The sequence below is a fragment of the Amphiura filiformis genome, chromosome 1 (assembly GCF_039555335.1).
Source record: "Amphiura filiformis chromosome 1, Afil_fr2py, whole genome shotgun sequence".
Taxonomy (NCBI): Eukaryota; Metazoa; Echinodermata; class Ophiuroidea; order Amphilepidida; family Amphiuridae; genus Amphiura; species Amphiura filiformis.
Window position 1 is genome coordinate 819,256 of NC_092628.1, and position 72,089 is coordinate 891,344.

At 35.8% G+C, this 72,089-nt stretch overlaps 2 protein-coding genes across 2 annotated transcripts in view; both read left to right on the forward strand.

Moving 5' to 3' along the window:
• Positions 1-4,840: 4,840 nt before the first annotated feature.
• On the forward strand, positions 4,841-54,428 carry LOC140168925 (receptor-type tyrosine-protein phosphatase S-like). The gene is made up of 34 exons (XM_072192242.1): positions 4,841-4,915; positions 5,456-5,570; positions 8,635-8,925; positions 23,700-24,017; positions 24,560-24,805; positions 26,810-26,944; positions 27,458-27,619; positions 27,835-27,918; positions 28,594-28,884; positions 30,513-30,758; positions 31,223-31,513; positions 32,589-32,876; positions 33,977-34,282; positions 35,211-35,371; positions 35,991-36,210; positions 37,066-37,171; positions 37,793-38,018; positions 42,205-42,277; positions 42,784-42,944; positions 43,521-43,608; positions 43,762-43,838; positions 44,248-44,284; positions 45,123-45,220; positions 45,966-46,082; positions 46,496-46,656; positions 46,931-47,066; positions 48,303-48,452; positions 49,790-49,889; positions 50,932-51,008; positions 51,325-51,459; positions 52,125-52,253; positions 52,552-52,703; positions 53,044-53,179; positions 54,348-54,428. Exons 1-34 carry the CDS (start codon positions 4,841-4,843, stop codon positions 54,426-54,428), a joined length of 5,469 nt encoding a protein of 1,822 aa, XP_072048343.1.
• An 8,845-nt stretch (positions 54,429-63,273) lies between these two features.
• LOC140168936 (receptor-type tyrosine-protein phosphatase kappa-like) overlaps positions 63,274-72,089 on the forward strand; it is a 40,722-nt gene continuing 31,906 nt past the window's right edge. Inside the window, exons 1-5 of the mRNA XM_072192251.1 lie at positions 63,274-63,433; positions 64,394-64,525; positions 65,682-65,828; positions 68,817-68,951; positions 70,952-71,239. Of these exons, the coding sequence (XP_072048352.1) occupies positions 63,274-63,433; positions 64,394-64,525; positions 65,682-65,828; positions 68,817-68,951; positions 70,952-71,239 (862 nt within the window). The remainder of the gene's footprint in view (positions 63,434-64,393; positions 64,526-65,681; positions 65,829-68,816; positions 68,952-70,951; positions 71,240-72,089) is intronic.

Below are 72,089 nucleotides of genomic sequence, written 5' to 3' on the forward strand. Positions count from 1 at the left end.
CGCGAAAGATCGCCGACAACCGCCGCTTAATAGGGATATCCAACTAGATTGCCCCGCAGGGCTACAAAGAACCACAAACCGCGCAATTTGGATATCCAACCAGATTTCCCACAGGCCTATCGATTATAAAGAACCACAATCCGCGAAATATGGATATCCAACAAATTAAGACCACAAACCGCGAAAGATCAACAACAACTGCCGCTCAATATTGATATCCAACTAGATTGCCCGCAGGGCTATAAAGAACCACAAACCGCGGAATTTCGATATGCAACTATTGCCCACAGGGCTTCAAAGAACCACAAGCCACGAAATATGGATATCCAACAAGCCAGATTATAAAGAACCACAAACCGCGAAATATGGATATTTTATTTGTTTTATGGAGCACATCCTAACCTGATGACTTTCCAAGCTTGGAGCTGCTTGGCTACATTCATAAAAAAAGAAAAGAAATCTACCAAAAAACGTTGACAACGTAAAGAAATCAGCAAGTTTAAAAAACCCACCTCGGCTCACTTTTTGGGTGGGTGCGGCGTGCCGCACCCACCCTGTATGCTCTGACTATTGACCTACTTTTTCACATGCCGCAGTGTTGAGAAAATATTCGTGCCGGTTATATCCCAAACACCCACAGAGGTGATAGTTTACGGCGAGTTTTGCAATTATTACTTGATTTTGATATGTAAGTAATACGATAAAGTCGTCATAGGCAGTAATGTGTTTGTATTAAAAGAAATAACAAAAATAATTATTTAAGTAATAGAAATACTATTTGGAAATTGCAGCAAGATTTGCAGATGTTTTTATTTGAACAGTACCAGTTCACCAGTTTTGCTAGTTTTCCTAATCTTTGGGCTAAATTAATAGCATCGTGAAGGTCATATATATCATTTTATACTGACAGCTTCGGCATGTAGAAATACAGCTTGTATGTGCATTGTGTGCAGTGTGTACTCTATAGCCATAAGGTCGAATGTTTTGGACTTCTAATCCACTTATGAAGTTTTGCCCAAGTTTGAAACTTCCCACCACCTTTTTTTAATGTTTTATTAACCAATTTATTGTCATAAATCAAGAATAACACCATTTCGAACATTCATTGCTATTGTGATATTTTTTTATCAAACAAACATGTTTGATTTTTTATTCACATTTAGGCCTAGGCCTAGGGCCTACTTTCACCATCCAGATGCTTTCACCATGCCTGACTATCATGATATCTTCGTCATTTAAAACACATTTATCAGTGGCTCTGTTCACAGCTCAGACTGAAATTATATTTGGAATAAATATTATAAATTGTCACAAGTTAAAATCACAAACAGCGAAAGATCGCCAACAACTGTCGCTGAATATTGTTATCCAACTAGATTTCCCCACAGGGCTATAAAGAATCACAAACCGCGAAATTTGGATATATACTAGATTGCCCTGCAAGGCTGTAAAGAATCACACACCACGAAATATGGATATCCAACAAGCTTAAACTGTAAATTAGCTCCCGATAGAGGGCAGGGCTTGATAAGGGAAATTAAAATCACAAACCGCGAAAGATCGCCGACAACCGCCGCTTAATAGGATATCCAACTAGATTGCCCCCGCAGGGCTACAAAGAACCACAAACCGCGCAATTTGGATATCCAACCAGATTTCCCACAGGCCTATCGATTATAAAGAACCACAATCCGCGAAATATGGATATCCAACAAATTAAGACCACAAACCGCGAAAGATCAACAACAACTGCCGCTCAATATTGATATCCAACTAGATTGCCCGCAGGCCTATAAAGAACCACAAACCGCGGAATTTCGATATGCAACTATTGCCCCACAGGGCTTCAAAGAACCACAAGCCACGAAATATGGATATCCAACAAGCCAGATTATAAAGAACCACAAACCGCGAAATATGGATATTTTATTTGTTTTATGGAGCACATCCTAACCTGATGACTTTCCAAGCTTGGAGCTGCTTGGCTACATTCATAAAAAAAGAAAAGAAATCTACCAAAAAACGTTGACAACGTAAAGAAATCAGCAAGTTTAAAAAACCCACCTCGGCTCACTTTTTGGGTGGGTGCGGCGTGCCGCACCCACCCTGTATGCTCTGACTATTGACCTACTTTTTCACATGCCGCAGTGTTGAGAAAATATTCGTGCCGGTTATATCCCAAACACCCACAGAGGTGATAGTTTACGGCGAGTTTTGCAATTATTACTTGATTTTGATATGTAAGTAATACGATAAAGTCGTCATAGGCAGTAATGTGTTTGTATTAAAAGAAATAACAAAAATAATTATTTAAGTAATAGAAATACTATTTGGAAATTGCAGCAAGATTTGCAGATGTTTTTATTTGAACAGTACCAGTTCACCAGTTTTGCTAGTTTTCCTAATCTTTGGGCTAAATTAATAGCATCGTGAAGGTCATATATATCATTTTATACTGACAGCTTCGGCATGTAGAAATACAGCTTGTATGTGCATTGTGTGCAGTGTGTACTCTATAGCCATAAGGTCGAATGTTTTGGACTTCTAATCCACTTATGAAGTTTTGCCCAAGTTTGAAACTTCCCACCACCTTTTTTTAATGTTTTATTAACCAATTTATTGTCATAAATCAAGAATAACACCATTTCGAACATTCATTGCTATTGTGATATTTTTTTATCAAACAAACATGTTTGATTTTTATTCACATTTAGGCTAGGCCTAGGGCCTACTTTCACCATCCAGATGCTTTCACCATGCCTGACTATCATGATATCTTCGTCATTTAAAACACATTTATCAGTGGCTCTGTTCACAGCTCAGACTGAAATTATATTTGGAATAAATATTATAAATTGTCACAAGTTAAAATCACAAACAGCGAAAGATCGCCAACAACTGTCGCTGAATATTGTTATCCAACTAGATTTCCCCACAGGGCTATAAAGAATCACAAACCGCGAAATTTGGATATATACTAGATTGCCCTGCAAGGCTGTAAAGAATCACACACCACGAAATATGGATATCCAACAAGCTTAAACTGTAAATTAGCTCCCGATAGAGGGCAGGGCTTGATAAGGGAAATTAAAATCACAAACCGCGAAAGATCGCCGACAACCGCCGCTTAATAGGGATATCCAACTAGATTGCCCCGCAGGGCTACAAAGAACCACAAACCGCGCAATTTGGATATCCAACCAGATTTCCCACAGGCCTATCGATTATAAAGAACCACAATCCGCGAAATATGGATATCCAACAAATTAAGACCACAAACCGCGAAAGATCAACAACAACTGCCGCTCAATATTGATATCCAACTAGATTGCCCGCAGGGCTATAAAGAACCACAAACCGCGGAATTTCGATATGCAACTATTGCCCCACAGGGCTTCAAAGAACCACAAGCCACGAAATATGGATATCCAACAAGCCAGATTATAAAGAACCACAAACCGCGAAATATGGATATTTTATTTGTTTTATGGAGCACATCCTAACCTGATGACTTTCCAAGCTTGGAGCTGCTTGGCTACATTCATAAAAAGAAAAGAAATCTACCAAAAAACGTTGACAACGTAAAGAAATCAGCAAGTTTAAAAAACCCACCTCGGCTCATTTTTTTGGGTGGGTGCGGCGTGCCGCACCCACCCTGTATGCTCTGACTATTGACCTACTTTTTCACATGCCGCAGTGTTGAGAAAATATTCGTGCCGGTTATATCCCAAACACCCACAGAGGTGATAGTTTACGGCGAGTTTTGCAATTATTACTTGATTTTGATATGTAAGTAATACGATAAAGTCGTCATAGGCAGTAATGTGTTTGTATTAAAAGAAATAACAAAAATAATTATTTAAGTAATAGAAATACTATTTGGAAATTGCAGCAAGATTTGCAGATGTTTTTATTTGAACAGTACCAGTTCACCAGTTTTGCTAGTTTTCCTAATCTTTGGGCTAAATTAATAGCATCGTGAAGGTCATATATATCATTTTATACTGACAGCTTCGGCATGTAGAAATACAGCTTGTATGTGCATTGTGTGCAGTGTGTACTCTATAGCCATAAGGTCGAATGTTTTGGACTTCTAATCCACTTATGAAGTTTTGCCCAAGTTTGAACTTCCCACCACCTTTTTTTTAATGTTTTATTAACCAATTTATTGTCATAAATCAAGAATAACACCATTTCGAACATTCATTGCTATTGTGATATTTTTTTTATCAAACAAACATGTTTGATTTTTTATTCACATTTAGGCCTAGGCCTAGGGCCTACTTTCACCATCCAGATGCTTTCACCATGCCTGACTATCATGATATCTTCGTCATTTAAAACACATTTATCAGTGGCTCTGTTCACAGCTCAGACTGAAATTATATTTGGAATAAATATTATAAATTGTCACAAGTTAAAATCACAAACAGCGAAAGAGAGCATCAACTGTCGTCCGCGGGATAGATTTCCGATATCAATCATAACATACTCGTCTAAAGGTGAAGTCACTTCAAATCATCCCAAAGTCGCAGGGTATAGGAATGTTCTTTGTAATCCTAGTCCATGTGATTTGCGATGAGTTGAAGTGACCTCCCTTCAAGATGAGTCTGGTATTTATTCCCATTATGTATATAAAAAGAGACACATGTAACTGCCGACAAATGCATTTTTTGGTATGGATGGTATTAAGTCATACCCAAGTTTACGATTAGGCCGATATTTTGGGCTTATCTACCAGACTGCATGATTTACTCCCGGGGATTTACTTTTGGTCTAGAGTGTGAAGGTAGACGGTGGGACCCACCAGCATGTGATAAAGACTGTCAATTTTGTTACAATGGCGGTATTTGTCACGCTGAGACAGGGGAATGTGTATGTGCTCCAGGATTCAGCGGCTCTACATGTCAAACAAGTACGTAGAATCATTTGGTTTTAAATAAAGAATATAGTCATAAAACTTTGTTAGTAATAACAGTATAGATATTTCAAGCAACTTTTATTCCGTCCTTTCCTCATAATGTAATTCGTTCAAATTATGAAAATAAAATATATTTTCGTACATTTGGATCTTTTAGTTCATGGAAGAAATCGCTTTGGTCGAGATGGCCAATTGTACTGTAAAGGAGGTGGAGCCGGCGAAAACGACTTAGATGGCTGCAAAGGTAATTTAATTTGCCCTCTTGATCCCTTTGGATGTTCCTGTGCTGCTGGTTTCTTCGGACGTGATTGTAATACAGGTAGGTTAATCTTACTTCTAAATTTTGATACACATAGTCAAGCAAACAAATAGTTTACTATCAATTAATATCACCATAAAAATGTCAGAAATATGCGTTAGGTATTTATTTAGGCATTACATAAACATAATACTGACATAATAGACCGGCGCCTTTTGTGTAATAATTACTATAGAGGAGTTCGAAATCTTGAACATTTTTCGTTTATACAACAGCATGTACCAAGGGATTATTTGGTGCAGATTGCAAACAAACCTGTCATTGTGCAAACGGAAATGGAGTTTGTGATACAGGCATCGGTACGTGCTCAACTGGTGGATGTTCAACTGGGTGGAGTGGTCAAAATTGTCAAGGTACTTGCTTTTTATCCTATCCCTCATTTCAAATATATAGTTTTGGTTTCTCTATTGTTCAGAAACCAAAAATCAAGGGATTAAAATGTGGAGATGAACTGGTATGCAATCATAACACTATTGTGCTGGGAGGACACAAGAGGGTATATATAATCAAAAGTATAATGGCCTATAACCATACGTATATAATAGCCTATTGTGCTAACATTTTCATTATCGATATCTATCAACGCGGACGACTTTTGATGCTCTCTGCCGTATGTGGCACACTTCCATGACACCATAAAATTACACCCGAGTTTGATAAGTTATGCATAGACATCATGTGCATATATTGAGGGGTGGGGGTGGGGTGTTTTGTTTATTTGTCTGAAATATAAACGATGCATGATGATGTAGATGATTTGATTATGAATTAGATTATTCCCCGGAAAGCACAACCCATACCTCTTACCTATGTTCCCTCCGCCACCTATATATAACCTCCTCCTCCCCCTCCCCACACTCGATATCGACTCTTCCCTATTATTCCACTCCACTCTTGAGCCCCCCTCTCCCCTCCTTCCCTTCCCACTTCCAATGCTCTCTCCCTCTGTTTCTCTTTCTCCTTACCCTTACCCCTCCCCTCACACACACATACCCTCTTTCCCTGGCGATCTCTTCTATCTCTCTCTCTCTCTCTATTCTCCAATAAATAAATTGAATAAAAGTTAGTTTAAACCAGCTTTCTATGATATTGATCTTCCGTCATGCGACATGCACATAAATAGAGTTGTGTATAATAGTGTTTATAACACTGAAGTCATAATCTGCCAAGTGCCTATTGTAATGTCTGTGGAAATATTTCGATGGTCTATATATTTTCACAGTTAAATCAAATTAGGCTAATTGGTAGTCTCAAATCAATGCTTTCAAACTAAATCAATGCTTTCAAATGTAAATTGCATTAAAACTGCTTATATTTGAAATGACTTCTCTGCTCAAATATATAGTTTTAGTTTTGGTTTTGGTCACGTGGTTTTCTATTGTCCTGCCTAACCACTTGAATCACAAGATATCGAACTCATTGTTTCGACCTTTTGTTTAAAACTAAACATTTGTGACAGGTAGTTTCGGTTTTGGTTTCAGTTTCTTATAAGTGGTGTGACGAATAAAATTACAGGATTTTCGAGTTACCTGATCTAAGTATACAAAAGAAATGTTTTAATTTCGCAGTGCAATATTCACGAGCAGAGAAGTCGAACAAAACAGTCTACATTTGAAAGCATTGATTTAGTTTGAAAGCATTGGCTTGAGACTACGAAATAGCCTAAGTTGATTTCACTGTGAAAATATATAGACCATCGAAATATTTGCATTCTACATTACAAAAGGGGCCACTACTGTAATTGTATAGGCGCTATAAACAAAATCGATTCATGTCCTTAATCCCATGTACCAGAATCGATGGAAGGCCATTATATGACCTCTAATAACCTAATGACTTTTACTGAAGCAATTTTTACTGCAAAAGTAGAAGATAGAGGGGAGAAGATTGGGGTGTGTGTGGGGGGGTGGAGGGCAAGGGGGAGATGGGCCGGGGAGAGAGAGAAACATATGAGAGAGAGCATTGGAAGTGAAAGAGAAGGGGGAGGAGAGCTCGAGATGAAGATATCGAATGTAGGGGAGGAGGAGGGGGAAAGGGGTAATTTAGGAAAGAGGTGGTTATATAGGGAGGGGAGCCCCCTCTTAAAGAGGTATAGGTTGTGCTTCCCGGGGCTAATAAACTAATTCATAATCAAATCATCTCCATGCATCGTTTATGTTTCATACAAACAAACGAATTCCCCCACCCCACCCCATCCTTCAGTATACGCGCATGTATATGATTTCTAGGCCTAGAACTCGTGAGTGTAATATGCCACCTACTTTCGACAGAGAGCATCAACTGTCGTCCGCGGGATAGATTTCCGATATCAATCATGATAATAATTATGTTAGCACAATAGGCTATTGTATACTTCTGGTTATATACCCTATACTGTGTCCTCCCAGCATAATAGTGTTATGATTGCAGATCAGATCAGTTCTACTTTTTAATCCCTTGATTTTTGGTTTCTGAACAAAAGAGAAACCAAAACTATATATTTGAAATGAGGGAGTGTTAACATACTTCTAACGCGCTTTGCCAATACAAAGAGTGTAGTTAATTTAAATCATTGTGGCACATTTCCAAGCAGCGGGTAAAATATCGCTGGGCACTGTGTTTGTCGCAACTGCCATGTTGTGTGCTTAATATCCAATGATACTTTTGTCAGTTGTTAAGCATTTCGTTGCAATCCTGTTAAGAAGCAATATTATTTCCAATTATATCTCATTGGGACGACATTATATTTTCATTTTTTTTTAGTTTCGGGCTAATTAACGCAAATAGGTAATATACATGTAGAGTACGAAGACACTCAAACGAGCAGCATCCATTCAAGAACCGCTGTACAATTTTATGTTAAAATTAACGGCGTTGTTGCATCTTATATATTCTTCTTATATTTCATATCTGCAAACCAAATACGTCCACAGAATGCGGTAAGTTAATATATGTATAATGTAAATAAAAAATTATAATTAGAGAGGGCGGCCTATCTGCTGTGTCATAGCATGACATCAGTCAATATGAGACATTAAATATTAAATGCGAGGATCCAGAGGATACATGCCTGAGAAAATATATATGCCTGAGAAAACATTGGCCGTGCGATATTTACGGGAGAATAAAATCATTACATGTTCAATTCGCCGGCTGATCCGCCATGAGCGTGTGGTGGTGAGCTGACGACATGTAATCGTTAGTGCACGCTGGTTCGAATCCGAACGGTTCTGATTTTCTCTCCTTTATTATAATGCCAGTTTGTCTGAGCTTCATTTCGTAAATAAAAAATTAATAGAATGCCAGTACCCACGGACAATTACGGATAATTACGAAGTCATATTAACGTGAACATAAACAGTTAATTAAGATCGCTTATATGTTAAAAATTGCAATTATTTTCATATTTCTGCAGCTTCCAGCATCAATAACCTAATTATATCAGCAACGAACTCATCTGTAACGGTCGCTTGGGATTCTTATGTTGATGTTGACAGATTCACGGTAGAATATAAATTACTTAACACTGATCAATGTAGGACAGAAAGTGGTCCACGTGAGGTTGCTAATAATGGACCAGAGAAAACGGTTACAATTTCTGGGTTAACATCACATTCAACATACAAGATATTTGTCTCGTCGGTCGGTGCTTGTCTTCCATGTGCAAACAATAAAGCTGAAATGGAAATAACTACTTCAGAAACGGGTGAGTTTCTTGTTTTTCATCCATCAATAGAGAGCTTGCGAAATGGAGTTACTTTAACTTTAACTTTAAGGGATCTAAAATGAGCTTTTATTGCGTTTCGACAGTATTTTTGTGGGACATGAGAGCACCTCAGACCTATCGAATTGCATTCTGAATACGAAGCATGTCTTTCTGATATCAAATAATTTTCATTTTTGAAAATCACAATATAATACAAATTTTATGACAAATTATAAAAATTTGATATTTTTCAAATTTTGATATATAACAGTCCTCGAAGTAAATTATATAAATTTAATGATATATTTTAAAGTGTATGTAGCAGGGAGGAAAAGCCGACGGTCAATTGAAATTTTGACCTTTCATATTGAAGATATGGATTTTTTCCCAAAAAGACCTAATTTTGTTGGTGTTTTGGGAAAAAAATCCATATCTTCAATATGAAAGGTCAAAATTTTCAATTGATCGTCGGCTTTTCATCCCACCTACATACACTTTAAGTATAAATCATCAGATTTATAAAGTTTACTTCAAGTACTGTTAAATATCAAAAATATCAATTTTAATGATTTGCCATAAAATGTGTATTAAATTGCGAATTTCAAAAAATCAAAATTATTTGATATCAGAATGACATTCTTCGTATTCAGAATGCAATTCGATATGTCTGCTGTGCTCTAATGTCCCAAAATAAATACTGTCCAAACGTTCATACCCCAGCCCTTAACGTCTAGAGGATTATAGAGGATTATGTATTCAAAACCACTCTGCCATAACGCCAGAATCTATAATTTACGGCACACTATAGATTCTGGCTCATATATCGTGTGCATCCGATGGTCTTTGCCAGGCCTTTGCAATTATTTTGTCTAAATATGGGCATACTGATTCCATATACGGATTATCATAAAGGCCATCGATGTTACTAATTATGTAATTATTGAATACACGAGTGATGCAGTTACGGAGCGATGCAGAACATCTGTGTAAGAGATGTTTGTTTACGTCTTATTTTCATCACCGAAAAAAAGTGAAACGGACGCCGACAAAATATCACTGCGTGTCCCGTCATTAGTTTTTCACCATTAGGTCTATAAAATGTATACAAAGTTTTAGCAGGAAACTTTTTTTGGGAGGACACCATGTCCATAAAGCATAGAAATGTTGTTTTTTGCCCCCGAAAGGTATTAGTGATCGCGCGCCATTATCGTGATTATCGGGGATTCCTTTTTTGTGATGAAGGCACCAGCCGAAATGTCCGTATTCCAGAATGTAATGAACATAACTCTGTACTCCCCCGGGGAGATGATGTATTTTGCGACACTCATACCCCCCTGGAATAGTGCATGATGGAAAAGAGGGAAAAATGTCTATATAATATGACGCGCCGGCTGGCAACATATTTTCATAACAAAAAAAACCCCGTTTTTAACCACATTTTCACTGATTTTGGGGTCAATTCTTGACCGTTTTCAACCAAATAAAGCCCAATGCATTCCCCGTATATTCCCAATCTCCAGTATGAATTTGGCGACATTTAGATTCAACGAGTATTATTATAATTATTATTATTTTTAGTATTATTATCATTAGTGTTATTATTATTATTATTATCATATTATTATTATTATTATTATTATTATTATATACTGTAGAGTGAATGGTATGAATTCAGTGCTGAAATTGTGAAGTTGGAACTTTTTAGACCTTCCCCGCATGCGCTAAATCGCTTTCTTTAGCGCGACCGGTTGGACGAGGGTTAAAATTATATAGTCATTAGAGCTTCCGGGGCTTTTCCAGTGAACCCCCACCAGGGATAATAACCCTTAACTTGGACACCGCTGTGTGGTCACTGTTAATGATGTTGCATTCATCCAGTGGTTTTTGCTGGAAATAAACCTCACAAAACAACTGAAACTAAAAAAGAAATCCCTAATCTCTCTTGCCGTAAATTTATACCTGCCATAAAGACAACTAATGTTCTTGATTTGATGAACTAGTTCCTTTTTTCAGTTTCCTATGGATATCTAAATAGCACCCTCTACGGTAATATATTAAGCCTCTGATTATCTTGGTAAAACGGATCGTCCCTACAAGCTTCCGTATCCGAAAAACCTCAAATAATAGAAAACAATAATGATGATGGCGCTACAACCATCTGTATAGGGCTTGCTCCCCGCCGATAACCGCGGCGCACAATCACACTGCTAAAACTGTCAAGTTGGTCGTGAACTTAGCTTTTTTGTATGATGCTTTAAGATCAAGAATGTTGAATACCGTTATTCATGACAGACTTCTAACCAATGAAGATTCACGATTTCTGTAAAATGATGTTAGTAGACAGATTCCACATGTTTTTTGGAAAAATCTCGTTCCAACCGCCAAGTTTGCGCAATAGTTGCCAACCAGCTTGTTAATTTGGGTATGCTCCCAGCAAACACAAAAACGTTTTAAAAACGTTTTAAATAAGTTATATATTTTGGCTTTTGGTTTAGGTAAAAACGTTTTAATAACATTAACATGTCGGGTTATATAAAGGACATGTTAACGTTTTAAAACGTTTTGTATGAAAACACACTACAACAATATTTTTAAATGTTTTGAAAAAATGTTATTGTAAACTATTTTTGCAAACATGTTTGCCAAATATTGTATCAATACTTAAATAACGTTATGTTAAAATATTTGAACCCAGCAAAAACAGAAATGTTCTTAAAATGTTTTTTTTTTTTTTTTTTTTTTTTTTTTCAAAACCTTTTAATGACATTTAAATGTCGGGTTATATGAAAACGTGTTTAAAACGTTATTGAAAATATTTGGGGAAAACATTTTTTCGCAAAATATTTTTTCAACCCCAAAATAATATTCTGTTTAAAATGTTTCGTATCGGGTTTTCAAGAATGTTTTTGAAATGTTATTAAAACGTTTTATACCCTTTATATAAGCCGACATTTAAACGTTTTCTGTAAAACATTTTTGTTTGCTGAGCAGTAGATTATCAAAAATGTTTTTTAAGGTTATGCAGACGTTTTGCTGGGATGGACTCGAATCTGTTGTCTGCCAAGCAGTACTTTCAGACTGTGACCTCAAAAAATACCCCCCTCCAAAAACAAAACGCCCTCATAGCAAAAATTATTTTAATTCAAATAACACTTTTAAATATTGTCGAATTCATCTTGCCAAATTTATTCTATTTGGTTTTTCTGAAACCTCAAAAAAGAAATAATATAAATATATTATGGTTCTTTATCTATTTCTTGTATTCATGACAAATGAGTAGCATGTAATGCAGGGTGAGTCATAATTAGTACTTGTGCACATTTACCGGGATCGCCGCAAACTTTCGATTTAGAGTGCGATTTGAAAGGGAAAAGACAATTAGGCTGCGAGGCAGTGTACTTTAAACTTTAGGCCAATGAAAGTCAATTCCGAGTTTATCGTCCCTTTTTTTTCCCAGGTTGGTGAGGTGACTTTTTCATTTTTCATTTTTCATTATTTCATTATTGACCTAAAGTGCGTGTTGATTTAAAGCCATACTCATACATGTTATTTATAAACATGTTTTTATATGGGCAGGGACTAGAAAAGTTAGAAAAGAGCCTGGTTTTGGTTCCAAGTTATAAATTTATATGTTTTACAAACAAAAATATATGTTTCCAATTGCTAAAACTGGTGAAAACACTGATACTTTGAAAATAATGAAATATTTTGGCATTTTTGACAATTTGACGCGGGTGTTTTTGGTGTCCAAAAAGTGACGCGGGCGGGGGACGATAAACTCGGAATCGACTTTCACTCGCCTTATCATACATACATGTTTATAAATCACCCAATTAACAAACACCGTCATACATACGTGTTTATAAATAACCCGATTAACAAACACCATTTTCTATTTCAAACCAGTTAATTTTGAAGAATATTTTACGTCTCACGCAAAATGACAAAAATCGTTACATATGAGGTTTATGCAGCAAGAGCTCACTTGATTTATTTAATGAATACTTTTGTAAAAGTCATGAAATCCACAGCCACCAAAAAAGGAAAAATTACGAAAGACTAACATTATGTGGAAAATAAATAAGAATCTATTCTTTATGGAAATCGCAAATGTTCAAGATACTTTACAATGCGTGTGTAACGGATAATATATCAAAGGTTACATATTTGCCTTATGATGCATATGGGCATGTGCAACGTTTCTTTAGTTGTCTGTTTTTATGTTCAGTGATTTGAAATATTCATGTGTTCAAGTTTTGTTAGTAAATGGGTTTGCTCTGAATTCAATGAAACATTTTCAAATGTTATTATTGTAATTCTGTCAAATGTATTAATCAACCCAGTAACAAACTACCTGTTGAAAGCTGTGCACAGGTAGATGGGTATGATGGTGTAATAGCAAATAAAGGTACGGACCAGGGAGGTAAATAAGGATAATTTACTGGGTGGGCAATTTAATTTATTTTTGCCCTCAAATTGGGGGAAATAATTTACTGGGTGGGCAGCAGTAATTAATGGCATCCAGGCGTTTGAATTTTCAGAAATATAGACCATTTTTTGCGTAGAATTTGGATTTCTTGTAAAAATGGACTTTACCCTCTCCCTAAATGCATCTTATGCCGATATTCATATATTGCAAATTCAAGAAAAAGTGTGTACCGTATTAAATTTCAATTTTGACATAATTATAATTATCACTCACTATTTACTCCTATAGGTAGGAAAAATCCCAATAAAATTTGATGGGAAGCGTAGTGTTTTTATTTGGTATTTACAGTGAAATAATATTTTGACTTTTACTGTGTAACTTTTTTGTCACAGATGCCCATCAATTACAGATTAAACAAATATAAATTTAATTGATGAGTGGCATTTTCAAACATTATTTGAAAAGAAATTATGAAAATCTGCTTAAAACACAAGCAAAACTATTATATTTCTAAAATATAAAATATTGCCAATCCAGTATTTGACTAGTAAATTTAAAGGTTTACAAGTATTTCCCAGTAATTTCCGGTATCAGAGAATCCAGAGATGCTACTTTTCCTTCTTTTGCATGAATTCCTTCTTTATAAAGTCACGATTTCCGTCCGATTTTAGTTATCTTCATATGGGGAACCTTTTTATCCAAATTTACACATTATTTCAGGTGTTTTTTCACAAAGTTTCAGGGTTTTTGAGTGGCCCATGCAAAATGGCATCTCTGTGACATATGTTGGTATTCCCTGATATTTTTCACCCAAGCCGGTAAATGAATTTACTAGAATTTGGCAAGATATGGACAACCCTGATTTATATTGACGTATTTCATAACATTAAAATGTTTATTTTTCCACGTCTTAAAGCATAATAACACAGACCCGAATGTTGCACAAAATAATAAAAACCCATGTAGAATCATAGTCGAAAATTTCTTTCAACATCTGAAGTTTAGATTGATTGCAAGAAATTTTCATAATTACAGTACTATTACCTATTTATGGATGCTCAAAGACTCAATGTATATCTGGCTGAAGTTTCAAATAACGTTTGAAGTCTATTAAAAAAACCACCTCATTCAAGAATCAAAATTTAGGAGCTCAATGAATTCTTTCAGGTTTTGTGTGAAAACTGCTCAAAATAATATTAATTTTTAGCTTCCTATACCATTGTGTATATTTATTCCTACTTCAAAACTGTAAACATGGTAAATGAATGTTAAAAAAAGATACATCACTTTCATTATTCAACATCACTTTCAAAATTTCAAAAGATGCACCATGGTACTAGTTTTAATTATTATATGGTGCCCAATTTTTTGTGGGCAAAATAATTTACAGCGTGGGCACTTTTGGGCAATGGGCAAGTTGAGTTTACTGGGTGGGCAAAATAATTTACTGGGTGGGCAAATGCCCACCCAGTTAACATGTTATTTACCTCCCTGGTACGGACCCTTAATTCTTGTGGGGATCTTCCGAGAAAATATGAAGTGTAAAATGGGGCACATGTGTGCCATTACGCGAATATTTACGTTATATTACATTTCCAGTGTTTCAATACAATATGTAAGTCGTTACTCACCTTCCACGTTGTCACAGCAGGATAGTAGCGCTAAAACCGAGAGAAGAAGAAAACAGTTACCCATTTTTCATTTCTTTTCAATGTCACTATTTATAGTATTGTTTTAGCAAAGCGGAACACATTGAAATTAATCAAAGTTCAATTTTCCTACGTGTAAAGCATATTCATTTTCAGTAGTCCTGGTTATGGTAGTCTTTGTCGAAGTCTTTATCGGTCTTGCTACGGAGAGGGTTGGTACAAGTATCATTTAGTTGATATGAATTCTGTAATGTTATCGGTGAACACCACTTTGACCTGAAATTGTATCACATGCTTAATCCTAAGTAAATATATACTAAGCTATACTATACTAAAAATGCGATGTTGGTAGTTCACAGCAACCTACGAATGGTAGTGAGCTTTGGCAAAACTTGCATTGATCATTTCATAGCGAGTGTGTACAATAATTCAAATATCACAGATATACTTTTTTAGGTCCTGTGGTTCTTGAGTTATGTTGTAAAGAGGGCTGGAACAACAACACTTTTGTAAAATGTACATAACTCATTAACAACAATAAATCCAGCAAGTTTTTAAAGTATATGATTTGTAGAAGCTGATTCGACCAACAATGAAAGGTAGTATTTATGTATAATTTCATAAATTGAATCTTTCACACACAACACACAAATCTAGCATGCATGATCGTCTATAGGAAAAAATATTAGTTAGGCTGGATGTTCAGTGCAAAATAGACAACTTTCATTATAACGTTCACGAGAGGGATATAAATTAATGTCTATCAAAATGATCATTAAAACAATATTAGTGGTTTTTTTTTGTTTTGTTTTTTTGTTTGTTTGTTTGTTTTTTGTTTTGTTTTTTGACGGGAACGTAAGGGAAAGATCCGAAAATGATAAAAAAAAACATTATCGTTTCACGCAAGAGGCTAGGCACCTAGCTAATAAAGAAAAATATTAGTTAGTAATGAAACAAACGAAAATGATTATCATCAATTTAAATAAATAGGGCGAGCCGTCATAACAATTATCATAAAGTAAACAATAAACCAACAGCCATTACCTGCTAGATATGAAATGAACTTTGAATACACAGAATAGTGCCCCATTTATACACACCAATTTAACATCGGCTGGCAATGGCGACCTGTTACTGTTTCCTGTTTCTTGCTGTATTTCTTTGCTGGAGTTTTCATGTAACAGGTAGGCCTGTGCTCTTACAATCGTAAAAATACTGACAGCTGTTTTATCATAATATGTGATAGTTATGTTGACTTTTAAGTCAATAACTATCACATACCTCTTAAAAGAGACAATTCAAACTTTCTATACATTCATTGACAAGCGTACTGATGAATTAGTACATTAAACTATTTTTGTACAATACAATATTTAAAATTGTGGTTAAAATTGTAAAAAAGAGTCAAATTTTGATCCTTTTGACCCATATTTTTAAAACGAAGAAATATGACAGTATACATGGTTGCGTGTTTCAAACATAAATATGTAGTTTTCACCGATTTGGGAAATTAAGGTAAGTTTTTATGGTTGACAAAACCATAAAAAACATGGAAAATTTGCGCTTGTTCAAAAAAATGATGATGTTACCAGAAATCTGCTGTCCTATTTGGATTTCTTTATTAATTTACTTTCTGAAAATGTATACTTTTATTAACTTATCATCATTACTTTTAACGATATAATACAAAACAATGTCTACAATTTTCCACTGAGAGTGACACTATCTGCCCGTAAGTTATAGTTTGAATTTAAAATATCAAGGTATAAAAAAAACTGAAGCCATGTATCTTCAGGGTGCCTACCCAGCAACCAACTTTTTTACGACATCATCCGCAAAAGGTTATTAATGGTTGTCAGAAAACGTTTAAATGTCGGGTTATATAAAGGGTATATTAAGGGTATAAAACGTTTTCATAAAATTAAAAGATATTTTAATAATCTACCGCCCAGTAGACTCAGAAACGTTTAAATGTTGGGTTATATAAAGGGTATAAGAACGTTTTAAATAACATTTTTGAAAACTTGATACAAAACATTCTAAACAGAATGTTATTTTGGGGTAGACAAATAATTTGCAAAAAATGTTTGCCCAAAATATTTGCAATAACGTTTAAAAAACGTATTTATGGCCTTTATATAAACCGACATTTAAATGTTATTAAAACGTTTCGAAAAAATTCATTTTAAGAACATTTCTGTGCTTGCTAGGTGCAAATATTTTAACATAACGTTATTTAAGTGTTGACAAAATATTTGGCAAAAAAATGTTTGCAAAAATTGTTTACAATAACATTTTGAAAACATTTTAAAAATATTGTTGTTAATATATGTTATTATTTAAAACGTTTTTGTGTTTGCTGGATAATTAATGAAATATATGTCAAAATATTCAAGGAGTAAAATTATAATGTACACGTCTTCGGATGCATTACATAGTGACGGGTGTTGATTTTTATGAAAATTGGCCAATGTATTTTAAATAGTGAGTAGTCTAATATTACCAAGATTTGATTATCAGGTTTGCATAATTAATTAGTTAATTAATTATGCAATTGACAGATGTTGATATATGACATTACCCGACGTTTTACAAAGTGACGTATCTAAGGTCCGTCACTTTGTAAAATACCGTTTACTCGGATAAACAACTAAAATGTTTGGCGTATCCCCAGCATCTGTCAATATGTAAAAACATGATCAATCTGAACGTACGAAATTCAATATTGTTCATTGCAACCTACGGGATTTCTTGACAGATGTTGATAACTGGGTATAAACCAAAAACGTTTACGTAAAGGAGATAGTTCAATGGCTCGTTATTTTAGTAAAATATCCTTTTTTAATATATTTTGAATGGTTCGAGTTGCTTCGACAATTCTCGCTATTCGCAATAAGGGCGCCGCCAGCGGTTTGCGATGTAATCGTGATGTATCATGGGAAAATCGTGATGTATCATGGGAAAAGGTCGACATCCAAGTCCGCGCAATACGAATATTACCATGCTATTACATAGGAACACGTGACAATATTTTTTAGTTTGTCAATATAACGGTATTACACGCAAATCGACAGAGAAAAAATTAATTGTGCACATTTCAAATCACATTATTAAGTATTATTGAGTATCGATTCGCGTGTAACACCTTTATTTTGACAAACTAAAAAATATTGTCACGTGTTCCTATGTAATAGCATGGTAATATTCGTATTGCGCGGACTTGGATGTCGACCTTTTCCCATGATACATCACGATTACATCGCAAACCGCTGGCGGCGCCCTTATTGCGAATAGCGATAATTACCTAGAGACAGAAATTCAAACTTATATAAAATATGAAAGGGATGGTAAAGTAATAAAAAATGAAAATATGAGCCTTTTAAGGGATGGGGTATGAACGTTCGGACAGTATTTATTGTGGAACATTAGAGCACATCAGACATATCGAATTGCATTCTGAATACGAAGAATATCCTTCTGATATCAAATAATTTTAATTTTTTGAAGTTCGCAATGTACACATTACACATTTTAAGGCAAATGATTAAAAATTGATATTTTTGATATTTAACAGTACTCGAAGTAAACTTTATAAATCTGATCATTTATACTTAAAGTGTATGTAGGTGGGATGAAAAGCTGACGATCAATTGAAAATTTTGACCTTTCGTATTTAAGATATGGACTTTTCACCAAAACGCTAAAAAAATAGTTCTTTTTTGGGAAAAAAATCCATATCTTCAATATGAAAGGTCAACATTTTCAATTGGTCGTCGGCTTTTCCTCCCAGCTACATACACTTTAAGAATATATCATTAGCTATGAAATTATTATAATCTGATCTACTGGACTTACGTTTTTGTGAGTGACAATATTTCACATCCTATCTCGGCTGCATCATCAGGCCAACTGATGTTAAAGCGGCAAAAGTTCGTTGACCTGTGAAGAGGATGTTACGTCACAGGTCGAAGATGAGCAAAACCTCTGAGGGTTCTTCTTTATCGCTGAACAATAGGCCCCTGCCAAGTTGTGTCGTAGTCCGCCTCCCTTGTTAAGTTAAACATAAATCGCTTCCTTGACTCCTCTCTCAAACCATCTGCTTTCACGATCTAATATCTTGACGTCCTTGTTGTCAAATGAATGATTAGTGCATGATGCAGTCATGTCTACAGTAGAATTCAATTCGACCTTTGCAGGACTTAAACCCCGTTAAAAGCTATTAAACCAAGATAACACTCATTGAAAGCAGCTCAACTGATTAAATCATATCTTCTCTGGTTAAATACACACATCATATGTTTCTGCTTTTACACCTACAATGGAGCAATGGCTGGGATTATAGTTTCAGTTGGGTGAACGATTATAAAGCGAGCGCTAGAGAACAATTCTGTGTGGGCTTTTGTTTACGAAATGAGACAAAACTCTGCTTATTGTTAACCAGCGTTCTTGAAAATGAGAAACATGGTGGTTTGCAAACTTAACACGGTTTGGAAATAATTTCTTCATATTTGTTGGTGTTATCTGTCGTTTACATATCATTCCTAAAACACCAAAGTACGAATATTTCCAAACATCTAAATTAGCTAAAAATGTAGGACATGTTACAAAACTATATTGTCTAGAATTTTAGAAGAGTACTTTTAATATTGGCCGGTTATTTTTCACACAGCGACGTTAACTAGGCAATGTACTATTACCTATAACATTAACTAAAACACCAAAGTACGAATATTTCCAAACACCTAAATTAGCTAAAAATTTAGGACATGTTACAAAACTATATTTTCTAGAACTTTAGAAAAGTACTTTTAATATTGGCCGGTTATTTTTCACACAGCGACGTTAACTAGGCATATCCCCATTCTTTTAACGTAGGCTATTTGTAGAGGTTACGCGTCAATGGGAAAGAGCACTGTGTATTATGTATAGGAAAACGGACAGTAACTGCAGTATGGCTGTCTAAGTGCGTGTAAACCACAGAGTCACCGCAACCAGTGCTAGCTCTCCTATGCTGGTACATGCGCTTCGCTAGAGTCTGTTTGGTCTCCCCTATATAAAGGTCATCGCATCCATTGTCCTTGCACTGAATTGCGTACACAATGTTGCTTTGTTTGTCCTGTGGTTGTTTGTCCTTGGGATGGACCAGCGCTTGCCGCAAGGTGTTCTTTGGTTTGAACGACACTGGAATTCCTTGATCTTTGACAATTCTGCGAAGTTTCTCCGACAGTCCAGATACGTAAGGTATAGTCACGTTCCTGCCGCTTTTAGATTCACCGTCACCTTGCGTCGCATGTGCGGTGGACACATTATCAGCTGATTTGGTTTGAGAGAGAGCTTTGTGGAAAGTCCAATCGCGATATCCGCAAAGATTCAAGGCTTTCAAGGCAGGGGCCTATTGTTCAGCAATAAAGAAGATCCCTCAGAGGTTTTGCTCACCTTCGACCTGTGATGTAACATCCTCATCACAGGTCAACGAACTTTTGCCGCTTTAACATCAGTTGGCCTGATGATGCATCCGAGATAGGATGTGAAATATTGCCACTCACAAAAACAAATCATTAGATTTATAAAGTTTACTTCGAGGACTGTTATATATCAAAAATGTGAGAAATATCTCATAAAATTTGTATTATATCGTGAATTTAAAAAATAAATTAAAATTATTTGATATCAGAAAGTCATTCTTCGTATTCAGAATGCAATTCGATATGTCTGATGTGCTCTCATGTCCCACAAAAAATACTGTCGAAACGCTCAAAACGCTCATTCTAGATTCCTTAATGAGTAGGTTATTGAAAGATGATCAAAAGATGTTTAGAGGCGGTTCCAAGTTGACAGAAAATACATTGTAAATTGGTAAAAACTGAATGCAATCAATGACGTTTTGTAAAAAGAAGTTACAGCTTGTGTGACTAGCTATATCATGAGAATGGAACTAGTAAGATCAGGAGTAAATAATTAAATACAATATCTCATGTATGTCGTGGGCACTCGTGGCGAGTCGGTTTTATCATGAAAAAAGAGTTTTAGAATACACGTAGAACCGACGGATGCTTCGTAGTCCTTCCTTGATCCGATTTTCATGCACAAGACATATTGACGGATGTGTGACGGATCCTCATAGATCAATACGAGAAACCAGATTAACGTGCACGACATCGGCGCACGACATAGTGACGGATGTTAGGGAGCAACGTTTGCATGTTTTTACATACTGACGTATAACTTTGCAATCATTTTCCTCCTATAATATTTCACGTGATAGATGTTTCAAGTTACTTTAGATACTAGTTTGTCACAATACAGAAACTCTTGGGGGATTTTACTAGTTAGTGTTTTGCTATGGCTGATCACAAATCGGCATACTCTTTGATCGCGTCTAACTCAAAAAACTTTTTTCTGGCGCAGTCCAATATCCGTCACTATGTAATGCACCCGACGACGTGTCAAAAATTAAAATTCTCCAAACTGAATAAAATAGCATCACGTTTTTGCCTTTGCAAACTAATATAAAAAAATGTTTAGTTTGTTAGTTTAATCAGTTTTTGCTATGTATCGTTATGAACACGACAGAGTGCCGAATACGCAAAATTGCTGTTCTGAGTAAACGGCGTTTGAAAATCTTGGTACCATTTCATTAGTCCTTCTAAAAATTTAGAACATTCGTCAGCACTCATTTGAAATGTATATTATAGAAGTGAATGTATACAATTTATTTGCAATACACACATGGGTTTTTTTTTCCTTGATTCCTTGCCCCAATAATATACATAACTTTTGTTACCAGTGTGTTATTAGTTTTTGAGAAAAATGCCAAAATAGTCACAAATTTACCACAGAGGTGTAGTACCCCCTTAATACACATTAATGTTGTTAAACAAATATGTTTAAATTTTCACGATGACATCATCAAGTCCTTGTGGCAGAGCGGTCTAAGGCGCTGGTGATATGTCGATACTGTATAGGCTTACATGATAGCGGCGCAGTGCAGCGTGGGTTCGAGCCCCGCCGGCGCCTCTGCCGAACTAAATTTCCTTTTTTTTTTAATGTCATAAATTATGTTAAAGAAATGTGGCTGGGAGAATGTATGTATGGCGAAGAGTGGCGTGGTCAAACAGATTCAACCAAAACTCCTAATGTTGAAGGGACAATACGCTATAGAATTCGGTATAATTTTTGGCTAGGTGTTTGTCACAATCTGCAAGACGTGACTTGGAGATGTTTTGAATGTAAAAATAGACACATATAGGAGCCGACAAGTGCTTCATTTTGTAAGTTCTACGCAACTGTACATAATGTAGACGCATAAGAAATCCGACGTAGGGAGGAATGGAACTGGACTAATTATGTTTTTCTGTAAAACAGGTGCCCAATATGAATGAAAAGTTCTATTAGTCCCACTCGGGACAAAAAAGATATGTGTATTACGTAATTTGGCCGCTAAGGTGAAATGCTTATTTTGATCGTTCAAGAGAACTTGATATTAATGTCTACCAAAAACACATCACTTTGATATATGGATAGTATAATGTCTATACGGATTGATCACAAGATTCTATTGAGCAGACTATAATAGACTGATTTCTTGGTGCGGAAAACAGCACGCAGTTATGCTCCATTGCTTATAATTATTGCACTGGTACGTTCCATTTGTGTACTTTTGGGCGGAATATATCACCATGCTTCAATCAAAGCAGTTTATCACATTTATAGAAAATACATTATTTAGAACGCACACGTGAATTTTGACATGTAGTTCGCCTGTTAGCTCGTATCACGTCTAACATGTCTAATATCACAGAGATAGCGAAATTGACGTGAAACGTGATACGGGAACAGCAATCACATGCTACACTAGTCAAAAATAAGTTAATATGCCCTCTAGAGGGTGAAATCCATTGTGAATTGGTCAATCTTAGAATTATCTAAGGCGGTCACGTTGCGGTTGGTAGCAAATAATGACGTTCCAAAATAACGAAAAAAGGCATTACAAAATGCGGGAACATGTTATGTTTGTCATGTTATGAAACAAGTAAAATCCGATATGTAATAAAATACATTTTTGGGCTTACAATTTGACCTAGAGAAATTTGATATGATATTGGCAAAACTGTTGGCTTCTAGTTTGTACATACATGGCGCTGGAAATGAATACACGGATATACTTGGCGCAAGTATTTTGACAGGAAACATATAACATACACACATGAATTTGGTGTACATGCTTATCTAAATCTTCGCAAAAGTCTTTTAGTTAAAAAAGTGGGATAAGTGTGAATTTAGATTGACAAATTATCAAATGAAAATAGACCTTTCCGAGCGTGTGAAATCACGTCGAATTGTCTGTATTGCCAAGATTCATTAAGGCATAATGTTGTGCTCTGAATTTACCATAATTCTTTCTTTCGAGTTTTCAACACACAAATGTACAAATATTAGGAAATCGGCCCGCGGATACTGAAGTCGTGTCTAAAAAAGTGCATGGGCTGAAATGCAACATTACATATTCAAGCCTATACACAAGTGAACATGTTCAAATACAAAAATAGAAAGTTTGCCATTGATGTGCACCAATTTTTAACCTGTGATCAATATTGCTAGGCAAAAATTCACAGCAAACATGGCAGATTCCCCTCATTTCTAGGCAATTAAAAAATCCAGCACCCCTTAATGCAATCTTGTTATATTTTATGCAGGTGCTCTTTTGGATTTCACCTGCTTTTCAAATTTTCCACTTCTCAACCCGGAAGTCAGTAGTAATGTGTATATTGGAGGTTACAGAAGTGGTAATGATCTAGACGCAAATGTTGATTTTAGTCGAGTAATAGATCTCGGGAATGGAAACGGACTCCAATTACCAACAGGATCTACGCAGAAGGAGCACCCCAGCAATGGAGCAAGGCTACTAGAAATGCCTAAAACTGCGGGGAAAGAGAGAATTGGTGCGTTCAATTGCGAAGCAGAGAAGGGCAGCAAAATGCAGAATGTTACTATTCTTGTTCATCATATTCAAGGTAAGATATATATTATTAACAGAAATACCTATCTCATCACATAATGTCTTGCAAGAAATCACAAAATAATCTTTAATTATTATTATTATTATTATTATTATTATTATTATTATTATTATTATTATTATTATTATTATTTATTATTATAATAATAATATTATTATTATTATTATTATTATTATTATTATTATTATTATTATTGGTGGTAGTAGTAGTAGTAGTAGTAGTAGTAGTAGTAGTAGTAGTAGTAGTAGTAGTACTGGTGGTGGTGGTGTGGTGGTGGTGGTGGTGGTGGTGGTGGTGGTGGTGGTGGTGGTGGTGGTGGTGGTGATGGTGGTGGTGGTGGAGGAGGTTCCTTAAAACATCATGGAATGCTGATTAAAAAGAAAACAATTCTGCTACTTCTATTAGCGAAAGGGTATAAACACGAATTTGTCCCTGCTCAACTCAAATGCTGAGTGTATAGGGTATTTCTGTAGTTTACATTCTGCATAATAATAAATACATACAATTTGTCATAACTTTATTTATTATTAAACAAGGGGACCCCACGTCTAATCAACGAACAGTCGTAGGCAGCATTGGCGACAGTTTATCATTAGAAGTAGATGTTACTTCCAGTGGCAATTTCTATTGGAACAAAGATGGTTCTATCATTCCTGAATGGTCAAATCAGAAAACTGTAACAATAAATCAACTTGGTGTCACAGACGCTGGAATATATGATTGCTACTTGGATAATGAAAGAAATGAGGGAAAACAGGCCATAATACGAGTTATCGTCAGAGGTAAGTGCATGTCTCATCTTTATCTATGTAAAAAAATTGGTTTTGAGGAGAACATTGATTCAGTCAACTGTGACCACTCAGGCTATAGTCATATTTTTTATTAGGCCAAAAAAAATAATGGTTTGTCTCAAAGCTCACGAGTGGTTTGAACATTGATTCATTACCATGTCGGTTTCATTTGATGGAAATGCTCTTTGCCAAGGTGTCACTAGTGGTGACATCATCCACCTATATCAGTACTTACAATAACTGCTTGGCGAAAAAATGAAAATCCGTTTGAATGCAGAGACGAAAACACTAGTGTCCACAAAATGTCCAGACCCTTTAAAATGACCGCAAATGTTTTAATTGATTTCTTTAAAGTGTACTAAATTGGCATATTATTAAGAATAAATTATCTTTAAATTAAAGAAAACAACCTTCATTATTTGCTTACAATAAAAGGTTTTAAAATATCGATTAAAAGAATAATATTTAAATATTGGTCAAATATATTGTCAAGTTATTTTGGTTCCAAAAATGTTGCATTTTATTTGAAGGTAGATAGTCCGACTTACCAGGCACTGTTCATCAGGTATTGTTTCCACCATGGTTGAATGACCTCAACCCCAAATGCGAAATATTCATTTGACCAACGTTTTATTTTTACCTGTCTTAATATTTAAATGTTGCATTTTATTTAAGTCCGATTTCACAACGTTGTGTTTTCAGTATGGTTAAATGTCCTCGACCCCCTCCATTCTCAAGTTTCATGGCAATAACCCCATTCCTAAATTAGTTAAATTGGTGACACAATCTAACTTTAATTTTAAATCATTTATTTTTAACCCTACTGACACTACGAAATGTTTGTGAGGCATGACATGAAATAGTTAGGGGTTGTGCAATAATTATGAGCCCGGGGGGGTAAAATTTCTAAACGGCTCGCCAAAATAGTTCCCCCCCTCTCGGCTCGCCAAAAATCGCTTGCCCCCCCCCCTCCCTTGCACATGCCACATAAAAATCGCTTGCCCCCCCCCTCCCTTGCACATGCCACATTTTTGGGATCCCAATTTCCAAACCTTAAATGGTCTATATACATGTTTGTTGCGAGCGCAGTGAGCATGAAAATTTGCATATTTAAGCGTTTCCGTACCGTTTTATGTAAAAGGCGCCCCATGAATGTGCGCCAAAAATCGCTTGCCACACCCTCTCGGCTTGCCAAAATTACTTGCCCCCCCTTTCGGCTCGCCAAAAATGTCTTATCACCCCCACCCCCCACCCAACAACCACCCACCACCCCCCCACCCCCACCCCACCCCCCCATTTTACCCTCCTCCCAGGGCTCATAATTATTGCACAGCCCCTTATTAGTTTGATATTAAAGTGCATAATATATATGTGAGTGTAAAGTCAGGTATGACTAATAGCATCATTGGCTTTTCTAAGATATATAGAATCTAATTGGTGACCATCCTTGGATATTCCGAGATATCATATGCAGTGTCAAAGTTTACAAAGGGTTCAAAATGTAATCTAAAGTATTCCACTGGTTATAAGGATTCAGAGAATATATTATACTTTGACCCATCTAAGATCGAAGGTTGACATTTGCTGTGTTTTCCTGGTTCCAAAATGTCCTTAATAGTGCAAAACCTACCGTTTGTAAGACAATTTTCATCAAAATTGGAAGACATTTTCTGTTTTCACCCATATAGAGCCGAACCTTTTCGCAAATAATAACTGATTGATATGTCGTAGATAGGACAACCTTTGTATTCTTTAATTCTTATGACCAGAAGTATACTTTGGATTTTGCTTTAACCAAGATTTTGAATTTTGACACTGGATAAACTTAGACCTTAGAATTCCGGAATTGCTCAAGGCAGCCAATAGTTCACCTGTCAAATGTTTCATCTAGACACTTATCAGTAGAGCAGAAACATGAAAGTCATACCCAAGTTTGCGATTAGGCCGATATTATAGGCTTATCTATCAGACTACATAATTTCGCTTTTGGTTTAGAGTGTGAAGGAAGACGATGGAACCCACCAGCGTGTAACAAAGAATGTGAATTTTGTTATAATGGCGGTATATGTCATGATGGAACAGGAGAATGCATATGTGCTCCAGGATTCAGCGGTTTGACCTGCCAAACACGTACGTAAAACTGTTTAGTTTAACATGTTTAAAACAATTATACTGAAAAGCTGCATTACTGACTTCTGAACTACTCTTAACGCTCATATTATTTTATAGCTTTGTTAGTTATAACAGTACAGAAGAGTACTTATTTTCAATACAGGTTCTTCTCCGTCCTTTCCTCTTGCATTTCATTCATATTATGAAACAATATATTTTTTCTTTGTTATAAAAATGTTAAAACAGGAAAGTCAAAGGCTTAAACTTCCTTAATGGTTTATGGAATGTTCCCGGGTCCTAGTGGTCAGCTACAACCTGTAAAATATACTGAGGCTTGTGGTTCAACGTCTAGGCGTTGTGCCTATGCGTATTGCAGTATAAATCTTTGCGATTTAATTTCTTTTTTCCAATTTTTCTTAATAAATTGCACTTGAGAAAACTATTTGTGATGAATATTTTCATTGTTTTCACTGACACTGAAACTGAATATTTTCATTGATTTCTTCCTGTGTTTGCATTTGGATGTTTTAGTTCATGGCAGAAATCGTTTTGGTCGTGATGGCAACTTGTACTGTAAAGGAGGTGGAGCCGGCGAAAACGACTTAGATGGCTGCAAAGGTAATTTAATTTGCCCTCTTGATCCCTTTGGATGTTCCTGTGCTGCTGGTTTCTCCGCACGTGATTGTAATACAGGTAGGTTAATCTTACTTCTAAAATTTGATACACATAGTCAAGCAAACAAATAGTTTAGTATCAATTAATATCACCATAACAATGTCAGAAATATGCGTTAGGTATTTATTTAGGCATTACATAAACATAATACTGACATAATAGACCGTCGCCTTTTGTGTAATAATTACTATAGAGGAGTTCGAAATCTTGAACATTTTTCGTTTATACAACAGCATGCACCAAAGGATCATTTGGTGCAGATTGCAAACAAACCTGTCATTGTGCAAACGGAAATGGAGTTTGTGATACAGGCATTGGTACGTGCTCAACAGGTAGATGTTCAACTGGATGGAGTGGTCAAAATTGTCAAGGTACTTGCTTTTTATCCTATGTTAACAGACACTTCTAACGCGCTTTGCCAATACAAAGCTCAAGAGTGTAGTTAATTTAAATCATTGTGGCAGATTTCCAAGCAGCGGGTAAAATATCGCTGGGCACTGTGTTTGTCGCAACTGCAAAACCTTTAAGACTACCATGTTTTGTGCTTAATATCCAATGATACATTTGTCAGTTGTTAAGCATTTCGTTGCAATCCTGTTAAGAAGCAATATTATTTCCAATTAAATCTCATTGGGACGACATTATACTTTCAATATTTTTTTTAGTTTCGGGCTAATTAACGCAAATAGGTAATATAGAGTACGAAGACACTCAAACGAGTAGCATCCATTCAAGAACCGCTGTACAATTTTATGTTAAAATTAACGGCGTTGTTGCATCTTATATTTTCTTCTTATATTTCATATCTGCAAACCAAATACGTCCATAGAATGCGGTAAGTTAATATATGTATAATGTAAATAAAAACATAATAGAATGCCAGTACCCACGGACAATTACGGATAATTACGAAGTCATATTAACGTGAACATAAACAGTTAATTAAGATCGCTTATATGTTAAAAATTGCAATTATTTTCATATTTCTGCAGCTTCCAGCATCAATAACCTAATTATATCAGCAACGAACTCATCTGTAACGGTCGCTTGGGATTCTTATGTTGATGTTGACAGATTCACTGTAGAATATAAATTACTTAACACTGATCAATGTAGGACAGAAAGTGGTCCACGTGAGGTTGCTAATAATGGACCAGAGAAAACGGTTACAATTTCTGGGTTAACATCACATTCAACATACAAGATATTTGTCTCGTCGGTCAGTGCTTGGCCTCCATGTGCAAACAATAATGGTGAAATTGAAATCGATACTTTAGAAACTGGTGAGTTCTTCGTTCTTCGGTCAATATTTTTAAAACATCGTAGATATTTCACTCACGTTAATACATGATCAAAATGAACCTATGGCCGTCAATTCATGTTTGTCGTAAATTGGTATACTTGTCATGTACTTAAGGGTATATGATGTATTGTTGGTCGAAGCAGGGAAAAAATATAGTTCACAACATCTTGCGAATGGTAGTGAGCTTTAGCAAAACATGCATTGCTCAATTCATAGCGAGCTTCTAGAATAATTCAAACATCACACATATACTTTTGTAGGTCCTGTGATTCTTGAATTTATGTTGTAAAGAGGGCTGAAACAACAACACTTTTGTAAAACATACATAACTCATTAACAACAATAAATTAATGAATGAATTTTTGCACAACACCAAAGTGTTATTTTTCAATATTATATTGATTCAGATAATGAAAATACCTGTTTTTGGTTGTTGTTGTTGTTGTTGTTGTTGTTGGGTTTTTGGGGGGGATTCCGACATGTTTAATAATAATAATAATAATAATAATAATAATAATAATAATAATAATAATAATAATAATAATAATAATAATAATAAACAAAGATTTAATATAGCGCCCTTTGCAAGAAAGTCTCAAGGCGCTTTACAGAGAAAACATGCAAAACCTAAAACTACCAGATATAACTTAAACTTATACATGATATACAACATAATAATATGTGACCCGGCAGCACAAATGAGCCGTAAATTCCCTAAATTGTATTCTGAGTTGCGATGTAAAATGTGTACGAAGGTCGTATTCATCGGTAACTTAAGCTGGCCCGACATCCGTCTCATTTTGATAGTCAAAAACTAATCAATAATCCAATTGTTGAAGTGGATGATAAGCTTCTACCTTAGATGGCTATAGAACTTTTAATAGCTCTGGTCTTTGTTTGCTTTTGCTAAATCCTGTTCAAGTGGTGGGTTACCAGGCATTGTATTTTATACAGGTATTCATAACCAACAATTAACAATGAGAGAACTTTCTTAAACCTCGTTGACTTGGGGATGATTTGAAATGACCGCCAATTATGACTGTTTGATATTTATTGCCAGCAATGTGGAAAAAGAGACACATGTAAAAACGTAAAAAGCTATAATTTTGTTCACGGAGCAAAGTTTAACAAACCATAACCCCGCTTCTGGATATCGTTTGAAGTCAAATGATATACCATTTTAAGTTTATGATGTTTATTTTTAAACACGAAATAAAACAAAATTGACCGGGGAGGAATTTACGGCTCATTCGCCGTGGACGGTCACATATAGACAAAGTTTACTGTATAGTCAAATAGTTTGATCAAATGTGTCGCTACAGTTAGAGCAGGGGATGGACTTACGATAGCCCAAGTCATTTGAGAGATAATTTGACCCTTTTAGACGCGCAACAAAATAAACATTTTAGGGTTTGTCTTAAAAAAATAATAATAATAATAATAATAATAATAATAATAATAATAATAACAACAACAACAACAACAACAACAACAACAACAACGATGACAATTACGATGATGATCATGACGATGACGACCACCACGATGATGATGTTGAGGATGATGAATGACGTTGCTGATAATGAATGTTTTTAATCGCTTTTATAGCCCCATCAAAAGAGCCAGTCAATCTAATAATTAAAGATCATCAAAACGACGCATTGACGTTTGACTGGGATATAATTGAGTGTGGAAGTAGAGGTGGAAGTCTCGAATACTATTATGAAATCAATACGACTCCACCTAAGGACGGAATAACATCACAAACACAACAAGAAATTAGCAATCTTACACCTTGTACAAGCTATGAATTCAAAGTGGAAGCTTTTACCTCAGCTCGAAATGGACCTGAAAGTATTGCGAGGGGATCAACACTATACCAAGGTGAATATTCTGCCAAATATATTATCTTACTATTTTACTATAAGTCAGAGTTCAAATGTCAAAAAAATGTCAGCGATGGGCTGGTATAAAACTTATTAAAAACAATATTTTGCGTTTTGATTTTTAGGCATGTTTTGTTTCTTTAGGATCCCACTAGTTTATGTACAATAATTTCGAGCATCGTAATAGTTACCAGGAAAAAATAATAATTTATTTTGAAACACAATAGCTGCAGTCTATAGGATTGCATTTCCCCGTATTTATCCTTTAATAAATTCGTATTTTGATATAGATTATATCTTTCACGTCAATGATGATACTTGCCATGTTCAGTGACAGTTGAACAAAATGTGGGCATATTAAAAATTGTATTTTATTGTAGTCTAGGAAAAAACAAACAATGTTGATATAAATATTCAGTATCACTTTCGCAGTTCCAGATGTGTTAGGACTATCTGTATCCAAGGTTCCGAACGAATCAGACAAACTTGATGTCAGTTGGGTTCTAGATCCTTGTGCTGAACAGTACTACGTTTCCTACCAGCTTATCAATCGCGACCAATGTGACGACTCAGATGTACCAATGGTGCCTTTTTGGTCCGGCATGGGAACGTCGGTTACTATCGATAGTCTACTACCTTACTCTACGTATAGTGTTGCCGTACGTGCAGAGAACAGTTTGGGAAAGGATGAAGATTTGGCAATGGACACAACATATATCACAGGTACGAGGGTCATTTAAATGGTTCTGCCTCCTCCCTCATATCACAACTTCTGCAAATAAAGGGTTAAAAAATAACCCCACCCCCCCAAATACAAAACATTTCTTTGCATACATACATTTCGTTGATTTGAAAAATATAATAAAACCTGTGAATAGAAGAATATTTTTGCTTTCCTCGCAAAGTTCTGCCTTCTAAAATTATTTTTGTTGGCCAAAAATAATAATATTACATTTTCCAAAAATGTGATTATTCTTTTGCTTAGATGAATTGTGTTTTTGTTTAATTTATTTTTATGTGTCCGATAACTCAGTCACCCATGCAATCATCTTTCAGTATAAACAAAGAACAATGGATCACTTGCAAATAGTACACTGAAACAGTTGCAAAGATCTAAAACAACGATTTTCTTGAATAAATGCGTACAAAACAAAGAAGAAATGGCACGATCGCCAACAGAGATTGATTGAATTAAGAGGTTGAATGTCAGCATCCAGCTTCTTAACTGCATCCAGCCAATTTATTGCGGCCACATCATGAGTGTTACGCCTCTATCCAAGAACGCCATCAATTTAGATCAGTTATTTTGAATTTTTGAAATCAACAAAAATGTATGTCAAGTTATGCAAAGAAATGTTTTGTTATTTTAGGGGTGGGGTGGTATTTCTGTTGAACCCTGTATATGCGTAATACGCCGTAGAAGTGACGTCATAATCGGATTAACATGTTAACTATCATAGCAATAGATGAATACAATTTTTGAATAGATCGCCCTGCACTACAAGTGGATTGCACCTATCACCTCTGTGTGTCAGCAAACATAGATTGAATTAAATACCGCTCTTTTTTAAGATATTAATCTTACAGGTGCGAGTGATTAGCCTTTCTTTGACATTTATGGTTCAATGCATCGGTACCGCGTGAACGTTGTAGTGAAGGGCGTTATAGTCAAAATTGTATTCATCTATTGCTATGGTAATTAATCCGATTAACTACGTCACTTCTACGGCGAATAAGATTTACAACAATAGGATTTTCAAAACCGTTATGCAATAAAGACTTAGATTTTGTTTTACAGCTCCCACTGCATCACCTGCAAATGTACGGAACTCATCCAGGACAAATACGTCACTTTCTTTTGAGTGGGACAGGGTACCATGTGGTAAACGAGGAGGATCAAACATGTTTCTGTATGAATTAAGCGATGTCAACAGCAATCCTATTGATTCTGACTCAACTGCTGATAAGTTCGTTACATTCTGGGTCTTAAGTCCGTGTACTGAGTACCGATTTAGAGTGAAGGCTTCTAACGACGTTGGTGATGGTGCATTTTCGAATTATGTTATCTGGGAAACTGACATAGGCGGTAAATGTGTTTAATATGTAATATTTATGCCGAATATTAAGGTTTGTTAAGATATACATTGTTTTGTCAAAGCTTAATGTACAACAACAACATCATCATCATCATCATCATCATTTATTTATTATTTATTTATTATGCATTGCTTGTTGGAATGTATTATCAATATCATAACCTTTATCTTGGCAGTTCCTCATTTGCTCGCCCTATTCCTTTTTAAAGGAATTTTTATTAATTAGTCTGGCTCTTTATAGTACAAGGTTGATATGTGTGTTTGCCCTCACCTGTCTGTGGTCACTGCCTGTGTTGAAGTTGTTTTCTCACCATTTATACCCCCGCCAAGTCAATTTGGATTGTTTTTGCAAGAATGTATTCAATATTATGTGGTTTTGTTGGCTGCAAGCCTATGAGTTCACGCCCTTTCCATTGCAGTGTCCCATTATGACGATATAGATTGGTCTTGTCCTGATTAAGTAGACTGTTGATTTCATCATCTGCTCATAATAACTTGATGTTGGCATACATGTATATACTTGAATAATTCTTTGAATCTGCTGCAAATAACATTTTGTCGGTCGCAACACATAGTGGCGTACGTGAAGGACAAAATACGTTTCCGATCAAACATTTTTGAAGGATATGCTACCAGCAACGGAAACGATACTCCTCCACTGTTATCTCTCAGTGGCCCGATTCCATTTGTAATTAAAGTGTAATGTTCAAACTATTAAACTGTATCTTTAAAAGTTATATTATAAGATAATAGCTAGCTCTAAGCCTATACGCCACTATGAGAAACGGAAAATTTTGAAATCACTCTACGCCATTATGTGTTGCGACCGACGATTTTGTTTGGATAAGGTCTTTCTTTATTATGAACTGCTACAATCTTTCCTTTGTAGTGAACATATCTTCACTTTGTATATAGTTCGTATAAAGCTTCGCCTCTCCTTACTTCTTTGAACCTAAATATGTCTCAGTTGATGTTATCCAACTCAACTCAACTCAACTTTAATAATGCGAACAATATCTTATTTTTTTATTATGATAATTACCAGAGGTAAAAAAAATCTACTCAATCCTCATTGTTATTTCTATCCCAGTTCTGGGACCAGTGAAAAACATTGAGACAAGCGTGATCACATCAGATACTTGGACTTTATTGTGGGATGAACAAACTGAGAGCAAATGCGCAACAGATGAATATTCCATAAAGTATGCACTGCTTAACAAGGATCAATGCGAGCATTACACGGATCCAGTCTGGATTTCAATAGACAATGTCCCCGATACAACGGTTCAAATACCTGGACTCCTACCGCACTCTACTTACAGAATAGTTGTATATCCAGTGAACGACCTTGGAGTTGGAGAAGAAAACTCATTTGAAGACACTACAAAGGAATCAGGTAATGAATCAAAGTTTCAAACGGTCGATGCTTGTTGGTGAACCCTCGCCATACTTGGTACCCAACGGGAGCGACAGCCACATTGTGCAATTCAGGGGTTCACTATATTTCAACAAAATCTCTCACCCAATTTTGTATACCAAAAAGGTATATTTAAAATTGGAAATAAATAAGTTTTGCCGCTGAGAGCCTCGAAAAGAAAATATTCTGCCCGACGCAGACTTCCATGCTCCCTTGAAATCTAAGGATGCAATTAAACTAGGAATGCATTGCTTTTACTATTTTGCGAAACAAACTGGGTTGAAGAACTGAATAAAAATGATGCTACTGATTGTTATAATAGGTTTGTGAATGTTTTCACCAAACCATACTATGACTACATACCTATGAGAAGTGTCTTGTATTTATTTAGTTAAGACATGAATATGTACACAAATTAGCATTTTATCGCATTCAACTTTAAGGGTTCGGTCACTTACCACTTTGCACAGTATTTTTGTGGGATCACATCATGATACAAATTGTATGGCAAATTATTGAACCTTGACATTTATGAGATTTAACAGCATATGTATATCTTCAATACGAAAGGTCAAAATGTTCATACATGTACGATGCCGGCTTTTCATCCCAGTAACATACACTTTAAGTACATAATAAGTTGATCTACAGCTACATGTATAAAATTTACTGTCCAATATTAAAAATGAAAATTCTTAATAATTTGCCACAAAATTTGTATTATATCACGAATTTTAAAAAACATGTGGCAATTTTGTGTGTCTGCTGTGCGCTTAGGTCCCATAAAAAACCTTACAAAGTTGGGTGACTGAGTCCTTAAACCAAGAACTAAAATAAATTAATGTATGCAACATTAACAAACGACTACTGATCGTATCACACATTATTAATCTCATGTATGTCTTAGCTCCATCTGGACCGCCCGAAAGCTTAACTGCTGTACACATTGGAAAGGACTTCATATGGTACGAATGGGATCAACCAGAATGCGGTTCTCGAAATGGAATAATCCGCCAATACACCTATGAACTTACCCCTGGTGAACAAGGATCCACATATGACACTGCTGTAAATATTACAAACTTGACTCCGTGTCATTTATACAAATTTAATATTTGGGCTATCAACGACCAGGGCGAAGGTCCGCTAAGTGTCGTGGAAGAAACAACTAGGAGCGATGGTACGTTGACGTAGTTGTTGTTGATGTAGCTCTTGCAGTATTTTTAAATTCAATTAAAGTGAAATATGAAGTTCTCAACATAATTATGGCAGGTTATATTTGTTGTATATTCAAATTTATATACTTTTATAACGTATGACTTGTACACGTCTTCGTCGAATTACAATATAAATGCAATTCTTTTTTCTAAACCGGTGAAATGTATTTCATTTTATTGTATGCTAACACAGTTCCTTTCCAACCGACGAGTTTGACTCAAAATGGGCAAGAACTAGAACAGATGATTGTTACGTGGAATCCACCGTCTCCCGTATATTGCGATATCACTTCGTACACGGTAACATGCGACATTTATTAAAACATTATATTAAAACATTATGTTTTAACAAAATACCTATTTTCGTAATATCAACACAAAGCCTATTCTTATAAAACCGATAGTTCACTTGACCATTGACACCAACTATCGAGTTTAACTGTTGCTTTTTAATTTACTGTCTGTGTAAGGTAACTATAAGAACTGTTGGGAAACCGTACGATGACACATTTGTTCCACCTACGGAACCAGATATGGAAGAAGATGTTCCTGGAGACACGCAACAGTATACATTCTTTGATCTGCATCCGTCAACAGAATATGAGATACAAGTAGCTGCGTATACGGAAGCAGGAATGGGTGAATTTATCGAAGAGAGATTTTATACAGCACCTGCTAACAACGAACAATGTAAGAACCATGTAATCAGGTAATATAAATGATGTAATTACGAGGGACGTTCAAAACGTTAATCGCTGTTATCTTACGTGCCAGGATATTGAAATTACCCATGATTATAATGTTCGTGGCTGCAAATTAAAGTTTTTTCTTTAAAATGTGATTTTTGTTTGCATAGATGTGTTGGTTAAAGCGAATACAGATTTGGTACGTCGGTAAGGGTCTGAAAAAAGGTCAATTTTGATTTTAAAAGGTTGCCCACATTTATGTAGAAATCATTACAGACATCTGAAAATGAGCAAATTGCTTTAATTTTTTTAAATAATTTAATCAATATATAATGCTTGCATATAGTACAGTTTTACTGGGTTTTTTTACCGATCGTGTGAGCACTTGTTGGTTCAAGTCGTATTCATTGGTTCATAAGTTAAAATCAAATAAGTCTTATGCACAATATTTTTATTTTGTAAGTATATACATGGGTATTAACAAACTGTTTATCTTATTTCCACGTCAAGATGCTTCCATTGCTTAAAATAATGTAGTTTTACATTTTAAGGACATTATCCAAAGCTACAATATGATGCTTACAAAACGTTTGGCTTCAGTTTTTAACCGTTTCACTTTAACAAACAACAATTTCATAAAATAACTTTTATGATCCTCGTATTAAAGAGAATTATAGAAGAGTATTTAGAAATCATCATTATCACCACCACCATCACCACCACCACCACTATCAACAACAACTAACGGCACCACGGTGCCACAGCAACAACAATATAAGCGCCAATACCAGTATGGTCAAAATGTTACTACTGTTTTTAATTTTCTATTTCCGTTGAGTTTTTTTGATTTATTCCTCAGTTTTGGGTGTTCCTTTGGATAAGCCTGAATCTTCAGGGTATACAGGAACTACTGTAATAATAACCATTCCACAAGTTGACGAAAACAACGTTGAAATATATGTAACGTAAGTGATTTCTTGATACTCGTACCCAATATTAGGCGTATACGTAGTCATCAATGATTTAAAAAAAAAAAAACCGATAATGATGCAAGAAGAAGAAGAAGAAGAAGAAGAAGAAGAAGAAGATGAAGAAGAAGAAGAAGAAGAAGAAGAAGAAGAAGAAGAAGAAGAAGAAGAAGAAGAAGAAGAAGAAGAAGAAGAAGAAGAAGAAGAAGAAGAAGAAGAAGAAGAAGAAGAAGAAGAAGAAGAAGAAGAAGAAGAAGAAGAAGAAGAAGAAGAAGAGGAAAAAAAAAAAAGAAGAAGAAGAAGAAGACGAAGAAGAAAAAGAAGAAGAAGGAGCAGGAGGAGAGAACAGCAATTATACATAAGTACGAAACTGTACACAAGTACGAAACATGAAGAAGAAGAAGAAGAAGAAGAAGAAGAAGAAGAAGAAGAAGAGGGAGGAGCAGGAGGAGAGAACAGCAATTATACATAACTCATTGATACAATTATAGATATGAACCTCTCATACACAACCACTCACCCCGCCCTCACCGGTGCCAGTAAACACATTTGCTTATTGTAATACACGCGCAAACCAGCTCATTCAAAATAAGATCCTTAATTATCACAATCTTTCAGAGACTATCAAATCCGGGTTGAAGATCCCAAAGCTGACGTCATTAATGTGTACCTTTTCAAAACAATGCGTAAAAGTTACATAGCTGGCATAGTTGAAGTTGATAATGTGAAAGATAATCCTGTACATTACATTGTTGGTGAAGAGGGGTCTTCGAATAATCCACTCTTGCAAAACGGGAGAGACTACTTGATCTCTATTGGCACCTGCAGCTCCATTAATGACAAGGTCAGTGACAAATAGTCATAAATTTAAGATTTATATACACCAAAATGCAAGTACTGTAAACATTTGTCTTATTATCTTTAAGCGGTAGAAATGACTGGAACAGGATGCCGAAATTTTAAAATAGAATTAGGTGGCCTGATTTGGGGTAATTCAGTTTTGTGTTGACAATATCTTAATTTTCATTTTGTGGAACATATCGTTATGAACACGGCAGAGTGCCGAATACGCGAAATTGCTGTTCTGAGTAAATGACGTTTGCAAATCTTGGTACCATTCCATTGGTCCTCCTAACAAAAAAAGAACATTCGTGAGAACTCATTTGAAATGTATAATTATAGAAGTGAATGTACACGAATTATATGCAATACTTGCATATTCTGAAACAATCGATATATCCCTCAAAACGCGTTTTAAAGGTCAGGTCTATAGCAAAAACAAGTTTATCTCTATTCGAAGAGAATAATTATTACATTACAAGTTGAGACTTGTTGCAATGTTTTTGTGCGTATTTCTCCTGAAAAAGGAGAAATTGTGTTGGTAAAGTTCAGCCTCGTACGTGTTCTTTCCCCGTTTGAAGCGTATGTGTTCTCCCCCGTTTGACTGATGACGTAGGTAAATGAAGCGGACACTTTATCGTGCTCTCATCATACAATCACAATCACTTTGACAAGTTTGACATTAGCAACAATGAGTTGTACTATCACTTACCATAACAATGCTGCATAACAATATGCACGCTATTGTTCTCTTTCGGGAACAAAGCCCACACAGTAATTGTTACTATGCGTTGCTTTGTAATATTTCATCCAACTGACACTATAGGATTGCCATATACAGGGAAATCAGATGCATGAGTTTGTGGACTAACACGGTTTATATGCTAGTCTCAGATGAAATTCTAAGCTCAAATTATGTATTTATTTTGTAGGCCTAATATTTCTCATGATATTGATATACATATGAATATTGTTATATCACAATTGTCTAATATATAAAAAAGAAGCGGCTGATTTTATCCATATGTTTAAAAAACATGAAATTTGTAATACTTAATTTGGATTTTTTTCTGTGAACAGCAACAGTATACGTTCTGTCCATTGAGAGCGTTTATAGTCCCTTTTCTCACAGCGGGCACATCTCATTTCATGACGTCACCGGTTTTCTAGGCCAAATCTGTCTCGTTCGAAGGAACTCACCGCTTAAGTTGGTTTTTGAGGAATACCAATTTTAAACGTCTTATTTTCTCAAAAAAGGAGTCATTTTCATTGTCCTCATAATATTAGCTTGCCAATAATATGATGTTGTTTTTGCTATAGACCTGCCCTTTAACAGCTATTCGGCTTTATGCTGTAGCCAAAATGTCTATACCCCTGCGCAGAGAGTCTTATTCGGTGTCGATTTCGCATTAAACCACGTGTAAACCATAGCATTCTTGATTTGGGGATTTGGGGCTTTTGTGTAAAAATTACTGGTTTCCCTAAGGCTATGTAGACTTAACTGGGTATATAATGTGGGGAATGTTTGTACTTATTTTGGTATCACTGGATAGAAGATACCAACAGCTATTCATTGGCATCAAATATATCACTATAGGGCATTTAATATAGAAAATTCGGGGTTTCCAGCTATACAAACCTGATTTGTACAGCTAAGTATACAATTCGTCTCTTTGTCGAATTCATTTATCGCACTTAGGCGCCATTCGTCCAAATCAAAATTTCAATAACTACGTCGGTGAGTAAGATTTACCATTATTTTTTAGTGAAAATAAAAGACAACCTTAAACATAATCATAAGCATACAATAACTCAATTTGCTCAAAACCGAATTCATAACGAATGACATAGCTTTAGTGTACTAGACAGTAACGAGATACATTGACTTTCACCATGTGTCACTCTCGCATTTACAATGTTTAATCGAAGAACAAACATGTAGGCTAGATCAGATGGTGACTGGTAATATAAATACGGTATTAACAGAATTATTGCTTGTAAAAAATGACATGTATAAACTTAAGTCCAAATATTTAATGACATTTGGCCCATGTAACCTTTGTCTTCATTTTTGCTCTTTCATTGATCAATGTGTCCATTTGGGGACATCGAATGTTGTTCGACTCATCGCGATTAATCGGTTTTTTGCTTCCGTTCATATCAGGAATCTGGGTGTGTGTGGTCCGATGAAGTGAAAATTGGTAAGAAACGTATTTAATGTGGTACTACACCCTTTGATAAATTTGTGACTATTTTTGCATTTTTCTTAAAAACTAATAAAACACTGGTAACAAAAGTTATGTATATTATAGGGGCAAGGAATCCAGTTACAACACTGGAATGTCAGTGAATCGAGACAAGTAGTTATTTATTTAGGGATTCAACCATGTTTCACCGTTGTTCATCACCGTTTAACAACGATGCGGCCGCGTCGTCTGCGTGGTTTACTTCGCGAGGGCAGTTTTAGTTGCCCGAATGAAGTAAACCACGCAGACGCGCCGGACGCGAGTTGTTAAACGGTGATGAACAACGGTGAAACATGATTGAATCCCTTTCAACAACGAAAATAAGCTGAAGATCGTATAATTCACGATTATTTCACGAGAAAATGTCAGTTAATCATTGTCACTAAGCCTTACAAAAACTTCGATGATTTCTCTGTTAATATCAGCAATGACTACAGAATAAAACGGCAAAGTTTAGCCGCTACCTGAAAAATACTGAATTCAACTTGTAACCTTGCATACGCACAAAGGTTCCAGGCATGACGAATTTTGCGCGCTCTCGCGTAACGCGTAGTCTCGCTCGCGTTCGCGTATACGCTACAGTAAAAGTGTGGATTCATCACGAATTAACAACGGTTGGCTCCTGTACAAAGGTATAGGAGGAGTTGTTGAATTAGTGATCAAATATTGGTTTTACCTGATTATTTACTGTAACTCCACAACTGTTGTCTATGCTGAAATAAAAATTTCAGCGCAGTACTTATACTATAATCTATACCCCTATAATATACATACTTTACTTGTCACCAATGCGCTATAATTTTTTAGAAAAATGCACAGATAGGCACAAAATTGGCCAGGGGTGTAGTATCACCTTAAGTTATAAACGTAATGCATTATGTACAGCATAACAGTAAATGGATAGTTAATTTGCAAAGCATACTGCGCATAGAACTAATATATAATGTTGAAGAAAGCTACCCAAGCGATTCGCCGCAAACGGCACAAAACGGCTGGTCGATAATGTCAATAGCGAAGCAGCGCGGGGGGGGGGGTCACATCTAAATAAAAACAATTACTATACATACCCATTGTAAAATAAAGCCGTCAAACGAAACCTTAGCGTACAGTCCCTCAATACATACCGGTATATGTATTATATTTCGCCGATAACACCGGATCAAATTTAAATGAAGCAATCGGGATTTTCTTTACGTCTTTGGCCCCAAAATTTGTACTGCGCTGGCTGCGTAGCCTTCTATAATAAATCCGCTACAAAACAACTGGTTTTAAGATATCTGAGATTAGTCTGAGTATACAATTACCACGACGATATCACATGTTTCCTTTACAGGATATGATGACAACAATGCCTTATTAATCGCTCTCTCAATCACAATACCCGTTGCACTTGTAGTCCTTGTTATAGGAGTTCTACTTTGGAGGTATGTTATTTATAAACAATGGAAAATATGCAAACGCAAGAGGGGTGTAAGGTCGGATTCATCATTCGAAAATTTTGGCGATGGTAACCATAATTAAAATGCTGTTCACACAACAGAACACCCTGGTTTAGTTAAGTTGGATTTCTTAATGTTGCTAAAATGCTTGACAATCCACGGGATCTCTTAACCAGACTAAGGCTCAAAAGCCATAGATCCAGGAATTTTCTCCGGAGGGGGGGTCACACTGAAATGAAGGGGGTGTAGAGCTGACACTTTCACACTAGCAAAAGGTAAATTGGGTGAGAACATGACTTTGAGCATTAGGTGAGAGCAAAATGTAAGAAATATGGGGACATTGGGTGCGAGATGGACCATTTAGATGGGTTTTTGGGTGACAGAGGTGCTGAAACTGGGGATGGAACAGCCCTATATGCACGTCACCTCCAAAGTGGGAGTGTCCCGGGCATAATCAACTGGTCATTCCATCGATTAATGATTTGATTAAAATAAATATTTTTAGACAAAAGAACGACAGAACAGCAACCAACCAAACGACTCGATTGGTCTTAAAGCAGATTCAACTAAATCCGATGGTAAGTTGAAAAAACAATTACCTCGTATATCCTCGTCTTTTTTCACGTTCGTCATCTCGCTGTAGTACCCTGTTCTTTAGACTAAACACAAATTTGTTTCCTAAAAAACCCATTTGTTTAATTTCAAGGTGTATGGTAACGTATGTATTAATTTCTTTATTATAAAATAAGTGAGTATGTTACGTATGATTTTCTGTGTAATGAATATTATACGAGGGTCATTCAAAAAGTTCTACCCGTATGGTCATAACTTTTGTTTTGTTAAAGGTAGCTATTTGAAAATTTGCATACAAATAGTTCGTAATGTTAGCTACAGGTGGTGAAAATATCATGTCAACTTTTTTGGTGAAATAAATAAGTTTATTTGTCAAGAACGCATTATTTTCTTATAATTTTGATTGTTTGTTTGTTTGTTGAGATGTGTTGTATAATATTGTAGTTTTTACTCTTGTTGTTTGGAGTTTGTTGTTTGTTGTTCATACTTATTATTTTTCTTTATAAACCAGAGTCAATTGCTCAAAACAATCCTACATCAACGTCAAGAGAACCTCGTGGTGCATCGGCAAAACAAACTGATAAACCTGGTCCTGTAAGCGTTACTGACCTCAAGGACTATGTACGGAAAAAGAAATCTAGGGAAGATTATTCATTCAAACATGACTATAAGGTACATTCATAGTCAGTTAATTATCATTCTTTGTCAGTTGGTGTGGTTTAGATAAGCACCTTGAGCAAAAACAACCGATCATGGCCTAAATTCTATTAATGTACACCAATTCATTTTACAATATGGTTTTCATAATGGTAACTTAATTTTTGCTAAATTTACTCACGTTTGCTTATCTAAATGAATGAAAATAAGAACTTACAATAGGAATTTTGTTTTTACTATCCTCTAGCGTATCATAGACGATATGCATGCCCTTCTTAACGGAGTATGTATTAAAGAAGCTAATATTGTTACAAATTTGCTAAAAAACTTCTGAGCTGATGTTTTCTTTATATGGAACAGTCTTACTGAGACAAACAGATACTCATTGGGTATTGCAGTTGAAATCCATTTACCTCTATGGGGGACATTAATATACCACACTGGGGTGAAGACTTCAACTAGAAGCACTCATTCAGGTAGCCTCATTGGAAATTCACCCGATTCATGTGGAATATTAAGGTCACGTATGAATTGCAGTATATGGAATACGCAAATCAAGATAAAACTATCATGATCAAATTTGTCTTTCAGTTATTACCACAAGGCATACTCTTTGATTATGAAGCATCTAAGAAGGCAAATAACCGGGAAAAGAACCGCTATGCAAACATCGTGACATGTAAGAACGCTTTAATTAATTATTTATTATTTAATTATATAAAACACAGATACCTAATTAAGTCTAATGGTATAAGTCGAAACGTGGCCAATTCAGTTTCCAATATCAGTTCCAGTTAAGATTAATTTAAAATATAATATTTAATTTTTATAGACGACCATTCTCGCGTGACACTGAGAATACAAGGAAATGACCCTGATTCAGATTACATAAATGCCAGTTACATAGATGTAAGTACAATATGGATGTGAGACATTGAATAAATCAGTAGAGTTATCATACAATAACCATCAATTATAAGAAATACAAAGTAAATGAACATGACTGTAAAACAAAGTTTCTCTGACAAAACCAGGAACAAGTCGCATTTTTGCCATTTCATGTTTTGAATAAAAATGAATGTCTGACGACTTGTTCCGGGTTTTGTTGGAGCTGGTCACATTTTATACTTATCATTCTAAGTGCCCTTAATGATAAGCATGTATCCGAAAGGATAGCAACATAATAATAAAAATGTCAAATTACTGTTATTATTATCTTTACAACTTCCATGTATCAATGAAAAACTTGACAAAAATTGTTTTTCGCTAACTTAAAACCTGCTGGTCATTTATTCCATGTTATTATTATATGTTTCAGGGATACAAAGCGCCTAATAAGTATATCGCAAGTCAAGGTAATTCATTTGTTTTGTGTTTGTGTTTTACAAATCTGTTGATTGATAACAAAATTATATCACACCATATACGAGTGGATATTCATACGTAGTGGTAGATAAAATGAATTAAAGTTTTGCCCGGGGCGGCGCTACATCGTAACATCCTATGACGTCATTCTGTCAATCATATGACGTCATCAGTGAGGAATATCCCGATTGTAGACAAGATATCAACACAGCATCACCATCTGCTGAAGACGCTAGTCGGACTAGTGAAAACGGTCCTGGAGAGAGTAAAATAGTGAAGTGTTGAAGTTAAAACTTTAATTCATTATATCACACCAGGAGGGATTTTCTGTTTTCAATATTTTGACAAAGAACAATTATTATATCTTCCAATTTGATCATCATAATTATTTTTGATAAAACATTGCATATAACTCACTCTGTAAGTGTACGTTGCTATTAACTTCATCAACTGCTCGCGCGTGTATGTTAGGTATGGTTGCCGAATTCTGCATCTCATTGGCGCAATAATAAAATCTGAATGTTTAAATGTGATGCAGCACATGAAAAGGAGGGACTTTGCAGTCGAAGTTAATTTGGTACTTAGTATTCAGTATTTCTGCTTTGAAATCATTTTGCAAGCTTGAATACACCTCATTTGTTAACATTGATTAAGGCAGTCTATCTTAATCCATATCTTTGCCGCAAATTCCCTCCTTTTGTGCTGCATCACAAATAAGACTTTAAGATGTTTTAGTCTAGCACATCACTAATACATGTAGGTTAAGGTAACTAAGGAAAATATTAATTATTTTAATTTACACATGTTTCGTATCATTTGCATTTACAGGACCAAACGAAGCGTCAATGGCTGATTTCTGGAGAATGATGTGGGAAAACAATATGAGCAAAATCGTCATGGTTACCAACTTGACAGAAAGTGGAAAGGTAAAAAAAACTAGTATTAATAATAATATTATTAAATAATAATGATAACACTAATAATAATAATAATAATAATAATAATAATAATAATAATAATAATAATAATAATAATAATATTTATAATTATGGCAATAATAAATGTGATGTCATTCATAAGTATAATTATACATAGTTGCAAGGCGCTTTCTCGTCTGGACTAGCAGTAGCTTTATCAACATTCACAACTTAACAGTAACCTTCGAGAGTAAACACAGACACACAAGATTATTGCAAATAAAAACCCATTTTACGTTTGCTTTTTGAGCGTAAATCAAATCAACAAAATATTATTAAACTTTGGAACTTCCTTTTGTAGATTAGCTGATTGCGAAATACAATTACCATTCTTCAATATTTCCACTTGGCAATATTTTTATAATTTCTATTGTACTATTAAAATAAAGAATTAAGGTTAGCAACTATTTTAAACTGTTGCGATTTGGTAATTCAAAGCATCTTCCGAATGGTTGTGAGCATTGGCAAAAATTGCATTGATCATTTCATAGCGAGTGTGTAGAAGAATATAAATATCACAAATATACTTTTATATGTCCTATGGTTCTTGAGTTATGTTGTAAAGAGGGCTGAAACAACGACATTCTTTTTTGAAAAACGTACACAACAATAAATCAAGCAACAATACCGAGTCTACCCTTAAATGATGTAGATTTTATACCCTGATATTTAACTTACATTTTGTTTCCTATAGATCAAGTGTGAGAAGTATTGGCCTGATAAGGCAGAACGATATGGTAACTTCACTGTTACGTTTGTAAATAAAGAGGTTCTTGTTGACTACACTATAAGACACTTTACGATTACCGATGTAAGTAAGGAACATAATGAAACAACATTCAATAGATCCTCGTCAAATTTACACTTGTATTTTACTTGCAAAAGGACAGCGTTGAAAGAACCCCTTGTATTTTAAATCATCGACCCACACTTGGTACAGTTAAAATGTTATTGTATGCAGACGTAATAATTATTACTTTAATGTTAAAGTTTGTTGAAAATCAGTGAATGAAACTAAGACAAAAAACAGCACAGTAATCAGTAATGGATTAACGATGCAGCCGAAATCTTAATACTAAAAACATCTACAATTACTTTAATTTTTCGGTAATTTTGTTTACATCGTGTAGTGCTATGACATAGAGAATACTGTAGATATAGGAATTATCCTATAAGGGCAGATTTTGTACTGAAAGCTAAAATTCACTATATTGGTACTTCTAGGCTACTATAGATGGGTTCCCAAGTCGTCCGATTTGTCAGTTTCACTACACCACATGGCCAGACTTTTCGGTTCCAGAAAACAGCTCCGCTTTCCTCAACTTTGTGAAAGTTGTGAACAACTACGGGATTGGTGACAGCCACCCCACAGTAGTACACTGCAGGTTTGTTGATAATTTGTATAATTAATGGCAGTTAAGATAATTGAGATGATATAGCTGCCTAACCAAAAAAAAACCATGTTTTTCAATTTGCAATTTCGATAGCCAATTCCTAATGACGACTAACCATGCTAACGTAGTAAATTAAATGTAAATTAGAAAACTCTACTTCAAAAGTATTAGTGTCAGTATCTAGGGTTAGTAAATTAAGGTTAAGAATGACGACTGTCAAATATAATGGAGATAAAAACATCGATGCCTTCTGTTCTTACCTCAGTGCTGGTGTAGGGAGAACAGGTACATTTATCGCCATTGAGTCCCTTATGCGCCAGGCTAAGCAGGAGAACCAAGTTGACGTGTTTGGATTTGTGTCAGGAATGAGGAATAGTAGAATGCAGATGATTCAAACACATGTAAGTGACATAACTGTATTTAGATAACACGGAATATGAATACTTATGAAGATTTCACATTCGGTTTTGTTTTCTTTAAGAATGCTGTTGTGTTGTAAATATTGAAAGAAAATTGCACGGATGGGGTATCAAAATGTCTTACTATGTTAAAATACTGTGCTGAGGCTATAGACGTATTTGTCACGTCTGCGTTACTTTTTGCGAGGTTTTTACATTGATCAGAATAAAATGATGATTCAAACGTACGTAAGTGACATGCTTATAACACTGAATATTAATATAAACACCTCAAAAGAAATAAGTCCCCCTCTGAACATGTCGTCATAACATCGTAAGGTTTCATTTTGTACCAACAAAACTAACTGTGAAATAATTATATGACTGTTTACTAAGTGCTGTGTGAAAATGAGAGATTTCTATGACTTCCGGGCTGAATGAGCCTAAATTGAAGGCAAAAACTGCCCAGAGGTGGGAAATATCTTTCTTTAGCAAACTATATTAGTTTGAGACGCTAAAAAATGAATTCTGCAAAAAGCTCACGGGCGAACTAAAGGCCTATAAAAATCAAAAATATCACACTAAAAGACACAATTTGATGCTTAATTTTAACACCAGGATTTTAAAAAAAAATGTTCATCCAAGCACTATGTTTTTATTTGACATTACTGAAGAAAAAAAATTTTGCTTTATATTTGACCGAGAAAATAAATTTCATAGCAAAAAGGTGTACGTCGGAATTGTGCTGATTTTAACATGTATCGATCGACTTTTAGCGCGACTAAGCAGAACAAAAGAACGGTTGTCCTGCGTTTAGACTGTATAGCACTTATCCTTATTTGAGGGATTTTATGCAAAAATTTATGGTTGTCCTAAGGCTATAGATTCTAAACTTGGTATATAAGTTATAATTAGTCATCCCCGTAATAATGTATTTAGTGAAAACATCGCCTGTTGCAAAATACGCAATCAAGTTAAATACATTTTAACTTTGAAATGCGACGAGTTGCGTTGAGTTGCGGCAAAAAGTAATCGATTATCGGCAACACACCGCATCGCAAAGCAATTGCGGCGTAGTATGAACGGACCTTAGCTGTACTTTAATTCATTTATGAAAATTTACGAGGCATCACAGATAAACATCGTAAGTTTTTGCAAAATGATTTACCATGTGAAACTTACATTATATTGTTTTACGAATGCAACATTTTAATTTTATCATTACGTTTTTTGTTTTAGGAACAATATGAGTTTATCTATGACGCTCTTCTAGAACACATAGTGTTTGGTGATACTTCCATTCCTATATCCGCTTTCCGTAACACATACAAAAACCTTCAGATTCGTGATCCGGAAACCAATTTATCTGCCTTGGCGATTCAGTTCCAGGTGAGAAACGAAGTATTACACCAGAAAATATAGGACGCAACAAATATGAATACTTTAATGATAATACAATGTTAAATGATATTTTCCAAGTACAGACCTAATAGCGACATCCCACAAACACAAAATTGTTTTAAAAACGATATAAATGTGTTATAACCAAGGCAGTTAAACTAGTGCCCCATGTCATTACATCACCCTCCAGACACAGGCAAACCACATAATAAAAAACAAAACAAAAACTAAACAAACAGGAACCTCCAAATAAACACATATGTCGAAATTCACTTTTCAAAGGGCGATCCGTGGCTATGATAACAAAACAATATGAAAGAAAGTCTAATAGATGACTTCAAAATGTCACGACGTTTGTGAAAATGAAAATGGCGAAAAAGTGACAAAATATTCAGCCTCCCATTGAACGAAAATATCGCTTATTAAGTCAAAGTCAACATGGTGTCATTAGCAGAAATAGTTGTCTAAAATTGCAGTTGTTCGTCATTAATTGGCACAAATAATATTAACAATAAATTATGTTACGGGCTCAAACATCAATCTCCTATTAACCGCCATGTCTCCAGCTAGCTCATTCAAATACCTGATCCGTGATTGCTCTGGGTATTATGATGTCTATGTTAATAACAAACATGTTTTGTTTTTCGTCAAAACGTTTGAATAATATTTAAATATCGGGTTGTGTAACGTTTTTATAATGGTTTTATATGTATATAAAAAAACACTACACCAACATTTTAAAACTCTGTTATAATCTGATCTACTGAACTTACGTTTTTTGAGAGGCAATATTTCACTTCCTATCTCGGATGCATCGTCAGGCCAACTGATGTTAAAGCGGCAAAAGTTCGTTCAGCGATAAAGAAGATCCCTCAGAGGTTTGGCTCATCTTCGACCTGTGACGTAACATCCTCTTCACAGTTCAACGAACTTTTGCCGCTTTAAAATCAGTTGGCCTGACGATGCATCTGAGATAGGATGGGAAATATTGCCACTCAAAAACGTAAGTCCAGTAGACCAGATTATAGCTCTAATTTCATAGTTATTTATACCTGGATGAATGATAATCTTCACAATCGTATTTTGTCAACACTTAAGTACCTTTATGTTAGAATGTTTTGCATCAATTTTGCACAAATATTTTGTAAGTTATGTCTTACGACCCTTTATAGAGCCGTTATACAACCTATTAATATAACATTTAAACGTTTTCTAACAAATGTTTTATATTTGCTGGGAACTCACTGTTTACTGTAATTAACGATAATCAATCCTGTGCCTTGAGTTAAACTAAGGGCTTTTATATCTGCCGATTATGTTTATAGAATCTTCAGGACATTACCATCCTTCCCAAGCCAGATGAATGTAAGGCCGGTGCTGCTGAAGAAAATGTCGACAAAAACAGATTCAAGGACGTACTTCCAAGCAAGTATTTCTAAATGTTTGTCTGTAAATGAACATAAACGACCCCCTTTAATGTTCCGAATAACCCACAAAATGTAGCTAATTTTCGATCCATGCAAGGGGTGTTCATCAACAAGATCAACTGCCTTGTTTGTTGTGATGTCAAGATACTTACGAATACCAGTTTACTTGCAACCGAACCTATATATCCCGCGAAGTACTCAAATAGACAATAAAATGGCCCAAATTGTTTGCATCGCAAATAAGTCAACACTGCTGCCCTCTGTAGTCACTACAATACAACATAACCGGTTTATAGTTATCTTGCATTCGTTACTATGCATGATCACGTCGATATCTTGGTTACCTACATGATATATTTGAGGTTCAACTCGGAGTGGTTCTGTCTTTTTTACCTGTCCCTCGATAGCAGGAACTATTTTACTAAAGTCGGTATGCTTTCCTCGAGGCAGTAAAGTAAAATCACTTTTTTGTGATTTTCTCAGAAACTGCTCATTTTTGCAAAAATATGTTATGCTATAGTTGCATTCCAGGTATCTGAATGCAATAGAGATTTCTTTCTGAAAATGACTTGTGTACATGTCTATGCTTTTCATCCTCACTTTTATCTTAATTACTGCCTCGAGAAGTCCTATTAGGTTTCGGTGATCCAAAACACGTCTTCCTTTACACGTCTCACTCAATGGGCTATTCCAGAATTTAAGGCACCCCCTAAAGAAGACATGGTAATTCCCAAGAAAAAGACACCTTTTTATTTTAGGCTTGGAAATTTCCAAAAAAATTGGCAAAAATGTACCTGTCTTCTTTAGGGACACTAAGAATTCCCATTTTTTAAATCATTTTATTGTCAAAATGGTAATTCCCATTTTGTTTGGACAACATTTTGGTCTGGGAATTCCCAAAAATGTATGGGTCAAGCTTACATGTCTTCTTTAGGCGGGTGCCATTAATTTCTGGAATAGCCCAATAGACCATTTGATAACAATAATTTTAGATAATACAAAACATTTAACTGTACGCAAATGTGTCTTTTATTTTGTAGTGGATAGTGCAAGACCATATCTGATGACAGAAGGTGGTGCCAAAAGCACGAACTACATCAACGCCTCATTTATGAATGTAAATAAATGATACCTTTAAATACTATTACGTCTAAAATTTGTTTTAAATGTGTAAAAGAAAGAACAAAACGATGATATTAAACTTGATAAAACATAGATGCCAAAACACCATTTATTATATCAAACATGATACAGGCTCACATTTTCTTTGTATTTTCGTCGAAATTCATTAATGAGGTATGTGGCTATTGTAAAACACCACACAGGCAGATGGTTTACTCCACAAAATTGGGTTTGGTATCATCAAATGTAGTTAAATGTCGCATTAATCGTACAGTTTTTATTTCTGTCACTTTTGAAATTCTATTTCAAAGGGTTATCGTACTAAGGATGGCTTCCTTACTACTCAAATGCCTCTCCCGAATACCGTGGATGATATCTGGAGGATGGTGTTTGACTACAAATGTAACACTATCGTCATGCTGAACCAGTTGGATTCTGCAGATAAGGTAGCCCACTAAACAGTAAATTCATTAAAGTCTTATAACGCAATTTACATGTTTGAGCTGGTGTAGAAAACTTACCTGAGAGTTTTTGTTATGTAGCACTACTTCGTCTTCAATAGGTTCATATATTGGTGAATGGTGATTGTCAGAGACCGTCCGATCCTGATCAATCATGTGATATTCTCTGACGTAGGTACTGTAACCTCTGGAAAGTTTATGGGGGCCCATGCCTCTGTTCGAATCCTTTTTGTGCTTTCTGATATGAATATATTAATTTACGTCCCTCCGGAACCAATTCGTAAAGGAATCTAATAACATAAATCATTCACACTGCATTCACCAGTGCTATTCTGAAAGCTCTCAGCTGTGAACCCTAGTTTAATATTCTTCACCCCGCAGTTAAACTTGTTTTCTCATTTCCGATTTAACAGACTTCAATGTTGTCTTGATATTATTGTAAGAAATGAGATAACTATTTTAAGAATATGAATTTGACGGGAATACAGTTATTAAGTTATTAAGACGCCATCGGGTTAGTTTTAAGTGGGCTATTCTAGTTAAAATCCATACCCCTCTATGCAAGACATGACCTTAATCTTCCACACAGGGAGCCAAATTTCAAATAATGTTCTGTTTCCTCTATGCAAATGTATTGTTCCTTTCTTTAGACACTTGCTCAGTATTGGCCAAACAAAGGAGCCAAGCAGACACATGGACCATTAACTGTGGAGTGTGTATCTGAACAGAAGATAGGAAAAGACGTCGTTACAAGGAAACTGAAATTAAGGAAGATGAAGGTATCGGCGGTTTATATTTGAAATACCGTCTTTATATGTGGATGTGTTAGTTGGGATTGGGGAGCCGGTGGAACAACATGTGGGGTGTGGGAGTGTTTGGGTGCAGACATGGCTTGCTGGGTATTTAATATGTGTTATTTATGATGTGATCTGGGGGATGAGTAGGTGGGTGATGTGTTCCAAATCGGTGCTCAGTATATTTTGGCCCCATGACTAACAATAATTATTCGTTATCAAACCAGGCAATGTCGTGGTTGATGTTTTTGTTACACTGTGACTCCGTTATTTCCATTTATAGGAAGAGCGTGAAATCGTCCAGTTTGCGTTGAAAAACTGGTCAAACGACGGCAAGAAGCTCCCTGACAAGAAAAGTATCGGTCAACTGGCCACGAGGGTCATAGAACGAATGCAGAAGCAGAAAAAGGATGCACGAGTGGCTGTACACTGCATGTAAGTAAAGAAATGCTAGGTAAAAAGGGTAGATTTAATTTATAGACAGACATGTTCGAAGGAACACTTTTGTTCAAATACATGTAGCTAATTTATATACTGTCAGTATATAAACTATAGATTCATGGAAATTCCTTATTTTTGTCTTAAATACACGGCATTCGGCTGAACCACTAGCAAGCTACGTTAACACATTCATGACAATGAATTTTAATGTTTACGATCGTCCGGATGAACAAATCACTGAATGGGTCTTTAGTTGATACCGTTTGTCAGTGGTGCATTGGTTTTATAACCATTGGTACATTTATCACTATTTTATCCTTTCCATTGTTTGCAGTGATGGTATGAGTGTCAGCGGCACATTTATCGCTATTGTATCTGCATTAGATCGTCTTGCGGCTGAACGAAGTGTTGACATCTTTCAAACCTTGAAACGACTGCGCACGTGCAATGGAAGATGTGTAGCAACTAAGGTAATCCCCCAGTAGAGACAGTAACATATTTAAAATTTTCATGGTAGGGTTTGGAATCCATGTTGAGGGGCAAGGACCCAACTTATAGTCGTCGTCCGTGTAGGCTACTGATTAGAAGGGGCTGCGGTATCATAATACTAATTATGCCGTGTCCGTCCGTCCGTCCATCCGTCCGTCTCTCTGTCCGCGCGCTATCGCGTTGGCGCGGTTCGCGTTGGCGCGGTGCATAATCGCGTGCTCGCGGGGCGCTTTCGCGTAGTATCAACGCGGAGTGCCGGCGGGAGCAGTGCGTGCATCGGAAAGCATTATGCCTATACTTTCAACACATAATTCAATACGAAACGCGTGCATTGGCCTATTTCAGCAGAACATGACTATTCCCGAGGTCCTCCAGAATGGTTAACATTATGATAAAAAATAATCTGTTAATAAAATAATCAGGTAAGGCCTATACCCCGTAATATTAGGCCTTATTGGGTTGACATTTCTCCCGATTGATTTCATTACTTTAGTAACGGCCTACATCCAATCTAGATGCTAATATCGGGGTATTTTCGGGGTCCTCCAAGTAGTAGCAGGACACTCAGAGCTTGGAAAAGGCGAACGATGGGTTTCCAGATTATGGTACCGAATTAAGCGTCACTGCTACAAAACAGAGTTGTGCCAAGTTGGATATTGATCATTGAGAGACGGCGAGGCCTATAGTAGTTTAATAGGTCAGGGCAGCTATATGGGTAACGGGTGCAATTAGAGATAGGCCTATTACGAGAACCGCACAACCCGAGAACCGCGAAATATAGTGCTGTATAATAGTGGAAAAGTTCCGTTACTATTGTCAATGGTCAAGGTGTATCAGTACGCATTTTCTTATACTATGAAATATCGTGAGCATGTTTCAAATGAATGACTAGGACAAAGTAAACTGACAATAGCCGTGAAGATATACCTTGTTTATAGCACAGTGGACAAATACCAACAATAAACGTATTTAATTAGCTGAAGTGAATAAAAGCCCATGAATAGGTCATTTGCGTCAACATTTTGAAATATTTTGGAATAATCAGATAAAATTAGTTGAACAAATGTATATACCAATGTTCTTGCTTGAGTCACATTAGGGTCAAATGTACAGTGTAACATGGTTGTCGATATCGTTTTCTTTTTGCAGAAGCACTTCAAGTTTGTCTATGATGCTGTGTTGGAAAACGTGGAAGAATCCGGACAGACCTATGAGAACTTCACGGTATAAGTTGCAATATTCAGAGCGATTAAAATGGAGGCTACATTTACAATATATGTGAAAAATACTGTTACACCTCCAATCCGGGAGTCTAATTCACGTAACAATTTAATGTGTGGTAAAATTTTTCCCTTCCCCATAACGACAAAATGTTGGCGTATATTTATTCAGAATTGTAGCTGAAAATTATTATTATAAACGAAGGTTTATATCGTTATGAATTCGACAGAGTGACGAATTGAGCAAATTGCGTTATTGTATTCTGTGATTATGTTTCAGACAATCTTTAATTTCCACCCAAAATTTGTGATAAATCTTACGTCGTAGATATTGAAATTGAGATTTGGACGAATCGCGCCTTAGTGCGATTAAAGAATTCCAATAAAAGTCGAATCGTATCCTTAGCTGTTCAAGTCAGGTTCATCTTTGGAAACGCCGAATTTTCTATATTACATGTCCTATACTGTTGATTCCTATGTGTATGTTCTATCCAGTGATACCAAAATAAGTGTACTTCCATACAATATCACTATTATGTGAGAGCGCCGTCGCAAAATTGGAAAATCACAGAAAATTATACACAAAATATAGGCCAATATTGTTATTTCTACACTAAAATTCTTTTAACTGAGGTTTTCACTAAATATTACGGGGTGGCTAGATATAACTTATACACCAAGTTTAAAATCTATAGCCTTAGGACAATTAACCAGTATAATTAAAAAGTCAAGGATGGGTGCTATTATAGTTTACAAGTAGCTTAATCATGTTAATGGAAGAACATGATGCAGTCATGTCTACAGTAGAATTCATCTCGACCTTTGCAGGACTTAAACCCCATTAAAAGCTATTAAACCAAGATAACACTCATTGAAGCAGCTCAACTGATTAAATCAGATCTTCTCTGGTTGTGCACAAGTGTCTGTTTTCAATGTGCGACATCGCAATAAAGCTGGTATTATAGCTTCAGTTGGGTAACCGATTATAAAGGAAACGAAAGGAAACAATGGTATGTGTATCTTTGTTCACGAAATGAGACAAAGACCTGCTTTTTGTTAACCAGCATTCTTCAAAATGAGCAACATAATGATTGTTGACTTAACACGGTTTGGAAATAATTTCTTCATATTTTTGGTGTTATCTGTCGTTTACATATCCTTCCTAAAACACAAAAGTGCGACCCTCTCCAAACATCTAAATTAGCTAAAATTTTCGGTCAAGTCTCCATTCAATTAACACGGGGAGTTGGCTAGCTATGCCTTGCCCTCACTCATATTTTACAAAAGTGCGACCATTTCTGAACATCTAACCTAGCTGTAATTTTAGGTCATGTTAGAGAAATATATTTGCTAGAAGTTTTGGAGAATAAATAAAATATTGGCTGGTTATTTTTCACACAGTGATGTTAACTAGGCAAGTGTCCATTCTTCCAACATACATCATTTGTAGAGGTCACGCGTCAATGGTGAGAGCACTGTGTATTGTGTATAGGAAAACGGACAGTAACTGCAGTATGAAGCACCCACCGGCTTGATATAACCTATGAAATTCCTGGTCCCTAAGACATAAAAATAGCCACCAGTTCCAGGTTTCTATCTTTTCCATATTTTAATGTATGGAATACAACCTGTTATATGTGAAATTCGTTGATAAATTCTAATATTGACAGTTATTCTAATACCATCTGATATTGAAAGTTTGCCAGACAATAAGTCATTTTGACATATGAATTTATGATGAATTGCGTTAGGGCGGTTATAGTAATCCGGTACGTCAGTATTTGTAGGAGTGGTGTGTTTTACTATTTACTCAGTTTTTTTAGTTTTAAGTTTCTAAAATGCCCTTTAAAACGGGCTATTAGTTTTAAGTTTCTAAGATGCCCTTTTTTAAAGATTTTTTTTCTTCTACATAATTATCTTGAAAACATGAAACAGAAACCGATAGTTTCTTTTAGAAATTCATGTTTGTTTAATACTGTATAAAACTTTATAATTTTATCATTATGTCTGATTAGATTGCAGTGGGATATACACATAGCACATAAAATAACTACTCAGTTTTATAACCGGCTATTGTTTACTGCTGGGCAATCGCCGGGGCAATCGTGGAATAGGCTTCTTACCACAATCAGACATGGTCCTAACATTAACAGTTTCAAAAAACAACTCAAATTCCTCCTTTATCCGCAGTGTTGTTGTTGGTTTGCTTTCATAACACTCATGTACACCCGGAGGTACAAATGACCATACAGGGACGTGCCGCAAACATGGGTAGCATTTTCAGCCTTTTAGTATATCAATGACCCATTTTCCAGGACGATTTTGGATTTTGGAAAATAGCCCAACTTTACCTCACTGTAGCTTAAAGTTTTGAAATTTGGATGGAAAAGTTTTGATGAAACAATTTGGTAAACAAATGTTTAATTTTGGTATATCGATGGGTCCAAATTGCGTGAGAAATTGGTATATTGATGGGTTCACTTTCAAATTCTCAGCGGCACACCTACCCATACCAAACTTGAGTACCCCCGGGCATATACATCACTTGATATGTCACCATTGTATGTATTTTTATTCTTGCTTGTTCATATTTTTGTTCTCTTGTGCTTGGTTTACTGGCGCTTGATTCCCTTTCAGTTCCAGTATGCATAGTAAGTTTAGCCATTTGCCACTTTTTTGTCATTTTAAGTCTCTGCCGTCCCCATTTTATCCCTGACATTTTTCTGGGGCAGTTTGTCCGGCTCCCCCGAGCTACACCCCTAGTAATATGTATGTATTTATCAACGGTGAGCAAAAAATGATGGAGATTTAGGGCCAGAAATTATATATAGAGTTTTTTATGAGCGAAAATCAAAAGACGTTTGGGGTTTTGAAGGGAAAATGACACATTGTGGAGAAGGTGAGTGTATGCTGTGGGTATAGAGGTGAGTGTGGCATGCATAGGGGTGGATGTGTATGTGGTTGCCTTCAAACGTAGGCGTTTTATCAATTTATGAAACTTTCAAAATTGTATGAAACTTTGAAACATTCCGAACGTGGACATCACTGCAACCGGAGACCGGTCCTGTTTCGCTGAGGTGTGAATTTGACCGAAAACAGCCTAATTATGCACATGAAAGTGTGTACCCTATTGTTGCTATAAAATCAGTCCCCAGTTGATGGGTGTGTATGTGTGGGGTGGGGTGGGGTTTTTGTGGGTGGTGGATGTTTTTGATAATGAAGTGTCCCAGTCCGGGGCGAAATAAGTATTTATGTAAAGAACGGATTGCAATTAAATTGCTTATTGCTTGTACATAGCATTATTACAAATAGTGCGTGTCCTTATAGAGGCTGTTTTCTTTTGAATTCCTAGCACAGCTAGAAAGATTTTTGTTCATTGAAAATTTTAGATTCTATAATAAATATGAATATTCGTTCATAAGACAATTAATATGATCATGAGTAAAGGTTTGACATAGTTATTGCTATCTGTGTCTTTCTTCTAGCATTGATTCTTGATATTGATATTGATTCTTATATTTCGTATTACTTTGTTGAGTTCTATGTATCACATGCATTTTGATGATTGATGAAAATAAAATATTAATGAGTGAATGAATGAATAGAACTTACAATACAGTACGTCATTCCTGTGTGACACCCTTTGGTTATTTGAGAATAGGTTAAGGGATCTAGAATGAGCGTTTATGGCGTTTCGACAGTATTTTTTGTGGGACCTGAGAGCACCTCAGACATATCGAATTGAATACATGAATACAAAAGCCACCTAAGTCCATGCGAAGTTATTTTGAGAGAAAAACCCGTGTATCATTTTAATTCCTTCAGTTAGATTTACCTGGTCAATATGGTAAGTTTTACGTGCAAATGAGTGGATTAACCTGTATTAGGTATGACGATTAGCATTTCAGGGACTTCGTGGGGTTCATTTTAAATTTTGGACATATACAAAGACAACAATGTTAGAATGAGATTACCACTAGTAAGATAATACAAAATAAAGCACACAGGTATGTATAATGTTGATAAGCATTCTGCCATGTAATATAAACCACACACTTTCCTTTATTAAACCCATTTTTTGTTCAAAAGTCATTCTCTAGCAATGAATGTGTTACAAGTGGACTTTTATACATACTGGATTTCAATCAATGTGTTACAAGACTCAAATCATGGAATTGGGTGATTCTTTCATACATGCTATTTTTCACATGCCCAATAGACACAGAGAATGAATTTGAGTTGTTCTTTCATGCATATGACAGGCCTATGTATAGCAACAATTTCCCATGCTTAACTCAATTTGGCCAAAGTATGGACTTAGGTGGCTTTTGTATTCATATATTCAATTGCATTCTGAATACGAAGCATGTCTTTCTGATATCAAATAATTTTCATTTTTTGAAATTCACGATATAATATTTTATGACAAATTATTAAAATTTTATATTTTTCCTCGAAAGAAATTTTATAAATCTAATGATATATTCTTAAAGTGTATGTAGCTGGGAGGAAAAGCCGACGATCAATTGAAAATTTTGACCTTTTATATTGAAGATATGGATTTTTTTCCCAAAAGACCTTTTTTTTTTTTTTTTGGTGTTTTGGGAAAAAAATCCATATCTTCAATACGAAAGGTCAAATATCAATTTTTAATGATTTGCCATAAAATGTGTATTACATTGCGAATTTCAAAAATCAAAATTATTTGATATCAGAAGGACATTCTTCGTATTCAGAATGCAATTCGATATGTCTGATGTGCTCTAATGTCCCACAATAAATACTGTCTAAACGTTCATACCCCTTCCCTTAAGGACAATACATGAGAAAGTGTTGATTCGTAGATCCGAATCCACGAGCGATACCAAGTGGATTCGGATCTACGAATCAACACTTTCGAGTGTATTATCTGACTTAAACCATTGCTTTACCCTGGTTATTATCACTCTTCTAATACTGTATTCTTACATACAATCTGCGTATGTTATTAGGATTGATTTAAAATGTTTATTATGCAAGTTGTACAAGCGTGGATTCGTAAAATCCTTCAAGTGATTATATTTGTGAATATTCTGAATCATCCAGGTAGATAGATAAATTAAAGATTAAATATCAAACAGTTTATCTGGACTTACTGAAAGTATTTGATCAGAACAGAACAGAACAAAAAAGTATTAGTCCTCTCCCCCTCAAAAAATAAATACCAGCACAGACCGGAATCGAGGTGAGCACAACTTTCGAATAAGGCATTTCGTGATACACAGCTTCTCCCACTGTTCTTTAAAAAAAGCTGAGATTTGCATACTACTGTTAACCTCTGGCTACATAATGTTTAAGTACAAAAGTTCTTCCAGATTAATTCGTTTAGAAAAAATATCGTGAAATTTGAATTACGTTCTGGGACACCAGAACGAAATTACAACATATTGTCGATGGAGCATACATATTCATGCATAAATTGGAACAGGAGGATGTGAGTTCGTAAGGGTAATGTCGGGGAATAAAGTTCATGACGTCACAATCGATGCGAAGAGATGAGGTCCGACCAACAGCCATTTTGTTCATTATAACGAATGGTTCATGTTCTAACTAATTCCAGCGGACGGTATATGGTTAGTAAGGAATCGTTGTTGATCATGCGCAGATCTTGCTGGTCAGAAAGATATTTAATATCCCGAATTTAAAATATGCCTACCAGTTCCATCGTATAACCGATTTGCTAGAGAATATTTGTTACCATGTTTAATAATTTCGTATTTATTGTACAATAAAATGTGGCCAAATGTATATGTGTACATAGTGTGTGGATCACAAGAATAGTAATCTTCGGGAAGGATATTGACCTATGTCAGTTATCATGTTAGAGGTGAGGTCCGACCAATGCTTGTTTCATACGTTTGTCGCTGAGCGGCGTGACGCACGCGCATTGCGGACACAATCTAAGCTTGTCATTGGTTAATACGTTGCCTTAGCAGCAATCGGCATGGAAGTATGACGGGGCATTGTGGCCCACGTCACTGTGTGCGATCATGCGTGACAGGTAATCCCTGATATTGGTAAGTTTCCTGCTTGGAAGCGCAAAATCGGAATCAGCTGAAATTTTGGGGACACGCTTTTAATAACAATCGGACACATGCTAATTATATAGTGTCATTTCCAGAAGTAACATTCCTTGCTTGAAGTAGTCGGAAATACACACGCGTACATCAACTCAATTTTAATGTCGGATGAATTCTTACGTCTATTGTTTCAATTTGTGGTATTTTTGAACCTGTTTTTCCCCGGATACATAACTATTTTATTTTTCATCCAAATCCGGGTCACTATTTCTTAATAGATCTGAGTAAAGCGAAACTAATAAGCGAATGTCACCCAATGTGTAAATATTCATCAGTCAAAGGTTATTTTTAATCAGCACAACTTATTATATTTCTTTAATTATGATTTTATCTGCTCATGGCAATTACACCCTTTCGGACAGGACGGAAGTAGCTAGCTGTAAGCAATAATTAAGAATACGATGGCTGCCTACAAGACATTGCTAGATATTTTGCTGATTTTGCTTTATAGTTATCATGTTCAAGGTATGTTTATATTATTAACATGTATGTGTCGGACTTAATGATATAAAAATTTGTCTAATTTGACTAAGGTTTCAATTTTGCTTCACTTACAGTCTTAAAATTGTCAGTCAAAATTAGTTTCTTAATCAAATTCATCTTAAAGTTTATATATAATTATGTACATGATATAAAATTTAAGTGATATAATTATATATAAATCAATAATTTTAAACTAATAATTCAGCTATTTTTTTTTTTTTTTTTTTTTTTTTTTTTTGTTTCGCAGGTGCTGGATTTGATTTGACTTGCTTCAGCAAGTACCCATTACTCGACCCATCTGGTGACGGTGATGCGTTTATAGGAGGTTATAGTAACGAAACGGATAAGGATGTGGAGTTTAGCCGTGTTGTATACACAGGGACTGGTGAAGGCTTACCGCCAGAGTCATATACTACTCACCATCATGCCTTAGGCTCAAATGCTATATTACGATACATGCCGATTGGAGGATCGAGAGAAAGAATCGGCGCGTTCTATTGCATAGGAACCAAGGATAGTAGGACTCACATGATACCAACGATTATATCACATGCAGAAGGTATTTAGTTATTTAGATTTTAGATAACCTAGCCCAAGAAAGAAAAAACAACTTGATCTGAATAGCTCTTTAACTTGATTGTTGTTGGACTCAGATTACAAAATGAGAGGCTCAGAAATTTAAAAACACTTAGGCCTACGTGGTAGCATTAACCCTCGTTGACCCAAACCCCTTTCCTAATAAGGTTTTTTTCCGCCATAGCAATGAAATCACCCTATTCCCAGTGGTCATAAATATTAGTAGCCAGTAGCATTATTGGTTTTAGTCTCCTATATTTGACCATTTTTCTGTTATGCATCAGGCCTCTGGGTTGGTCTGTCAGAATGTTACTGTGTTAATCGTGTAGGAACGATTCACATTATAGGTAACGTAACATCAAATGTGACGTCGATAACGGCAAACGTTGGGGACAACGTGACTCTTGAGGTAGATACAGATTCAAATGACTTCTACTGGAGGAAAGATAATGGAGATATAACGTGGCATAATCAAAAGACGGTGATATTCAATCCAGTTGTTGTATCTGATGCAGGGATATATGAATGTCATATATTGGGGAATAGAAATGATGGAAAACATGCTATAATAAGACTAATAGTTAGAGGTAAGCAGTTGTAAACCGTGCAAAAATAAGCCACTTTACTTAGGTCCGAAATGGCCGGTGTTGTGCACAGTTCTAAGCCCTCTAAATCTAACATTACCAGGGATGAAAGACGCGCGATTAATGAGTTAAAAAATGAAAAACTTGTGCTTATACTCCTAGCGGATAAGGGTAAACCTACCTTCATTATGGAGGTCTCAGAGTATGAGGATAAGTTGTCAGAGATGCTGAGCGATGCAAGAACGTACGCGCAGTTTTCATCTGACGCCACTCAAAAGTATAAGAGAGAGCTAGTGTCAATCTTGATTAGACTTAAGAAAGAGTGTTAATAACTAGATCCCAATTATGATCTCCTCTACCAGACAACACCACAGCGGAAAATGTCCCGCGCATTCACGGTACACCCAAGATCCATAAACCGGGTAATAAGGTGCGACCGATTGTTGATTACACCGGTACTAGGCTCCAGAAGTTTGGTATCCAATAGAGCGCCGGTTCGCTATCTCTAAGGACCGATACCTCTAAGGTTCGCAATCTCTAAGGTTCACTATCACTAATTACAAACAAGATCCAATATACCTAATGTTCAATATCACTAATTCGGAACAAGGTTCGCTATTTCTAAGTTTCGCTATCACTAATTTTGAATAAGGTTCGCTATGGAAAAATTGACAAAGAACGGTTTGGAGCGGCCATGGGGAGCCGGGTTTCATACATGGAATTCATTGAACAGCATGAGTTAGCTTCAGCCCCGTTAGATGATAAACAAAGACTTTGGAAAAGATTTGTCGTCGAGGTGGTCAAGGAAAACCAGACCGACAAAATTACCAGCCATATAGACCAGAGCGATCCCACAGGCAATATTAAATTTACATATGAGAAGGCGCAAGAGGGCATCATCCCGTTTCTGGGCAATCTTTAACAGGCTGATGGCTTGGTAAAGGTTCTCGTTTACAGAAAGGTCACTCATACAAGCTATGTGTAGTGCGCACTCTTCGTGACAGGATGAACAGTATTGTGACGAAGACAGAGACAAGATACAGGAAGAGGATAAGATCCAACAAGTACTAAGCCGGTGTGGCTACCCTAGAAAATGGCTAACAAACAGGTTAAGCCAAAGACCAAGAAAGACAGTAATAACAAAATAAAGGGTTTCGTAGTGGTCCGGTACGTAGAGGGATTGTTACGGAAAGCCAACAGGATTTTCCGCAAACACGGCATAGCAACAGCAATGAAACCTAATAATACTCTTCGTAAGATACTTACATATCCGAAGGACAAAATCGAACCCCGTAATACTACTGATTGTGTCTACGAAATTCCGTGCACCAATTGTAACCATTCCTAAGTAGGTGAAACTGGTCGCAAATTTGAAACTCGTCTTAATGAACACCAGAAAGAAACAAGTGAACTGGCTAAATCGGCCATTGCAGATCATGCCGTTCAACACAATCACGTCACTAACTAGGACAATGCAAAAATCCTTTGTAAGGAGTGTGATTCAAACTCTAAACACATCAAAGAATCCATGGATCAAGAGAAGAGGCCTAATGTCATAAATAGGGACGAGGGGCCTACTCCTAACATTACGTATACGATCCTCTCCTGACTGTTACACCGTCTACAGTCGGGATCCGGCAAACCGGAAATGGTGATGATCTACCATCATCATTATGAAGATGTCTATTAACCATGATAGACGAGACCGTCAATTGTGAGTAAAATTCTGGTTTTGAGCAAAAGAAATTTATTCAACATAGTCTACAGGTGTGTTATTAATGGTTCCATTATTTATGCCCTGTGGAGCCAACTATGAGTTCAGGAACAGCCTTATGGAGATATTAAGTGTGTGATTTCCGTAAGGTATGGAGTTCGCGTATGTTTGTGGAGGTGGAGGTGGAGAGTTTGTGGGAATTTGTTTATATGTTGGTAGGAGATAGCAGTACACATGATAATTGACGTTAACTGCCATTTATTATTATTTAGATAAAAGATGTTCAAATATTGCATACTAATGAAACTTATGCTATTGTGTGGGTCTAAACATTAAATTGTTGGTTTTTTTTTATATTTAGGTACATAATGAATTTATATCCTTAGTAATTGTTGAACGATTTACTGTTAGGGAACGATTTGGTTAACTGTTTTTTAGTTTAGAATATTCGTATACCGTATATAACCATGTATAATAAATAACTTTATATTTGTAACAGCGTGTGCTGCCAAAACATGGGGTCCTTCTTGTAAAAACCATTGCCCAGTTTGTTATAACGGCGGAGTTTGCGAAGACGAAAGTGGAACATGTATATGTGCACCAGGATTTAGTGGTCCAAAATGTCAAATTGGTAAGCATCAGATACCATTAGCATTCTGATTCTCCATGTCAAATCAGGTGGTCACAGAACGCTCTGCATTAGATAAGTATTATATCTATATAGTACGTATACCTTCCTCGAGTCAATAAAATCGAGTTTTGCAGGAATCTGTTATGCTTGTTGGATTCCTTGCATCATTTCCTTTATGAAAATTTCTACTTTATATACTTCTCATTAATACATTTAGACATACAATAAAAACAATACCGTGTAAATTACTGACATAGGTAGAAAGATTATTACTGTGTTAATCTTTGTGTGGAAAAAAGTTCAAAGGCTATAATGATTGCAATGAATTATATTTTCCGTAAATAAATACATAGGTCTGCATCACAATATTGCATATCTTTGTTAACAAAATAATCCTGAAATTTTAGTCACGACTTGAGCTTTCGCCATTTGGGCTGATAGCTTGATCACAAGTGATTGCTGTGAGCCGCCGCGGAGGTTGGATACACTATCACTTCTCAGGATCAAGGATGTGGACGGGCTGGTAGAAAAGCTACAGAGGACCTTTCAAAAACACAGGACATCAGCAATGCGTCCAACCAATACTCTTAAAAGCATTCTTGTACACCCAAAGGACAAGAAAGACATTGTGGAAACTCGTCATGCGGGTTACTACAACCTCTGTAAAGGCTGTAAAGTCGAACATCGGCGATACTGGATGACTTTTGGCGGCCGACTAAAGGAACATCAGATAGACGGTAAAGGAAGCGGTATATAAAACCAAACTTACAGCATCACGTCACCGACTGGGTGGAGGCAAGCATTCTGTAAAACTATCAACCGTAATGACGGCGCGCTTTCTTATATGACCCACTGCTGAAAACAATTATTTTGATCCCGATCGAGGAGTGAGAGTGCACTTCCGCGGGAAATACAGTGGACCAGATCATGTCAATCATTTTTATCAACCCGTCAGCCCGAACGGCTAAGTTCATGTCGTGAGTAAATTATAAATTATGTGGTCTGATTACTTGGAACGTTTCCGGTCAAGGTCTTTAAAAACTCAGAGGCTTGTATGTGTAGTGTAAAATCGAAACACAATAGTTTATGATAAAATTAAAGGATATTACCTAAATAATCTAAATAACAATAATTGTTCTTAATGGTTTCTTCCCAGTTCATGGTCGAAACACATTTGGTCAAGATGGAGGATTTCGTTGCAGTGGTAGGGATTTCAACACATCACCAGGATGTCAAGGCAGATTGTTATGTCAACTTGACCCTTATGGATGCTCTTGTGCCGCTGGATACATGGGACGAGATTGTAACACTGGTACTTACAATTACATAGTTGCCAAATAAATGTTATATTTTTGGCTCTATTCAAACATTAATAACTATTATTGCGCATGGGTATATTATATATGTGCAAGGATGGGCAATGATCAAATAAAAACCTGCGAACAGTACCTTACGTTCAGAAACCCTACAGGTGCGTATTATAAAACTCCCAAAAGTATAGACGAGGAAAACTGCCGTATGGGTTTAAAGTTGCATATAATGCCATTTGATTTTTTAAGTAACAACCAGTGGTGTGTAGATTCAGGAGTAAAAAGGTCAATGGTCGTATATCTCTACATAATGACTAAGTAATTAATGAGATATATTTCAAAATGCTTAAAAGTAACAGTTAATAGTCAAAGGGTTAAAACACAACTTTTATTATTGTACATGGGTAAAATTTTCAAAAAAATTCAAAATTATATAAAAAAGCTTTAATAGGAACAACAAGAGTGTAGAGGTACAGTAAAGCATCAGACAAGTGAAACAAGATGCTTACGTATGCACTCTGCTCTTGAAGGATCGTGCGCCGATGTCAGATATGTCTCCGACTACTTCATCTGGTAGGCTATTCAAAACGTGAAATGAGAACATGGCAAGGCATTGACAAGCTGGAGCGGGTAGCTCTTCTGACTACAAATGGCTTTAGTAATAGTCATGATGCAGTCATGTCTACAGTAGAATTCATTTCGACCTTTGCAGGACTTAAACCCCATCAAAAGCTATTAAACCAAGATAACACTCATTGAAACAGCTCAACTGATTAAATCGGATCTTCTCTGGTTGTGCACATGTGTCTGTTTTACACGTGCGATATCGCAATAAAGTTGGTATTATAGCTTCAGTTGGGTAACCGATTATAAAGGAAACGAAAGGAAACAATGGTAGTGGACCTTTGTTCACGAAATGAGACAATGGCCTGCTTTTTGTTAACCAGCATTCTTGAAAATGAGGAACATAATGATTGTTGATTTAACACGGTTTGGAGATAATTTCTTCATATTTTTGGTGTTATTTGTCGTTTACATATCCTTCCTAAAACACAAAAGTGCGACCCTCTCCAAACACCTAAATTAGCTAAAAATTTAGGACATGTTACAAAACTATATTTTCTAGAATTTCATAGAATAATTTAAATGTAGCTTGTACCGTTTTTTTTGTGGCATCCTTCAGAAGTGAGCGGTCCGATACCAATATTTTCGGTCAAATCTCCATTCAATTAACACGGGGAGTTGGCTAGCTATGCCTTGCACTCACTCATATTTTACAAAAGTGCGACCATTTCTGAACATCTAACCTAGCTGTAATTTTAGGTCATGTTAGAGAAATATATTTGCTTGAAGTTTGGAGAATAAATTAAATATTGGCTGGATATTTTTCACACAGTGATGTTAACTAGGCAAGTGTCCATTCTTCCAACATACATCATTTGTAGAGGTCACGCGTCAATGGTGAGAGCACTGTGTATTGTGTATAGGAAAACGGACAGTAACTGCAGTATATTCCATCAGATCTGGTGGGCACAAACTGGTCTGCAATTTTTAGAAGACTGCTGCTACAGCCATTTAACATCTTTGATGGAAAGATGTGATGTTCAGTTCTGTACTTGCTTCCTCTTTGCTCACGCCTATGATTCGAAGAGCCTTCCTCTGGATAGAGTCTAGTAATCCTAGAGACAGTGGGGCATATCCCATCACACTGCGAACTTGAGCCTTGTAAACGGTTGCTCTGCCTCTGCCATCAAGTTTATTTTAAACTCTTATCAGATCGCCCAGCTTCAATTCTGCTCTGGATGAGACAGTAGAAATGTGTATTGTCCAGATCAGCTTGCTGTCGACAGTACTGTAACTACCAGGATCTCCAGCTCCTCCTTCTTAGCCAGTTCGGAACTGGAAACGCTAAATAAATTGGATATTTCTTGTAAGAAACTGACAAAGCTAAAAGTTTTGGATGTAAGAAACATGTTCTCAGTGATTCCAAATAGATATTCAGCTTTCAGTGTTTCTAGATGGACTGCACTGAACTGTTGGTGCAATATAGTTTCAGTTCAGTTTCAGTTTATTTTCACCATACAATATTATACAAACCAAATAATGAAAGAAAACAATGGTGGGGAGACCAAAAAGAGCAAGGCTCGAAATGAATGGTCACCCTAGAAGTTGCAAATGATGATAATTATAGATTACTACCTTAAATAACTACTAAAACATGACAACTAAAAACACGGAACAAGACTGGGTAAGTGCAGAACAGGACTGGACATGACATGTGCAACTAGACACTAAAGTGAAGGCAGTGATGATGGCATATAGCAAAATTCAAATTAACTATAAGTTACAGGTATAAAATAAACAAACCAATTAAGTTACTGATAATATGACAACAGATATGACTTATATTTTCTTTTAAATACATACAGTGATTTGGCATTCTTTAACTCATGTAAAATTGTATTCCAAATCAGAGGACCTTGTCTTCTAATTGTATTTCTTGCTAAATCAGTGTTGAAATTATACGGACGATAAAATGAGGATATGCGGAGATATAGTTAAGTTGTTAACCAACAAAATAGAAGTGACTTGTTTAAACCTGATTGTACATGTTATATCTTAGATAATCATTGATATTCCTGATTATATAACACATAGTGTTGATAAGCGCAATGATAAGATGATTTTTGTTGAGAATGAACTAAACACCAGCTTTACAAATATGTTTTAAACGCAACTGTTTTGAAACCAGTAAGAAGTCGGTTGAAAAATAGGGGAGGGTTAGGACTATATTACACCCACCCCTTGTTATCCCCTTGTGTGACATTTGACCTCAACAACTCGATTTGCACAAGGGACTAAAACTACATGCTCCCCTCTATTATTTATGTCATTTATTGTATGTCATGCGGCATTATGCCAATAAAAAAACACTATACTTTATTTGCGGCGATTGATAAAAGCTCTTACACTATTTTCAGCTTGCAGTCCAGGTACGTTTGGTGCTGATTGTAAGCAAGAATGTCATTGTTCAGCAGAAAGCTCCGAATGCGATGGTGCCACGGGAGTTTGTAGTGGAAATTGCTCTGATGGCTGGTCAGGGGTCAATTGTCAAGGTAAGTATCAAAAGCTAAAGCCTGATAAAATGCAGTCGCACAGTGTCATCGTCCCGATATCTTCATAGCAGAAATCGCCATGGTAGGTTGAATCGGTGTCGGTGTGAGTCGTGTTTTAAACCAATTGAGCTTCTCGCAAGCAATTCTTAAAGAGAACATCCCGGTTATTTAGAACACTACTCCGCAGAAACTACCCCAAAAGGCTGATTTAACATCCATAACCTACCGTAAAACCCCGTCTACACGCATATAGTGTGCTTCTGATGAAAGCTACATTAATCCAGTCGCCATTATGGAGTTTGAGCAAATAAATTACGGATCCAAGCATATACAAACAAGTATTATTTTAAAACCGATCTATTATATTGGTATATTAACGCTTGCTTCGAATTAATTAAGCTTTTATAAAAAAAACACTATATATGCTTGTAGACGGGGTTTTACGGTAGTTTAATGCACGACCCAATCCAGTCGGATCACCCAAAAATATATTCTGATGGGCAGCCATCCACTTAGGGATTCAATCATTTTTCACCGCTGTTCATCACCGATTAACAACGATGCGTTCGCGCCGTCTGCGTGGTTTATTTCGCGAGGGCAGCTTTAGTTGCCCGAGCGAAGTAAACCGTTAGGGCAGCTAAAGCGAAGTAAACCGGTGATGAACAACGGTGAAACATGATTGAATGCCTTTCAACAACGAAAACAAGCTAAAGAGTGTCAAATTCACATGATTCTTTTATTCAGAATATCCGTTTGTCATTGCCACTCAACTTTACAAGAAGATCAGTGATTTCTCTGTTGATATCACCAATAAAACTAAAGAAAGTGTTTGCGCATAAGTTCCAGGCATGACGAATTTTACTCGCACATGCGTAACGCATACGCATAACCATGCGTTCGCGTATAGGTTACAGTAGAAGTGTGGGTTCATCACGGATTAAACATGCTTGGCTCCCATACAAAGAGTTGTTGAATACCCATGTTAACGTTTCCGCAATAATGTGACCCAATTAACGATATACATCATTAACACACATTGGTAGATGGGAATGGTATACAGATTGTCTTAATAAAAACGCTTTCCACTTCGGCCATTTTTTTGCGCTTATTCATATTCAATGGTTTGTATCATGAAATGTAAGGAATAAGTAATATTAGTTGGTTAAATTAAATTACAAATATATGTAAATAGCGCCCTCAATTTGCGCAAAAATATACAGTTTATAGAATAAAAATTTCCACAAAAAGCAGAAAAAGATGAATAAGTCGCTAAAGAAACGAATTTCTATGTTAAAATAGCTACAAATTTATGCATATATTAGTGTGATAGCTGTTGGTATTGTCCTGGTCTAGATTTATAAATTTATTGCAATTCAAATCTGACAATCCAAATAGGCTTAGGGGATAATGGAAAAAAATAATCAGAAATACATCTCCCCAATTTATACTACATCATTTTAAAGTCTCTCAAAATAGTTCGTCGTTAAGCCAATAGCTTTGATGTACCATGAATTAAATATCTTCTTGTAGACCAAATGTTATCTGTTCTTTAACCAGTTTATATCTTCCGATTGTTTTCTTGTTATTGAACCATTAACACAATTTCTTCTTATCTTATTTTAAAATGATGTACCGTTAATGGTGCGATTCCTGAACAAAATGACACAACCACGTGTATAAATCATCCTACTGACACTTTTAAGAATGCGGTAAGATTGATAGCTCTTAAGTTAAATATGAATGCTCTATATTGAATTTCAATTATAGTTTCTTATAGTTACTGAATGGACTGCTCGGCTCTGATACGAAAAAGATCAAGACATTAAATAATGCGGAATAGATCAGGACTTAAAGTAAAATATGCGTAAAAGTATTAACCACACTATTTACAATGCCTACCAAAATTAAAATACAATCCGACAGTCTTTGCAGTTAAAGCATTTTGATGTATGTCTTGACCAAAATTTTGAATAAATAGCTGATGCATTCTCTTCATTTAGTTGCAACTATGTCTGAATTAACGATTTTCGCACAATCTGCCACGGAATTAAGTGTGACTTGGAGTTCATACGGTGAACCTGAATCATATGAGGTATACTACCAAATCACGAATGAAGATCAGTGTAAAGGTACCAATGGAGATCGTCAATTAGTTTATAAAGGAGCAGGAACAACATATAACATCAGCGGGTTGACGCCATATTCATCGTACAATGTGTCTGTTAAATCAATTCATAGTGATTGTGAAACAGATGAGATTAATGGAGTTGACATAACAGATGAAGCTGGTACGTACAATTAGGAAAAACTCATAGTCACCAGATTACTATTTTTAACATTATGTTATAATAATATTTGTTTGAATTACCAATAATTAAAAAAAAAAAATATAATTAATACAAACAAGTAAATGGTAATTTAGGAAAGAAAAGAATAGACTTGCAAATCCAACCACAGAGTGCTTCCCTTTCCTGTTACATAATGTAATTCATAATATTTAAGAAAACGCAAAAATACATACACAGTAAAAATAGATACATACACTGCGTGAATGGTTGAAAGTCTGTGTACAGGGGATACTCAACAAAAGCAAAGGACGGTGAAAAGTAAAGCGAAAGCTCAAAGTGTAAACAAAATATAATGCAAGGACAAGCTGCACTCTCCCCTGAACACAGTCGAAATCAACTAAACAATTTTCCTAGAGATAAAAAGTCATATTCAACAAAATCTACTTTTCTAATGCTGATCATTTTACAGATCTACATACATACTCACCCGTCTAACACACACTCCACACTCAACCAATGCACATCGCTCAAACCCTCATTCATAATCTCATTGTTCACTCGAAACACATCAAGGCCTAAATAATTAACATAATTGCTGCAATAATGTTTCAAAATTGTTTATGTGTAAATTATTTCGATACTAAAATTAAGTCAATGCTCTTTCCATGTAGGCTTCTAATGGCTGGAATAGCTCAATAAGGACGTGTAGAGTTGAAATTCATGTATCCGCCCCCCATGGAAGATATCCCACACTGGGGGTATAGATTTTAAATGTACATGTAGTCATCCATTCAGCTAACCCCTATTTGAAATTCACATTCCCTATGTGGAAGATTAAGGTCATACCTTC

Excerpts from the sequence above, each read along its gene's own strand:
- LOC140168925 (XM_072192242.1), top strand. The coding sequence starts at position 4,841 with ATGGCGGTATTTGTCACGCTGAGACAGGGGAATGTGTATGTGCTCCAG. Across the intron at positions 8,926-23,699 it reads AATAACTACTTCAGAAACGG|GTGCTCTTTTGGATTTCACC; the intron begins GTGAGTTTCTTG and ends TATTTTATGCAG. Across the intron at positions 46,657-46,930 it reads CCCACAGTAGTACACTGCAG|TGCTGGTGTAGGGAGAACAG; the intron begins GTTTGTTGATAA and ends TTCTTACCTCAG.